Source organism: Cyprinus carpio, chromosome B22, assembly GCF_018340385.1.
Source record: "Cyprinus carpio isolate SPL01 chromosome B22, ASM1834038v1, whole genome shotgun sequence".
NCBI classification, from domain to species: Eukaryota; Metazoa; Chordata; class Actinopteri; order Cypriniformes; family Cyprinidae; genus Cyprinus; species Cyprinus carpio.
The window spans coordinates 17,787,044-17,859,132 of record NC_056618.1 but is presented as its reverse complement, the minus strand read 5'-3'; the positions used below and the strand labels follow the sequence as shown (position 1 = coordinate 17,859,132).

General features: G+C 35.3%; 3 protein-coding genes, 1 long non-coding RNA gene and 1 pseudogene across 8 annotated transcripts in view; 4 read left to right on the top strand and 1 right to left on the bottom strand.

Moving 5' to 3' along the window:
- Positions 1-11,680, top strand: part of LOC109085253 (gastrula zinc finger protein XlCGF57.1-like) — a 13,585-nt gene extending 1,905 nt beyond the window's left edge. The window contains exon 3 of the mRNA XM_042749743.1: positions 10,667-11,680. Within this exon, the coding sequence (XP_042605677.1) occupies positions 10,667-11,358 (692 nt within the window). The 3' untranslated portion in view covers positions 11,359-11,680. The remainder of the gene's footprint in view (positions 1-10,666) is intronic.
- Positions 11,681-23,099: 11,419 nt separating this feature from the next.
- Positions 23,100-27,009, top strand: LOC109097709. Of its 3 annotated transcripts, none has more exons than XR_006158037.1 (3): positions 23,100-23,242; positions 26,065-26,179; positions 26,598-27,009. It is a non-coding gene; the product is annotated as an uncharacterized LOC109097709 (long non-coding RNA). The 3 variants fall into 3 exon arrangements; XR_006158036.1 differs by lacking the exon at positions 23,100-23,242 and adding an exon at positions 25,110-25,400; XR_006158035.1 differs by lacking the exon at positions 23,100-23,242 and adding an exon at positions 25,718-25,818.
- A 3,332-nt stretch (positions 27,010-30,341) lies between these two features.
- LOC109097708 (zinc finger protein 239-like) lies at positions 30,342-38,710 on the top strand. 3 transcript variants are annotated; one of them, XM_042749736.1, is made up of 3 exons: positions 30,342-30,493; positions 36,724-36,881; positions 37,484-38,710. In XM_042749736.1, exons 2-3 carry the CDS (start codon positions 36,818-36,820, stop codon positions 38,266-38,268), a joined length of 849 nt encoding a protein of 282 aa, XP_042605670.1. In that variant the 5' UTR covers positions 30,342-30,493; positions 36,724-36,817; the 3' UTR covers positions 38,269-38,710. The 3 variants fall into 3 exon arrangements, with proteins under 3 accessions (XP_042605670.1, XP_042605671.1, XP_042605672.1); XM_042749737.1 differs by lacking the exon at positions 30,342-30,493 and adding an exon at positions 35,684-35,806; XM_042749738.1 differs by lacking the exon at positions 30,342-30,493 and adding an exon at positions 35,846-35,961.
- On the top strand, positions 30,500-35,540 carry LOC122141723 (gastrula zinc finger protein XlCGF49.1-like). The gene is made up of 2 exons (XM_042749742.1): positions 30,500-30,665; positions 32,854-35,540. The coding sequence occupies exon 2, from the start codon at positions 33,039-33,041 to the stop codon at positions 33,582-33,584; it is 546 nt and encodes a 181-aa protein (XP_042605676.1). The 5' UTR covers positions 30,500-30,665; positions 32,854-33,038; the 3' UTR covers positions 33,585-35,540.
- A 24,589-nt stretch (positions 38,711-63,299) lies between the features above and the next one.
- Positions 63,300-72,089, bottom strand: part of LOC109097707 — an 8,851-nt pseudogene continuing 61 nt past the window's right edge.

Sequence of the window (72,089 nt, the reverse complement as noted above, 5' to 3'; positions counted from 1 at the left end):
CCACAGTAAGCGACAAGACAAGCAAACATCCAAAGTTGTCAAAGCAAATAAAGTTTACCTTCAAAACCAACAGTTTCAGAATCAGAATGAGCTTTATTGCTAGGTATGTTTACACATACGAGGAAATTGTTTTCGTGACAGAAGCTCCGCAGTGCAACAGAATGACGGCGACAGAACAAAAATCACATAATAAAAGAATAAAAAATACAAAGAAGTAGGTAAGGAATGACAAAATATACAAATTGACAGTTGTATGTGCAGGTATATTACAATAGGCAGTTATGTATGTACAGGTATATTATGTGCAAAAATTTAAGTGTACACCAAGTATGTGTGTTAGATAAATAAGTGTATGTGTTTATAAATATAAATATAAATAGTGTTGTGTGTTCCACAGTTATTATCAAGTGTTAACCATAGTCTCAAGTATAAGACTTAAGACTATGAGATTAACTCAAATACTGAGTATCATCCAAAAGAACAAAAAGTGTTTTTTATTTTTATTTTTTTATGTCATTTTGATTTATGGTATAAAATTAAATCATTGATTGTCATTATTGATTGTATCCACCTTTCACCTTTTATTGTGTTCTGATTCCATGGAGCTTCGAAGCAAAGGCACATGTTATGAGATAGAAAGAAAAAATGTGGTCTTGTGTTCATTTCAAGCCTATAGACAGACTGAGAAGCTCCTACAGTTGTTGCAAATTGGTCAGAAGTTAATTAATAAACAAGAATTAAAACTTATCTTCTTGTATTGTCTATTATTTTACCAGTCTGGCAGTGATAAACTGAGACACTGCTGTTGTGAGTAACACAAGCATGTCATATTTGTGAGGTAGGTACCACTTTTAGCACTGTCAGAGATTTGCAAATACAAGACACCACCATTCGAGTCATCAAAAGCTAGCATAGACTGATACTGATAATAGCCTATCAGTCAGAGCATTTTAAAATCCTTCACTAAACTCTTCATCAAAGTTTTGAGAAAGACACAAATAGTTCTTTTCACAAAGAAAGCTTACTTCTGTCAAATCTATTTTTATTTTTAGAAATGATGATACACTAACATGAATTTAAAAGTGTAGCTATATTAAAAACTTGTTGTATTTTTACATAAGGGTCCTCAATGTTCATGTAGGGCTTGTAACTATTTTCCCACCATTGGCAGAGTTTTTCTGTAATTTATGAGACAAGGAGTCCCTGCCATTTTCGGCAATCCATGTTTTTATGTGGTGGGGGTGCTAACGTCTTCTGAAAGAGTTACAAACACAAGCGAAAAGAGGCAGAAACAAGTGATAGAAACATTTCATACACATGTGGGACAAAAACACAGTCTCTCAGCCTTTTGCTCAAAATGTTGCTTTCTAAATAAAAATTACCTGCAAAAAAAAAACAAAAAAACAACGCATGAAGTAGAATTATTTTGTTGTTGTCTGTTCACATATATATATATAGCCTACAACAAAATATTTTGGGGGCCAGGAAGGTTTGTGAAAATAAAAAATTAAAACGCTATGGGGAATGAGTTAACTTTTATATAGACCAGTTATAAGTCTGTAAACATTTGTGATGCATGCACATCATGGTTAAAGAAAACCGTGGAAAGACAGCCTTTATGGCTAGACAATTACAAGGATGCGGTACAAAATAGTTTGATTTAAAAAGATAGATTATATTGATTAGATGTCATTTTCAAAATGTTCTCAGGATATTACACCTTGTATGGTGTGCGTGTGCTTGATCATTTCATTAAAGGTGCTGTATGCAAGTTTTTGACTCTGCTAAAGCATAAAAATACCATAATATGTTTGCGGATATTTAAGAAACTAAGTTAACCTTCTTTTTAATCTGAAAAACAATGCTACAGACAATTATTCTCCTTTGAAAATGTGCGTTCCGGGCCAGAATGTCTGTCTGTTTTGGTTTGTGAAACCCGCCCACTGCCAGTTTACCCAGTTGTATTTTGGCACCCCGGGTTGCCAGTTGGCACACAGCGTATTTCATTTCGTTCATCGTCAAGTGTGCTCGTTCCTGTTGGTGTCATCAATCTGGCAACCTGCATGTGCGTAAAGTCTGTGTGTTGACGGTTCATCATACGGATAGGGAGATGGATAATTGTCCTAAAATAAAAAAAAATACCAATTTAGTCAAACATTTTCAAGTAGAAATTTTCATTTTATTTCTATAAACAGTGTATGCTGATGGCTCTCAGAGAGAAGGCCTCATCTACAGTCATAGTAATGACATATACAGTCCAAAAAAATGAAATGTGTACAGTGTAATCCATAATCCTGATCATTTGTTTAAGTAAAATGCCAGTCATAATAGATCAAGAGGGGGTTTTCTGTGTTCTCTACGCATTATGGCACTTTTCTGAAATGGTGCGTACACACACACAAAAAGCCCAATAAGCTGCCATGCTGTCTGCTGTAAGTATACTTAAGTAAAGTTCAAGTATATTTTGACTTTTTGTAAGTATAAGTCAAGTATACTTAATTGTCATTATAAGTATATATCTTAGAAGTACATAAAGCCCATTTCTGAGAAGTACATAAAAAGTAAACTAAAAGTATACTTTCCTATTTTTAGTTTAAAATAAGTATACTAATAGCACACTTGAATAAACTTCTTTTTCGTAAGGGCTACGCATTATGGCACTTTTCTGAAATGGTGCGTACCTAGGCCTCTTGAATTTACAACTGTGCATGAGATGTGTGTGTGTGTCTGTGTGTGTGTACTTGTTGTTCTACACTGGTGGGGACTTAAACCTTAATACACACCAACTTATGGTGATTTGTGTCACCGTGGAGACATAATTCAGGTCACCATGGGTACAAAAGCTTATAAATCATAGAGAATACATTTTTTGAGATTGTTAAAATACAGAAAGTTTTCTGCAAGGGGTAGGTTTAGGTGTAGGGTTGGTGTATGGCGATAAAAAATAAAGTTTGTACAGTATAAAAACCATTACGCCTATGGGGAGTCCCCACAAGGATAGTAAACTAAGACTGTGTATGAGACAGCTAATGAATAGCGCCAAGAAGCTTATAAGCTGGGGTATGGGCAGAGATATCTCTGATATTTTTCTCCATATGGGAACCGTTATTGTATATCCCTGAAAGAAAAAATGAATAAGTAATGTCCGCTCGGAAATCTCTCTCACATCCTCAGGTCACGTCACAGTGCCCCTGGGGTCACAAACATCTGCTCAGCTTCAGACAGATAGAGAAGACTTATTGTCACATATGTGTGAGGCTTCTATAAGCAACTCAGTGCTTGAACAGTTGCCGGCAATGTTTTTAAGTATTTTCAACAACCTTGGCAGTCTCTTTGAACAGTTGCCGGCAATGTTTTTAAGAACATCCATTGGTCACAGACACACAAAGACCTTATGAGTTAAAGTGACCAGAGATAGTGTTACATACATTTCCCTTATCTGGACTTAAACAAGCAGGGCCTATTGTCTGCCTGAGTGTGTGTGTGTGTGTGAGAGAGAGAGAGAGAGAGGGAGAGAGACCCTTGGTTCCTATAGTCTGGTATAGTCTCCCTGTGTGTGTGTGTGTGTGTGTGTGTGTGTGTGTGTTTGTGTGTGTGTAGTTTGTTTTTATTGTATTATTTTCTCATTTATTGACCCCTTTAGTGGTGTAATTATATTTTACACATCTAAATGCATTGGCTATGTTGTAATAATACAACTTCAGAGAGCTATATACACATTATGCTTTGATTTCTTAAAATTGTTTATACTTTTACTAATTTTTTGATATTGTCCTTAATCCAATATTTGGAATTGATTGGGCTGTGGTAGCACATTAACAACAAACATGTGATATAAGTGAGGTTATATCATCAGCTGTCTTTTGTCACACGCAGATATGGCTGGCCCAGATTTCCTTGCCATAAGGAGCAAACTGATGAATTTACCAGTAATGTCTGGTCATGTCTTTTATCCAATGTCCATGTCAATTTTATTTATATAGCACAATTAAACACAACCATGGGTTGACCAATGTGCTGCACAACCAAAACATTTCAATAAGACAGTACAAAATAATTACTAAAAGAAATGTCTCGTTACGTATGGTAACCCTCGTTCCCTGAAGGAGGGAACGGAGACATCGTGTTGGTAACCGACAAATTGGGATCTCACCAGAGAGACCAATCTACTTCGAGTGTAACTAAATGAGCTAATGCACACTGACATGCGATTATTGCACCCAGCTGCCGTTGATCACAGCATGAGTATAAGAGGCAGCAGGTGCATTGCATCACTTATGCTTTTACTGAGGGCTGCAGCCAGAGTGGAAGCAGCAGTTTTTTTTTTATCCGGCGCAGGATGCCTCAGTCTGCTACTGTGCTGCTGAGAACTGCTGGGAAAAGCTCTCGACAGCATTGCCAAAAGGCCGGTCCGTGACAGGGGGGCATTCAGGAACTAAACTTTATCATGCTCCTTCATGTCAACCAAACACAGCCAGAGATGGCGGTCCTGGACCACTTGCTTGGACATCGCATGACCCAGAGACTGTGTGGTCAACTTCGTCACTCGAAGCGTGAGGTCCGTCGCAACACGCAGTTCATGCAGATCCATCAGGCCATGACCACCCTTGTGCAAGTCTCTCAGTGCTTTGGCCTGATGGACCTGCAGTAACGCCATGGCATGAAACGCAGAAGCTGCTTCCCTGCAAGCTCTGTAAGCACTGCCAGTTATCCATGACGAATGCCCACAGGCTGGTGAGGTGAGACATGGGACACCCCGCAAAGTGGAAACAGCTGTTGGACACAGTTGCATGGCCACAGACGTTCCACAGAGGGAATGCTTGTGTATATCTGATTTATTTTTGATTTTGATGGATCTACTGCTACTACCACACAGCATTTTTACTTTAAGTGAAGCTTCTGTCACAGCTGTCCTCCAATAAGTGCTGGTATTTTCACATTAGTCTACAGCAGATCGAGTTTATGAACGAACAGCACAAATGTGATTGATCCAGAACCCTGCAGAATGGAACATGAAGATATTGAAGAACAAATAGTTTGGTTTTAATTCTTAATTCTTTCAAATAAAATAAAAAAAAATGCTCCACAATTTCTACATTTTACAAACAATGGTTTCTGTAATGTTTTAAAATAAATGAATGGAAGACTAATGCATGAAATTAATGGAAAGTTCAATATATATTTATATATATAATTAATGGAAAGTTCAATATATATTTGTTTATTTTGGTTGGGTATTAATTTATTGTTTTTTGTTGATTTTTTATGTGTTTTTAAGGGTTGCATTGAGTGTGGTTAAATGTGTACATAAAACCATGTCTGTAACAACAAGCGCTACTCTACACTGCTTAAAGGGGTCATATGAAGTTGCTAAAAAGAACATTATGTTGTGTATTTGGTGTAATGCAATGGGTTTATGTGGTTTAAGGTTCAAAAAACACATTATTTTCCATATAATGTAGATTATTGTAGCTCCTCTATGCTCTGCCTTTCTGAAATCGTTCGGTTTTTACAAATCTCATCGTTCTGAAAAGTGAGGTGTGCTGTGATTGGCCAGCTATCCAGTGCATTGAGATTAGGCTGGTGGGTTAGAGAGAGGCGCAGACGGTGGATTTGATGAAGGAGCGGCCACCAGGCAACACCATGTGACGACCTCAGGCTGGCCGCCGCTTCATCCACAGTGAAAGCCGATCCGGCGATCCACAGCGCAAAGTTGATTTATTTCCTCAGCGACCAGCACAGATCAGCTCTAGGCATGATGAAGCAGATATCATCCTCTTTTGGAAGGCCAAACAAAGTAGTTTCGCTTTTTTACAGTGACAGCTTGCCTACTCTTCTACTACAAACTCAAAAGTGTGTACTTTATCTCACAAAAAGAATACATTCTTCAAGGGCATAGTATAAGTATGAACACTGAGACTCAGGGACAGTTTTGCATTGTGCTTTGAAAACGTTAAACTAGATTTATGCTTTCGGTTTGAATAGAAATCTTATACAGTACAGTTTGTCGTTCTAGGTAATTGTGCGCATTAACAGCTGTCAGCAATGTCGGTATGCAAACGCACGCTCTGAACTAATTTACACATTTCTTATTTTAATCACGCATGCCTGCGGACCTCTTATGTCCACCCCTGCCTATATGTTTGATTCACTGCTGTTTCCAGTTGAAATGAACACTAAAACTCCTACAACGTGTTTTCCTTTTCACATAAAGTATGATTTACAGGTACAGTTTTGATTAATAAAGTCTAATTTTCACACAATTACTAATGTTGTTATGACTTAAAAAAAAAAAAAACATCCTGCACAACTTGAAAACTGATAGGCCTACTTTTGAACGTTGTCGTCACATACATATGCCTATGAGTTTTCTAATTCAGTAAATTTACTTGGTATGCGATATGGTGTTGCATTTTTGGTGATGAAGAACTCCGGTATGAATCCCATTAAACTACGGCCCAAAGGAAGTTAAAATAGCACGGCTGCATAAGCGAATGCATTTTTATATTACTTTTGCATTTGTTAACACTATCGGGTAGGTTTGGGTTTGGTGTAGGGTACATTTCAAACATGATAAAGCATTAATCTTTAGCCGATATTTGAAATATGAATGGAAGCAAAACGTACCTCAAGCAGCATAATAAAAATGCTTAAATATGTGCCTGTACCAACATAATAAAAACGTGCCTAACTTATTAAATGTGTGTTTTAGCGCCACTCTCTGGACATTTCACTTTGAAACTGCTGTGAAACGTGCAGTAAAGTGGCCTACAGTAATTACGTTGTTGCAGAAATGTATGTAGAGACATGTATTTCCAATAACCCAGGGTTGGCCTTAAAGATCACATGAAAATCCACATTGGATAGAAGCTACGTACATGTGATCAGTGTGGGAACAGCTGCAAAGCGCTGCATGAAATCAAGGAAAGCTGTGAAACGTTAGAAGAGTTTCACATCCGTGAATGGTCTTAAATCACATCTGCATTCTCATAAAATCAGAAATCGTGTCAAGGCGGCACCAGCAGCTACTGTAACTCAAGGCGACTGGGACAGCTGTAGAGAGAGCTGAGGGAACTCCTTTTTCTTTTATTTTAGTTTCTTTTCCATTGAGAGTGTTGTTTCCTAAATTCAATTAGTTTATGACCCGTTCAATTGATGGCTGAGTGATTCAAACATCACTTCTGTTGAAATTCAAGCAAATTCAAATGTAAATACCCCTTGAGATTCCTTGATGGTCCACTTAGTAGTTTCTGTTTTCACCTCATTCATTATGCTGATGTTTTGAGATCACCTGTAAACTGCCACTTAAAGCTCATTTCACTGGTGCCAAGAAGTTGAGCTCAGTTATTTGCTGCTTAGAATCTGTATGTTTATTTCTAAATGAAATCATGTAATCAAAAAATCATGTCAGGCATATTTAAAACAAGAACACTATACTCTTTTAGCAGCAAGGAAATGTAACTCGAAAAATCAGTTTCTACTACAAACACTTTAATAAACACTAATAAAGTGAGATATTTGGTGATAATCCCGTAAGGCTTGTTTCTCTGTAAACAGCTGCTAAGCCTCTTTATTTCATCTCGGTAGTTTCCTTTCACCTCATTCATTATGCTGATGTCTTCAGATCACCTGTAAACTGCGAAAAGCTCATTTCATTGTTAAAGCATAAGTTCAAAAACTGTTTTGTTTTATCTGATTTTGGCAGATCTGCTCCTATCACACAGCAATTTACCTTCAGCAAAGCTCCTCCTACAGGAATTCCCTATAAATGCTGGAATATTGCCATTAGTCTACAAGTTAAGAGAGTTCATGAAAGAACAGTGAGAACAAGAGTGATCCAGAACCCTGCAGAATGGAACATGTACATGCTGAAGAACAAATAGGTTGGTGTTTATTCGTGATTATTCATAAATGATACTAGAACATTAAGGTTATAAAACTTAGGCTAGTTCATCTGTGGTAATGGTGAATGCATGTTTTGGTTGAAAAATTATGAGAACTGTAAAACAGTAGCACATAATATCTGGGACACTTCCATGAAATTGAGCCTGACACACAAGTCACCTTTAATTCCATAGCGCTTTACACAATACAGATTGCTTCAAAGCAGCTACGAAATAGTAACAATAATACTTCTTCTTGCTGGTTGATTAGACAAACCCAATACTCATTATTTGTTTGTTAAATCAAGTTTCAAACTCTTAATGTTTGACCAATCCCCAAAGGGGTTCTGACCATTTAGACATTGTCTTAAGTTTTAGAATTGATCAATAGTAGCATATTGGAATTTAAAGGGATAATTCAACCAAAAATGAAAATTTGCTGTTAATTTACTCAACCTCAGGCCATCCAAGATGTAGGTTACTTTTTTCTTCAGTAGAACAGTAAAGAAGTTTTTTTTTATTTAGCTGAAACTGTGGTCCTTGGTGATTTAGGCTATGTCCACCGGAGTTTACCCCAAATCGGATCTTTTTTTCCCCACGTTATAAAAAAAAAAAAAAAAAAAAAAATCCCGTCCACATGGCATTGTATCAAGAAATATCTGCGTAGCAGTGTCTGACTAGGGTCGACACGTGGGGTGATGACATCATCGTTTCAGAAAATATACGGATGGCCCTGTCCACACGAAGACGGCATTTTCAGATTTATCCACTCTGGGACCTGGTTTCAAAAAATATTGGTTGCACCTTCCGAAAATGCCGGATCCGTGTGGACGAAACACCTATCTGATAAACAATTTGTGCGTATTCAATTTGTTGAAACTTCCGAAAATGCCGGATCCGTGTTTAGTAATTTAAGAAAAGAATGTTACATTAACTCTGAACACTGTGAATCCATCAAAGCTGTTTTCCTGTTTGCCGCCTGAGATTCTGTGATAGGCTCTAGCATCCCTGTGAGCTTTCATAGAACAAGCAGTTTGGAAACTGAATAGAAAGGGTGCTTAAATATTGGAAAAAAAATTATTGTTAAATACAAATAACGGCCTATCTACGGAAGTTCTAAGCGGCCATGCATTATATTTTTTTTCGTTTTGTTTTCTCGTTTATACGACTTAATTTTCTCGTTATCTCGACATAACGAAGTTCGTTTTTTCTCGTTATAACGACTTAATTTTCTCGTTATCTCGACATAACGAAGTTCGTTTTCCCCCTCGTTATAACGACTTAGTTTTCTCTAAGAATTTACAAAACTGCGCCAGCAGGTGGCACTATAGACCTGAATATATACTGATGGGGTGTTGTATACTATCCACTTTACTGTACGCGGACCTTCCTCGTGATCGCTATAATTTGTGCAGTCTTGTTTATTACTGACATTTAATTAATTCATAAATGTTAAATGCTTGAATCAATATGAATATTTTGTGTATTAAGTTCCTGTTAGATGCATGAGTTTCACCAACGCATTCTGTTTCATCAATAACTGCTTATCAAAACCAAGGTTGACATCACTGTATTCTGTTTGCACCAATATATATTATATTTGTGCTTCTTTTAGGCTCATGATTAATTTAAATTTAATTTTAATTTAATGATTAGGTAGTTAATAAGCGGAGATGTTCTGTTTATCTACAGTAGGACGGGATTTAACGATGTAGGCTGATGTGATTCTTTTCCTTATTACTAATCTTTATTGTTAACCACCATTGATGAGAAATGTGATGTATATGTAAAATCCATAGGCTATCCATATTTAATTCAGTTTTTGTTCTGTAATGTTGTAATGGTTTTTTTCTCACACACACACATAGCCTACACTACACGTACACATGAACGCTCTTTTCAAACAGAAGTTTGTAACACACGATATCTGCCACATAATGACTACTACAAATTACAAATTACATATAATTTTATTTCATATAAAGGGAAAATTAAAAGTGAGTTTAATCCAAGCAGCTCTAATGGCGCGGTGTTGCCATTTAAACATGTTAATTACAAAAAACAAAACGTTCGTTGTACTGTCTTTGGAAAAAAACAACAGTGATTGATCAGCCTTTATTTATACAGTATTGTAGACGTTATTATTACCTAGGCGAAGCAAAAATTTGCTGAAATATAGGCTACAGTAAGAGCGCCTGCATGGCTGTCCATCAGATGCCTGTCAAAGTTGAGTTCGTTACTATAGCAACAGTAAAACTTTCATGTCGTTATAACGAGAAAACAAACTTTCGTTATGTCGAGATAACGAGAAAAATTAAGTTGTTATAACGAGGGAAAACGAACTTCGTTATGTCGAGATAACGAGAAAATTAAGTCGTTATAACGCGGGGGGGGGAAAACGAACTTCGTTATGTCGAGATAACGAGAAAAATTAAGTCGTTATAACGAGAAAACAAAAAGGGAAAAAAATTATAATGGATGGCCGCTTAGAACTTCCGTACCTATCAATAATATGAATGCATCAAAATAATTGTCTTTTAGCAATTGATTTCATCTTCTGCTGTTATGTTAGGGTTTACTTTTATGTTCTTACCCTTCACATTTCTAACTTTTTTGTATGATACTGACAAAATTGAACTTTTTTTAATTTAATGTTTAGAGTTAATGGATGAGAATGTTGAGTTTGTAGAAGTGTGAAAGTTGTGTTTTTAACAGAAGAGCCAAAACATCTTTAACCTGCCCTCAGTGTGGAAAGAGTTTCGCATACAAAAAAAGTCTTAAAGTTCACATGAAAATCCACACTGGAGAGAGGCCACACACATGTGATCAGTGTGGGAAGAGTTTCACACAGAAATCCAGACTTAATGAACACATGAAAATCCACACTGGAGAGAAATCATATACATGTGATCAGTGTGGGAAGAGTTTCAGAAAGACAGACACCTTCAAATTACACCTGCGTTATCATTCTGGAAAAAGACCCTATACCTGTGATCAATGTGGTAAAGATTTTTTTAGGACAGATGCCCTGAAGAACCACCTGAAAGTTCATACAAAGGAGAAGCCTCACATTTGTTCTTTGTGTGGAAAGAGTTTTACTGAGCTGGCTGCTTTAAAAAAACACCAGAAAAGACACAGTGGTGTGAAGAATCATATGTGTTTTGACTGTGGGAATGTCTTTTTTGATAGTGCTCAACTGAGACGGCACCAGAGAACTCACACCGGAGAAAAACCTTACAAGTGTTCACACTGTGACAAGAGTTTCAGTCAGTCAGAACATCTGAAAACACACGAGAGGGTCCACACTGGAGAGAAGCCTTTCTCATGTGATCAGTGTGGGAAGAGCTTCGCACGAAAAGGACACCTTAAGGGTCACATGAAAACACACACTGGAGAGAAGCCGTATCGCTGCCCTCCGTGTGGGAAAAGTTTCACTTCGTCATCATCTTTACTCAATCAAGAAACAAATGTCTAAAATCAGATTAAGCAGTTCATCTTCAGATCCAGCACTTTTAAGTGCACTGCTTACACCAATCTTATAATTCAACGTAGTTTATAATTATTAAATGCAAATAAAGTGTTATGAATACATTTTGATATTACAGCTTATAAATGCCTAATACATTATATATCACTTAACTGACTGAGATTGAAAGAGATGGCTGTCTGTCTGTTTTACTCTTCATATCCAGTATCATAAAAATCGCAAACTGGTTTTAAAGCATTTCTAAGATGTTAGGCTTTGTTGAGTAAGCAGTGAAAGTCTGGCCCATGTATGTGCATTTTTAATCAGCAGATAGACGACAACGACTAGTTTTATTCCTTTTTTCTGAATTTTTGGGTGCGTCATCAAAAGAGTATAGCATTGCAATCAATGCCATTCCTAATGGTTAAAAGCGCTGGTCCAAAACTTTGGGATCTTTGAGTAAGATCCCACTTATATCATTTTTAGTAGACTATAAACCCTATGTTTTGTCTTTTCTGGTCATAAAGAATAAAAAGTCTATATAAAGTCCAAAATTACTTATTACTTATTTTAATCCTGTATAATTGTGTTCATTTGATTCATGCTCGCCCCTCTGGCTTTTTTGTTCTCGTTGTTTTTAATTGTTGTCGCCTCATGTTGATGGCGTCACCGCTAGTGCCCTCACCCAGTCTTTCTGAGGCCAGGTAAACAGTTGGTGTTTCTCTCTTATTTTATACACTAACACAGCTTTTTAAAGTAACAGCCTCCAGAGTTATTTCTGTAATGTATTGTTTTCATTTGCTGCTATTTGTGCGTCTTTTCTAGCGTCTGCTGTCTGGAATAAACATTTAGCCTAGTAGACAATGATGTAAGGAACTAACGTTATATGCTTAATAGCTACATATATTATATATTATTAGATTTGTGTGCTATCGTATGTTCATGTGTATAATTTGTTTCGATGCTTGGAGCAATAATGCCATTGTTACTGAATGCCACTTAAACAAAAGTCAAAGTACGTGATATGCATCACGCGGGATCTTTTAAATCCGTCACAAGAGGTACATAAATATTAAGATATGTAGTTTTGACATTGTAAAATATAAACATGTCGTGCTCTTAAATCTCAGAAAAAAAAAATTATTAAGATATGTAGTTTTGACATTGTAAAATATAAACATGTCGTGCTCTTAAATCTCAGAAAAAAAAAATTACAAAAACTACATTAGATTCATAATACATGTAATGCTGCTTTATGATCGTTATTTAACTGTGGTAATGAATAGTGATAAATTTAAAAAAAAAACAGAAAAAATATAAATATTAAAATATGTGAATTTATTTTAAAAAATTACAAATTACCATACATCTAATTGGTTGGATATTTAAAAACAAACAGCATTTTTAAAGTGTGTGAATTAATGAAAGCATCAATTTGATGATTTATGTTGTATCTATGACTGATTTATGTTTGTTTTGGCAGTTTTGCTCCTCCTACCACACAGTGAAGCTCCTCACACAGCAATTCATCAATTAGTGCTGTATATTTCCACAAGAGTTGGTGAAAGAACAATGAAGAACATGAATGATCCAGAAACCTGCAGAATTAAACAGGAAGATACTGAAGAACCAATAGGTTGGTGTTTACTCTTAATTTTTTCAGGTTATAAAAAGGTTATAAAACTTCAAACAGGCCATCAGATTTATTGGTTTATGGTTTCAGTTAGAAAAATCATAAGAGCTGTGACATAATCAGTTAAAAAGGGCTTTCACACTGCATAGATATAAGAACTTAGTGTAGGGGAATTTGTAATACCCCATTAGGGATATGCCGGTATTAAATTTATGTTGCAATTAATTGCTAATGCTTTTATGTAGTATACGCTATTGTCACGATATTGAAATTCAGTTGCAAAAAAGTGTTGTCATAATAAAGTATAACAGGTTTAATAACTTTCTTCTAATAACAAAAATAACTGAACATTTAAAAACAACAAAGCAATACACACAAAAAAAAAAAAATAAATAAAAAATTACACATTAAAGTGCAAAATAATTATAAAGACCAATAGTTATCACATTACAATAAGATCTAGGGTTACACATTAAAGTGCAAAATAATTGTAAAGACCAATAGTTATCACATTACAATAAGTTATAGGGTTGGGGTAGATCTTTTCCGGTATTTATTTCAGCAAACATTTAAAACAAGATCTGATGAATGTGAATCTTATCATTAGTCTTCTCCACTAGATGTCGCACTTACGCAATGTTACAACGGAAAGCCTGTCATTCATTCAGTGCTTTATAATGGTGGAGATACTGTTGATGAGAACCAAGAACAAAGCAATATGCATGATTTGCAATGCTCAGGTAAAATTTTATAGTAATACTACAAATGTGTGGATGTATTTGACATCACGCGTAAAGGCGCCATGATTTCCGCAATGAATGAATGATTGGCAGATGTTGCGATGAACTGTTTTGTTTACTACAGGTTTTACTAAAGAGTGGACGATGCTCACTGTGTTTTCAGCCTCTGTTGTGTCACTATTTTGATATAAATAACACAAATATCATCCCCAGCTGCTCTGAGAGTCACTTCATTAGCATTTTATTGTTTAATTAGACAAAACTACCATAATATCACATACACAACAGCTGCAAGTTCCTCACTGCAACTCCTCAAAATACAAGTTTAGTGTAACGTGAAAAAACGGTATCAGAAATAGTTCTGTTTAGCAGTCTTAAGACTCAATGTAACAACAATGCTACTACTACTAATAAATATGAATAAATCCTTATTTTTAAAGGAATAATCACATTTGTTTTCTTTTTAATTTTAACAATAAACCAATAAAGCACTTTGTTTGCCAAAAAAATAAAAAGGTTTAATTTTCATTTGATTAGGATAAATATAATTAATGTTTTATCCCTTCATCTGATCACCAGAAAATTTGATTAGGATAAATATAATTAATGTTTTATCCCTTCATCTGATCACCAGAAAAATTAATTTTTTTATTAGGCCATTTAACATTTTAAAAAGTTGATAGTTAGATTTGGTACAGATGTTTTTATTCTTTGTTATAAAATATATCTTAGTAAACCTTAGTTAACATTAACAATAAACAATAGCTACATTTGCTACAGAAGTTAAAATATTGGAATTAACTGAGATTAATGAATGTTTACAAGAATTTTTCATTGGCACATTTGTTAACTAATGAATTAACTAATGTTAACTATAAAGCTACATTTGCTACAGAAGTTATTAATCTTTGTTAAAAAATACAACTTAATATACAATATCTTTGTAATCTCATCAGCTGACAATGTAGATGCCTGAAAAAACGTTGTTGTGATCATGGACTGTATGGATTTGATTACATGCAATACACAGAGCTTTTCCTTCACCATTGTAACATGTTGCTTTTGCAAGATTCCGTGAAAATGTTTCAGCTTTTATTTTAGTTTTTCACCCTGAAGAAGGTATCACAGGTTCATCAGGTTTGTCAAAACTATCCATCCTCGAACACTTTTAGTCTGCTTTGATGAAACTCCTCTTTTCTTACTTCATACACAAACAAAACAAAACTGACAAAATCTGATTTCTTGAAGATTTGATATTTTATAATAGTGATTTTATAATTGTTATTTTATCATTTCAATATATAAAGAAAAAAGTATGAATGATTAATAAGACAGTAAGTGCTCCCCTGCTGCTTTCTACAGGTTTTAATGGTGATTTGATGTATTTATACATTTTACATAAATGTTTGTTCACCGCAGTATATTTCGGTCATCCCATTGAAAATAACCTTCAAATTGAAGCTTTAAAGTGCTAGAAACAGTTGTGTGAAATGCTTGTATGTCATTAAAAATTGCTTGAATTTCTCTCTTAAATGGTTGTACAAACTGAAATGAATAATGTAATAACATTCGACTATTTCTGCCACAACAACATGGTTAGCATAGCAGAGATTAACTTACTAAAGGGAGATGAGAGGGGTCTGTATTAATTACAGTTGTAGAAAGCGTAATGGCTAACTTGGATCACGTGTGCTGTAATAACCAATCACATTACAGCTTTGACGTCAGATGTCATAAACACGAGCGAGATCGGCATCTCTTTCTAGTTGAAGTTTGTCGAGAAGCTCTCTCCATCTAGAAAATGCAACACCGATATTGATCCTCGCTCTTTCTCTCCTCTTGTCCCAAACTCTTCTTGGGTCGTTTGGTTGGCCCGTACGTTTACGGGAGCTGTCCTTGTCGACAGAACCAGCGGCAGATGGTAAACAGTAATTATGTTCCATAAATAAGTAACATGTGCAAGAAGAAGTAAATAAGGAACTGCTTGAAGCAAGCTAGTGCTGTGCTGGACGCTAGACACTACTTCCGCATTTGTCCACAACACTGTTGTCATGTGTTTTCTACGTCAGTAAAGGCGGTAACAAAGGGTAACTAACGTCATTGACAGGCGACTGCACTGCCCCTGTCACTGTTTAGAATGGGAATTTTCTCATGATTTACAAGTAGTTGAAAACATTAGAGATATTGTTAGTAATCAGCTGGAAAAATATATATAACACTAGCCTAGTGGTTTTTGGATATTTTACTGCAAATATCTTACAAATTGTACCTTTAAAGGAACACGCTGACTTTTTGGGACTTTAGCTTATTCACCGTATCCACCAGAGTTAGGGTTAGGCTCCTTCGTCTGTCCAGTCTGTTCGGTGTTGGTGCGCTTCATTGCACATTTTCCGTGGTCGTTACAGTGTGCATGCTCCAACCTCCAACCCAACTTGTATGATTGTTAACTTGCATTTACAAATCGAACTTACAATTAATACTAGGTTGGGCCAACGATTGTTGAACCAACGTCTTTTCACTAGTTAAGCCAACATTTTAATTGTCCAGTTAACTAAAATATAATCATTAGTCTGACTTTTTGTGAGTTGGATTTTTACAGTGAAGCTTCACAATTAATTAGCAAAATGAATAGTTTTGTTTTATTTATTTACAAGATAGCATGTCAAGAGAAGAAGAGAAATTAATAAGACAGTTAAAACGCTACATGGTAGTTTATGGCATCTGTGTTTGGTAAATATGTCATAAGTGGTAGAGTAACTGAATATTCATAGCACAGCAATGAAGAAAAAGTAAAACACACACATATATATAAATAACTGTGTATATTGTAAGAATCCACCCGCCAGCCCAAAAAGTGGAATCCAATGGCCTTGTCGAATGTTTAATGCGTATTCGGTCTTTTACTTGCACTTTTGGTGTTTAGTGTAAATTTTAGTCTAGCTCTGTGTACAATTGGACTCCAATTTTAAGTAATCACTGAATTCAGACAATGTTTCTAATTAAAAACGGATCACAAAGGTGTGTACAATTGGACTCCAATTTTAAGTAATCACTGAATTCAGACAATGTTTCTAATTTTGAGCGTATTGTAGGCTGAAAGCACCACTTTCACTGTAGGTAGAATAATACCCGTTTTGCCGGCCGCCTACTGCTTGCTTATGACAAAAAGTTTAGTTCAATTAGTCATTTCCCATACAACTTGCTAACATCAGCGATAGACAGGAAGCAGAAGGTCTCCGATGACATACCTACTGCTCCTATCATTCCTGAGCCTTCAGTTTGAACTATCCTGGTCATAAATCTGCGGTAACAAAAGCATCCTCACAGTCTAATAGTCTAATGATTTCAGGAGATCTTTGAATAAATCAAATATAACAATTTATTATTAGTCAGGTAAAATTGTATCATGTCAATTACATATTGAAATAATTAGAAGCCAATTTAGAAAGGATAGTGCAATTGTGAATCATTTTGTAGCTGCGTGGCAACCCGCTCCTGTACATATACACTGTAGCCAAATGGGAAACAGCAAAGTGTTCCACGCTGGAGACAAACAAATTTAACATAGACACACATGTAACAGTAATCCTAATTTAACACAAGACACATGGTCTAAAATGCATAGCATCAAACAACCTTTTACCCAAGTATCTCAAAGAACACTTACAGCAAAGTAATCATGTGTTTTAAAGAATATACTTAACTAACCTATGTACATATGTAGTACAACAAACACCTATACAGTGTGCTCTATGGGAACAATGTGTTTAACACAATTACATTTTTGAATCATACATGACGGCAGGTAGACACACAGCAGCGAGAGTTCTGTTGCAGAGCTCCAGAGACTCTCACACGCTGCATGGGTTTTTTTCTGACTACAGATTCCCCCAGTAATGTTTTGTCACTTCCCTTATATACCCAGACCAGAAACAAAGAAATCTTCAAATCAGTTGTAAAAACATAAAAACCTTTTGGCTTGTTAAGTTCTCTTGGCCCCAGGGTCACATCTGGCTTGGAGATAGATAGACACACCCCTTCCTCAGCAGAACACAATTATACAAAAGTTTTCAATATCTCTTATAATACAAGTGACTACTGTGAAACTGAGACCATTATACCAGTCACATTTAAAACATCGAGGGGAAGACACAACATATTCATGAGCTATAACATGGCATATGGATATTCTTGCTTTTGGAGGAGAAGAGTGAGAGTCAGAGGCAGGGAGTGGAGAGATGAGGAGAGGGAGGAAGGGGGTCGTAAATGAGCATGGAGATAGGTGTTGTTTACGCTCCTTGAAGATCTCTCCTCCAGATCAGTTTTATTGTTTTATGGTTTTGCATGCGGCATGGCGTCTGTTTTGTGTGAGTTCTTGAGTTTATTAGCTTCACAGGGAATTAATTTCATAGGGAAATATTTTCACTCCTTTCAGTCCTTCCCTGGTCCCTTGGAGCAAACTCTGAGTGGTCTACAAGGGCCATAATTAAATGATTTCCTTATGAAGTTCATTACTGGCGAAGTCTTTGCAGAGCGGGCAGCACTAGTTGATGCATGCAGTGGTCACCTGAAAGAACAACATTAAGCACATCAGTGACATGCCCAGTGCCTTTAAGCAGTCTGTTTGGTCAGGTGTGTTTCCACCTGTACTGTTCATCACTCTATAGGTTTACCTGATGTATCAGGTCCTTTGAGCTGATCAAGTTAGAGTTGAAAGTGTCTCTCTATTCTGGGGAAACATCTGTGTCCAGTGTCGTCCTCCCCAGGATGTTTGTCTGACCCACTGAGAAGCCTTCTGTCACCTTAAGGCAAAAGGTGTGATTTATAGGGTTTTTCAGATCTCCAGGTGAAGAAATAATTGCACTAATGGTGCTCCAATGTGTGCTAGACAAATAAACAACTTCATAATGACCATGCAATAACTGAACACTGAAGACTTTGGTGATTTTGTGGGATGAGAAAAGGTGTTATAAAATAAACAAAGATACACAAAGGAACAATTATGTCAAAATTGTAAGTGGTAAATAAGGTCTCCATTTTTCAGAGTCAAATATTCAGTAAACAGTTCTCATTTGATAGCCGAATTGTTTCCTACCACTAAGTATTTGGTCAGGATGAATAAAAAGTAGCAAAATCAATATAACCGGTATATTTACCAGTGGTATGCAAAATAAACATATGTCACATAATTAAACATAGAAATACACAATTTCCATCATAAAATTGGATATGTAAGTTCTTTTGATAGCAAAGCATTAATGCAGACCTAAGGTTTCAGCTAGGTCAATCACAGAATGAGATTAACAAAAAAGAGAGATTTAAAAGCTGTAGTTTAGCTATTCTTCCTGTAATGGCCACAGCCAAACAGTTGTTTCAAATGGTTGTAATCCAAGATTGCATGCCATCAGGAGCATATTTGTTTTCTTGTTTACCAAGACATATATCATTGTCATGATCAGGTTTTGTAATTAAAAGGCCAACAGAAACTGAGTGTTAATGGTCAGATCTAGAAGTGTTTCAGCACAGTCTAAGCATGTTGCACCTTAAGATGCTGTTACAGCTGAATTTACACAGTCTGCTGTGTTGCAGGCATTATGACACCCAGATCTGCTGGGAAATGTAATATAGAGCTGAGTATCATCAGCATAACAGTGAAAGCTAACACCGTGTTTCCTGATGATATCTCCCAAGGGTAACATTTAAAGCGTGAAGAGTAATGGCCCTAGTACTGAGCCTTGAGGTACTCCATACTGCACTTGTGATCGATATGATACCTCTTTATTCACTGCTACGAATTGATGGTGGTCATATAAGTACGATTTAAACCATGCTAATGCACTTCCATTAATGCCAACAAAGTGTTCTAGTCTATGCAAAAGAATGTTGTGGTCAATAGTGTTGAATGCCGCACTAAGATCCAATAGCACTAATAGAGAGATACAACCACGATCAGATGATAATCAGATGGAAATCCTCACAGATACCATTTTTCTCTAAGAAGGAATATAATTGTGAGTATACTACCTTTTCTAGTATCTTGAACAGAAAAGGGAGATTCGAGATCGGTCTATAATTAACTAGTTCTTTGGGGTTAAGTTGTGTTTTTTTGATGAGAGGCTTAATAACAGCCAGTTTTGACGTATCCTAATGACAATGAGATTAATAATGGTCAGAAGAGGATCTATGACATCTGGAAGCACCTCAGGAGCTTGGATGGAATAGGGTCTAACACAGTGATCCCAGAACCTGTCCTGGAGGCCCCCCTGCCCTGCACCTTTTGTATGTCTCTTTTATCTAACTCAGCACTCATCACCTCGTTAGTAGAGACTGCCAGCTAAATTGGGTGTGTCTGATAGGGAGACATACAAAATGTCCAGGCCCAGGGGGTCCTCCAGGAGAGGTTTGGGAAGCATGGTCTAACAAACATGTTGGTTTACACCAGGGATCTCCAACCCTGCTTCTGGAGAGCTACCGTCCTGCAGACATCAGTTCCAACCCTGCTCCAACACACCTGTCTGTCATTATCAAGTAGCCCTGAACACCTTGATTAGCTGGTTCGGGTGTGTTTGATTGGGGTTGGAGCTGAAATGTGCAGGACAGTAGATCTCCAGGAGCAGGGTTGGAGACCCCTGGTTTAGATGATTTAACAAGTTTATACAATTCTTCCTCTCCTATAGTAGAAAATGAGTGGAACTGTTCCTCAGGGGATCTATAGAGCACTGTCTGATGCGATACTGTAGCTGATGGCTGCATGGTTACAGTTTTATCTCTAATAGTATCAATTTTAGAAGTAAAGTAGTTCATAAAGTCATTACTGCTGTGATGTTGGGAAATGTCAACACTTGTTGATGCTTTATTGTTCTGTTAATTTAGCTACTGTATTGAATAAATACCTGGGGTTATGTTTGTTTTCTTCTAAAAGAGACGAAAAGTAATCAGATCTAGCAGTTTTTAATGCTTTTCTGTAGGATAGCTTACTTTCCCGCCAAGCAATATGAAATACCTCTAGTTTTGTTTTCCTCCAGCTGCGCTGCATTTTCCGTGCTGCTCTCTTTAGGGTGCGAGTGTGCTCATTGTACCATGGTGTCAGACTGTTTTTCTTAATCTTATTTAAGTGTAAAGGAGCAACTGTATCTAAAATGCTACAAAAGAGAGAGTCCATAGTTTCTGTTACATCATCAAGTTGTTCTGAGGTTTTGGATTTGCTAAGGAATTGGGATATATCAGGAAGATTACTTACAAAGCAGTCTTTTGTGGTAGAAGTGATGGTTCTACCATACTTGTAACAAGAAAGTAGAATTTACAGTTTTAGCTATATGAGGTTTGCACAAAACTAAATAATGATCTGAGATATCATCGCTTGGCTGCACAATTTCAACACCATCAACATCAATTCCATGTGACAGTATTCAATTTAGAGTATGATTTCGACAATGAGTAGGTCCTGGGACGTGTTGTTTAACCCCAATAGAGTTCAGAATGTCTATAAATGCTGATCCCAAGCATCGTTTTTCATTGATCCACATGGATAGTAAAATCACCATCTTTTCATTATCAACATGGATATTAAAATCACCAACAATTAAAACTTTATCTGCAGCCAGCATTAACTGATATCACTCAAAGGGGATTTAAACTGGATTGTTATCATTATCACCATTTTACAAAAATCTTGGGTGTTCAGGTTTTAACCAGGTTTCTGTTCAACAGAGCACATCTAAAGGGACCTGATAGGGACCTTCAATAAGACAAGCTTTATCATTTGATTTATCCGTATTGCAACTGTCTTTTATTTGCTGAACCTCAATTAAATTGTTACTCTTAAATTGGTTTGGACGTTGTTTGTATTTTCTAGTTCGGGGAACAGACACAGTCTCTACAGTGTGAAATCTAGGTGAAATAGTCTCTATGTGTTGAGAATTAACTGATTTCTGTGGCGTGAGGCGGCTAGATTGGTTTGCGGTTTAGCCAGTCTGTCTGCTTCCTGACCTGGGCCCCAGTTAGTCAAGTACAAACTCTAAGACTAGGTGCCATATTTCTAGAGAGAATAAGACTAATTTAGTTGGTAAATCCTGGACATTTTATATTTTTTTGCACAAATAGGAGATAAGAGATAAATAAGTTATTTCCATTAGTTTGATCATTATTCCTTTTATTTTCCTTTCTTAATTCTTGCTTCTCATTACCCTCTGTTTTTCTCTTTTCACAGCTCTACTACTTCCAACTACTTTCTATGTAAGCATTCCCTCTTTCTACATTCTGATCATTCTTCGACAACTTTCTTCCTTCTTCTAAATCAGTGCTGAATCATCATGAGATTAAAGGCCATTCCTGGCCATTATAATATAATATATTAAAAGGTTGTTATAATGTACATTATATTACATTAAAAATAGTGTAAATTTAAATATTTTTTTGTTACTGGTATCTGCAGGGCCTCTTGAGCAACTTGTTTAGAATGACTGGTTATCTTCTCACTGATCTTTCTGAAGATACACTCTTGATTTGGCCCTGTGGCTACAACAGTCCTGGCATGTGCATCGTGTGTACAGCAGCAGGCTAAACTGGAAAACAGTTACAGGTTTTGCTGCTGTGAACATTCAATGAACTGCAAGCACATACTGAAAGCATGGGTCAAATCATTGCTCAATCAAAAGATTTTTGTGACTACAATGTGGAATTGTACACAATTTTCTTTTGCTTCTGTGCTGAGAGGTCACGAGGTGCATTCTTTTGACAATCTATTTGAGTGTGAGAAAGTTTGGGGATTGGGCAAACCCAGAGCGAATGCAAATGCAAAGTACACATTGTTTTAGATTTATGATCTCTTCATGTTTGTTTGTCTGCCTAAAGACAAATACTGAGAATCATACAACTGTGTAGTAAGTTTTGCAAAACCTAAAATAAAACCAAGCTATAAGCTGTATTTAAGACTGCACTTTGAACAGTGTTGTTGAGATCAGAGATTTTACTACTGTTGAGTGATCTTCATTACATTTAATTTGATTAATTTAATTACATTTAATTTGATTAATTTGACTGTTTGGCTACCCTCAGGCTTGGTTTAAAGCTACTAAATAGCATCAAAAGTATTATTATTTGCATTACAGTTTTAGATTGTGAATTTCTAATGTGTCCTCTTTTATTCACAGTCACTGGGACTTCTGCATGGCAGCGATAGTTCTTTGGGACTATTTTTTATTTTTTGCCAGATTTTTTTGGCATTTTTTTTAGATTCTCTAATTTTTAATTTCATTGCAATGAAAGATTCTAGTGAGAATTTAATTATCTTTTTAGTTTCTCCAATCATAATTTCTCTTAAATTCTTTGCACATAAATGTGTACATTTCAAATGTTGCAAAGTTATCGAAGTAAAGCCAATAAACCGTACTGACAGGAAATTATTAATATCAGAATTTAGGTTGCAATTTGCAGAGAAGCTACGGAAGCTACGCTGGCCGACACAAGTAAAGATGTCGTTGGTAAAGACAGCAGAGAGCAATGAGATTTCTTTACAAAGGTAAATCAAGGAATTATATTTACTTAATTATTCAATAAATCAATGCTATTGTGAATGTTAATGTACTTGTTTATAATTGTGTCAGTGTTTTATTCGCAAAAACAAGAAAGTGATGTAGATGCATTCATTGTCTCTTAAAGTGACCGCGCCTAATTTAGCTACTTGCTGCTGTAATGCTAATCCTAGAAAATAAATGAAAGAACATCACTCACTGCTCTTGACTGAATTACTTTGTAGTTTTAAAAAGAATTAATGCACAGGCAAACCAACAATTGATACAATTTTTGATATATATATATATTTTTTTTTTTTACTAGTAGGTGCAGGACACTATAATTCATGTAAGTGAGTATAGCAAAATAAAGCAAATTGTGACATATTGTACCCAATAATTATTAATACAGTGGACTACTAGTGAAATTGATAAAAAAAAAAAAAACTGGGACCAAAAATTATTCAGACATTTGACCTGACCATGTTTTTCTTACGTGTTTTTCCTGAATTGCTAATGCAACCTTTTCACACCACAGACTGAACAAAATGAAGCATTGCTTGGTAATTGGTCAACAAAGTATTGACAGTTATGCAAATATTGTCATACTAACAGTTGTCAGATTTTTTGGTTGATTGTAATCCATTACTTACCTTTCTATCAAAATTATCTGACATTATCAAGATGAAATTGTTCTGACACAATTCAGCTCTGAGCTCTTGACATATTTTATTGCCATTTTCTAAACTATAGCAAATAAACTGTGATAATGTGAAAAATGTTGAATTAATTTTGGTTTGATTGTATATTTAATTTTTACAGTGAAGACTATGCAGTGCTATTTTACATTTAATTATTCGGTTTCTGTACACATCCAAACTTGAAAAAGATAATGTGAAAAATGTTGAATTAATAAATAAAATAGAACAAAAATACAAACAAACTATTTCAAATAGGGCCCACTCAGGAACCTGCCAAGTTAAAAAAATAATAATAATAATAAAAATCTATATATATATATAAAAAATTTGTGTGTGTGTGTATGTTTTTTTTTTTGTTTTTATTTTTAACTTAGCAGGTTCCTGATGTGAAAAAGGAGAACAGACACAAGGAAATGCTTTTATTTACAAGGGAGCAGATGCAAGGAAACCAGCCAGGGGAAGCTTGCAGGTACTCCTCCAGTCTGCATTCAGTGAAGTAGTGCTGCAGTTCCCCAGTGAAGGAGTGTTTGTGGTCCAGCCAAGAGTTGGTGAAAGTCTTCAGAACAGGCAGGAATCAGTATATGCCGCAATTTGCCCATGGAGTATCCATAACAGCAAACTCCTTTCAGTCAATCTCTGGTGAAAAAACAAAAGCACAAGTCTTCGCTTCAGTCTAGAGAACAATCTCTACCTCTTCTGTTTCCAATGAGGTTTAAATCCTTGTCTACGAGATTGACTGATGATTAATTGATTGCCATCAGCTGGGCTTGGTGATTGCTCCTCAGCTGGTTTGTGTGCGTTGCCAGGGGCATGCAAGCAAAAGAACATGTAAAAATTTTTATATCTTTCATTAAACAGCATAATTTTTGTAATATAATACAAAAATCATGATTTAATTTACATTAGAAAGTGTAAGTGAAAATGATGTTTTCCTGTTTTAATTTAATGGTTTAATTTTTGTTATATAGTGTAAGTGTAATTGTTTTTTTCCTGATGTAATTTAAAATTATTTCCACAATCAATGCAGATAAGATTCTTCACACCATTGTGATTTTCCTGATGTAATTTTAAAGTGTTCAGCAGACGAAAACTTATTCCACAAAGATCACTTGAGGCTTCTGTTTTAGGGATTCAGCCCAAATACATTTTCTACCACACTGATTACAGTGAAATGGTCTTTCTCCAGAATGAGAACGCACATGTAATTTAGGAGTGCTCGTAACTGAATTTCACAATCTGAGATAAAGCACTGGAAATATATAAAGCAGAGGTCTCAAACTTAACTCCTGGTGGGATACAGCTCTGCACAGTTTAGCTCACACTCTAATCACACACACCTGATCCAGCTAATCAAGGTCTTCAGGATTAAACTTCCAAGCAGGTGTGAATTGGAGCTGCTTGGAGCTAAACTGTGCAGAGCTGTGGCCCTCCAGGAATTGAGTTGGAGACCTCTAATATAAAGCAAGTACAAATGACTCTCATCTTTACAGTAGTATTTTCTGCTGCTTTCATGTGTGTCCATTTGAACCTAAACATAGTTTGATTGTTCTGATCATAGTTTGATTGTCCAGTAACTAAGTTTATTAATGATTAAGTAATAATTCATTTGAACAACTTAGTAAAACAAGTATTTAAAGTGTATTTTATTTAACAACTTAGTAAAACAAGTATTTAAAGTGTATTTTATTTAGTGTATTACATTAAAATGTGATTAGTGTGAGAATACAGACAGATTTTGAGAATACAGCAGTTTTATACACCTTTGTCACAGCCTATTCAGACTCTGTTTATACCACAGATACTTTGAATAACAGTGAGATCTCTGTTGATCAAAGGCTTGTTTCAGGAGTCAGACAGCTGCTGTAAAATCCTCTTTACTTCATGTCAGTAGTTCCTGTTTTAACCTCATTCATAATGCTGATGTCTTCAGATCATCTGTAAACTGCCACCTAAAACTCATTACATAGGCATTAACAGTGTAAAAGCCCAGCTAATATTTCATACTCTCGTTTTATTCTTGTTGGTATTTTATTTAGTGTATTAAATTAATTTTAATTTTTAACTCTTAAAAAAAAAAAGTTTAAACACCATTTTACATCCAATTTATTAACGATGTTCCTACCACATAGCAATTTGTCCTGTCAGCCTACAAGTGAAGAAGATCGAGTTAATGAAAGAACAGTGAGGACATGAGTCATCCAGAACCCTGCAGAAAAAAATGTGAAGTTACTGAAAAACAAAGAGGTTGGTGTTTCTTCTTAATTCTCTACAACTGGAAGAAATGCTAAATTTAAAAATAAAAGGAAGAAAGTGGTGTCATAACAGGTTCAGTTAACAATGCAAATGAAAATAAATTGTGAAAATCAATGAAAATGTTAAGACACTATTGTATTGTAATAACATTACATACATTTGTAATTCATCAAGCATTTAATAGTTCTTATAATAATCGGAAAATCAAAGTACTGAATACATGTAAAAGGTCAACAAAAATATTAATCAATTACTCATACATTTGTATAGCTTTTGTAGTAATTGTTTTCTTTCAGCTGCAGGGTTTACTTTTATCTACTTCTCCATCACTCTGCCTTTTATTTATTGTATTTAATAAATTCATTCTTTTTTTTTTTTAATGATTGAATTCTTTAAACTTTCATTTTAGACCCGGTTAAAGAGAATGAAGATAGTGAACAACTGAGTGAAGCAGGAGAAAAACATCATGTCAAAAGTGGAGAAAGTAAGTTTTTGCTGAAAAGAAGAGCCAAAAAATCTTGCACCTGCTCTCAGTGTGGAAAGAGTATCTCATGCAGGCAAAGTCTTAAATTTCACATGAGAGTTCACAGTGGAGAGAAGCCACACATGTGTGATCAATGTGGGATGAGTTTTGCACGTAAAGAAACTCTTATTACTCACATGAAAATCCACACTGGAGAGAAACCGCACGCATGTGATCAGTGCGGGAGGAGATTTGCACAGGCAAGAACTTTCAGATTACATCTGCGTTCTCATTCTGGAGAAAAGCCATATAACTGTGATCAGTGTGGTAAAAACTTTTCTTATCCAGATTCCCTGAAAAGAATCCTGAAAGTTCATACACAGGAGAAGCCTTATGTGTGTTCTTTGTGTGGAAAGAGTTTTCCACGACTGGGTTTTTTTGTGTTATTTATGTGAAGAGTTTTTTGTGTGAAAGTGCTTTTGTGTTTTGATTGTGGGGAAAGCTTTTTTAAATATTATATGTTGTTTGGATGTCAGATAACCCACAGTGGAGAGAAACCTTACAACTGTTCACAATGTGACAAGGCATTCTCTCGTCCAGAATGTCTGAAAAGACATGAGATGACCCACACTGGAGAAAAGCCACACAGCGGGAAGAGTTTCACATATGTAAATGGTCTTAAATCACATCTGCTTTCTCATTCTGGAAAAAGACCAGTGTAAAAAAAAAAAAAAAACAGACTCTTGCCTTCAAATGAGAAATTCTGAACTTGTTTTGAAAAACAGGACTGAGATCTTTGTCAAACCACTTTCTAAATGCCAAAGAGACTTATATTAAAGACATTCTGTACTTTAGTTTCATTTCAGTTAAGACTCTTGTTAGTTAGTTCAGTTATAGCCAATTCAACTGAGCACTGGACAATTCGAATATTGATTCTGTTAAAATTCCTGTGAATTCAAATGTTTAATAACATTTGAGCTTCCTGTTAACTCTGATCAGTGATGCATTAAAAATATTTTTTGAAGAGATTGCACTTATTAGTTTCTGTTTTCACTTCATTGTTGTCTTCAGGTCAGCTGTAAACTGCCACTTAAAGCTAATTTCATTGGTGTCTACAGACTGAGGCAAACTGCATATCACCATACCTGTTTTAAATGACAAACCATGTTTCATGTAACACCCAAAAACTAAAAGCCAGTAAACAAAAACTCTGCTTAATTATGTTTATATAATAAGTATATCCTTGTTTTTTTTTTAAATGATGGTATTTAAAAAAAAAAAATATATCATATCCAAAGTTCTGTTATGAAACTTTAGATGGCGCAGTCTGAGAGGTCTAGTGTTATCGGATATAATGACATCATTATCAAATGGCGCAGCTGATTGGTTCTCTTTTGTATCAGCAGCCAATGAGCTTGCTGCTCAACATTCAAACGCTTGACTAGTGCTTGCTGTAGCAGTTGCAGTGCACTTCAGAAACCCTCCACCTTCCCCAGCTCCACCTGTATAGATCTACTACGGCGTAATTCATGTATGCTTTCAGCATCATTAATAAAGAATTAAGAAACATCAACCTCTGCTCTTTAGGATCTGTGTGATTTATTCTGGTTTCTGGATCACTCATGTTCTTAATATTCTTTCAATATCTTCTTCACTTGTAGACTGATTGGAATATTCCAGCATTTATTGCTGAAATACTGTGGGAGGAGCTTCATTGAAGGTGAATCATTGTGTGTGGTAGGATGAGCAGATCTGCATTCAGCAGATTGATGTACAGTTATTGAATTTGTATATTGTGTTTGTTGGGATGAGCAGATCTGCATTCAGCAGATTGATGTACAGTTATTGAATTTGTATATACAGTATATATATATATATATATATATATATATATATATATATATATACAGTATATATACACATTCAAACTTATTTTTATCTGCTAAATGAACAACTGGAAAAATAAGTATAGAAAAATATTAATAAATTGGTGTTTAGACTTAATTCTCTACAATTTTAAGAAATGCTCCATTTAAAGGAGGAAAATTATGTCAGAACAGGGTTGAGTTAATGCTAATGTGAATAAATAAATTTAAAATTAATGGAAACATTAGCTAAGTTGTGTATAGCTATATATTTTAAAGTCAGCATTACATAATTCTGTAATTATGTATCAAGCTTTCCTTTAGTTCCTTTGATCAAAGTTAGGTTCAAATGAAGCTGAAAAACTCAATTATATTGTTATTTTTATTATTACTATTATTATTATTATTATTATTTATTTTTTTTTTTTGCACAAATCTTTTCACATTTCTGAATTTGACATTTCTAATTTGGGTGTGTTATATATATTCTATAAGAAGAAAAGGGGTTTTCAATCATAAAGTGCAATAAAAGTTAATTATTTTTTCCGCATATGTAAGAATGTTTATTTTTTTTCTAAACATTTTTTTTTTTACCATGATTTACATCAGCTGTTATTTGATTACTTTTAACATTAAATTATTTAATATTTAAAATTCTACACGTAATAATAAACATACCCTAGACATTTTAAATGATAAAAACTGTTATATGTAGTGAACTTTAATAAATGTTCACAGAAGGATCGCTTTAAATATGAAACCTATACAAATAAGCATAGACATGTAGCATGTTTACAGTTCATAAATGTGCATTTTATATTATGTTCAATAAAAACAGAAGGGTAAACAAAACCTTTGGTGAATATAAGGGAACATGATACTGAAGAACAGAGATGTTGGTGCCATAGAAGCTTTGAAAATGTATCTTAAGATTAAAGAATAGAGATGGATATTTTCTTCAGTAAAGAGGCTTAAAAACATTGATAGGCCTATTGACAACACCAGGGACTCTGATTAAATACTATATGACTCTTTTTTCCTCTCATTATTCATCTCCTTTTTCAGAAGTACTAGTATCACTTTGAATGGGGAGACAAAACCAATGACATCTGAAAAAAGCTCTCTCATATTGTTCCTTATGCTCAAACAGCATTAAACAAGCCACTCACTTGTGCTTATATACAATTGCTGCTAAATATTTTATATTGAGCCTATGAGGACAGGGCCTATTAAATCCATTACAGGTACAAACATGTGAATCTATAGTTACATGTGAATTAAGTTTGACAAGCTGGAAACATTAAATTACTGTAGCTTTTAATTATCCTTGGCAACATGTAACTAATTCTTTTATTTTATATCAATTTATAAGTTATTTTATGTAAATTTATAAGTTAAATTTTGGTTTGTATGGACTAGTTCCTGTTTTCACCTCATTCATTATGCAGACGTTTTCAGATCACTTGTAAACTGCCAGTTAAAGCTCAATTTATAGGTGTCAACAGACTAAAGCAAACTACAGTATTACCACTTTTGATACCTACAGTTAATTTTCAGTGGTCTATATGATAAATCATGTTTCATGTAAAAACAACTGCAAACTAAAACCCAGTGTGTTATTGTTTACAAATCTGTAAATGTATTTCTAAATTAATTTATCCTTCTGTATTCCTTACTGTTACACACACACACACACACATATATTGTTATTGTATTTTGATTATTTTAATTGTGGTATTTTTTATTTCATAATTGCTTTTCCCATATTTATTTTTCCATTAATTTATTTCAGATCTGCTCCTCCTACCATATAGCATTTCACCTTCACAGAAGCTCCTCCTCCAGCAGATTAGCAATAAATGCTGGAACATTTTCCCATTTGTCTACAAGTAAAGAAAGCATTTATCAAGGAGACTGAGAACATGAGTGATCCAGGACTCTGCAGAATAAAACATGAAGATACTGAAGAACAAAGAGGTTGGTGTTTATTCTTGATTCTTCATTTTGCTGAAGAACAGCAGTTTATCAGATTAGCCAAACACATCTAAACGAACCTAAAGCAGGAAGTAATGAAAAGATGCGACATGATTCGACGACGCGGTGTAAAAAAAACAAAATGAGCAGAGGGCAAACGTGGAGCAACAATGAGGTAAAGTGGCTTTTATGAGCTTCCTGTGAGTTTTCAGGTGGCGAAAATAAAAGTAAACATAAACAGACCAGCAGACGGCATTAGGTGTCTTCGACTTTACAGCGGCGCTGAGCAGACCGATCTGTTAATGGATGCTTTGATATCACACACCCGCAGCGCCGTTTCAAGTCTAAGCACCTTTTGTTTGGGGTGTTTGGTGATTTCCATCACGATATGTACGTCATTCAAGCCGACCAATCAGGCTGTGAACGTATCACCATGCCTTTACGTTCGGTGTCTTTAGGTTTGCTGTCAAAAATGCCAAAGTGACCGCTACTCTGAGCAGGACCAGTATCATTTTCCATATGTATGTGTATAACTAAATGCAAGTGTTATAACAAGTCTTTCAGTTAACCTAACACAGTAAACATAGTTAGTTTTTTTTATTTATTTTATTATACAATAAATAAAAAAAAACACAGATAGAATAGAAAAATAATAGAGCAAGCTAGTGTCAGAGGCCTTTTTGTGTTTTGTTAATTGTATAATGAATAAAAAGAAAACAAATAGAATACAAAAAATTAGAGAAGCACGTGTTTTTATTTATTTTTTATTTTAAGAAAACAAGTAGATAGTAAATATTTTATATTTTATATTTTTTATGTTTTTTATGAGTTTAGTGAGTGTTGAGGTTGTTGGGTTTAGTGGGGATGGAAGAGATATGTTTTTAGCCATTTTTTGAAGATGCTCGGATTGAGTTCGGCAGGTCATTGCACCAGGAGGGAACATTTAATTTAAAAGTCAGTGGAAAAAAGGCAGCTTCTAGAGGGCACATAATTCTGAAGTAATGATTTTAGGTAAAATTGAGCTGAGCCAGTGGTGGTTTTGTAGGCAAACAATGTCTTGAATTTTATGCGAGCAGCTATTGGAAGCCAGTGCAAATTGATAAACAGAGGTGTGACGTGCATTCTTTTCGGCTCTTTAAAAATGAATCTTGCTGCCGCGTTCTGGATTAATTGTAAAGTTTTGATAGAACTTGCTGGAAAACCTGCCAAGAGATCATTGCGGCCTGGACAGAACAAGAGCTTGAAAAAGGAATTGTGAAGCATGTTCTGAAGGAAAGGGCCTGATCTTCTTGATGATCAGTCATATTTCCAAGGATTCTAGCTGTTTTTGAAGGAGTTATGGTTGATGTGCTTAACTGAATGGTGAAATTGTGATGAAACAATGGGTTTGATGGAACCACAAGAAGTTCTGTCTTGGCCAGGTTGAGCTGAAGGTGATGGTCCTTCATCCAGCAAGAAATGGCTGTTAGACAAGCTGAGATGTTAGCAGCTATCCTCTGATCATCAGGATGGAATGAGAGGTAGAGTCTAGTGTCATCAGCATAGCAGTGGTATGAAAAGCCATGTTTCTTAAAGAAAGAACCTAGTGATGCCATTTAGACAAAGAACAGAATTGGTCCAAGAACTGAGCCCTGAGGCACCCCAGTAGTTAGATGTAACACCTTGGACACTATCTGAGAGGTAAGACTCAAACCATGGATAGCGGTTCCTATGGTCCAAGAACTGAGTATCTGAGAGGTAAGACTCAAACCATGGATAGCGGTTCCTAAGATGCCCTTTGCCAATAGGGTTGACAGGAGGATCTAATGGTTAACCGTGTCAAAAGCAGTGGACAGATCCAACAACATATAATATCTGAAATCCACTCTTGACAGTCTTAGGGCTTTAACAACTGAGAGCAAGGCAGTCTCGGTTGAATGCTGAAACCAGACTGGTTGCTTTTGAGGAGGTTGTTCTTTGTGAGAAAGGCAGAGACTTGGTTGAACACAGCATGTTCAAGTGTTTTTGCAATGAAAGGACGATTGTAAATATTTACAATTGCACAACTTTATTAATTCCGAGAAATTAACATAAAATATCAAGATTAAACAAAATGTATCAAATAACTTTTGGTAACAGGCCTGTAAATTTAGTGTAAATTAACCAAACTCTCATTCATAGTTAATAATAAACTTTTTTTTTTTAATTATAAGATATTTAATGAAGTTATTTTCATGCTAACTTTGGTAACAGAGTAGATGAATGCACTCAATGCTACACAAATGTTTGTATGCAATTGTCTACTTTTTGTTATTACATCAGGGTTTACTCTCTTTGATTATTTATGATTTACTGAAAATTGAAGCTTTTTACATTCATTTTAGACTTCATCAAAGAGAATGAGGAGACTGAAGACCTGAGTGAAGCAGAGGAGAAACATCATCATGCCAAATCTTTGAGTCACTCACAGACTGAGAATTTTTTTTCCCTAAAAAGAAGATCGAAAAAATCTTTCACGTGCCTTCAGTGTGGGAAGAGTTTCAGACATAAAAGAAACCTTAATGAACACATGAATATTCACGCTGGAGAGAAACCACACATATGTGATCAATGTGGACAGAGAATCAGACATAAAAGGAACATTAATGAACACATGAAAATTCACACTGGAGAGAAACCACACACATGTGATCAATGTGGAAAAAGTTTCAGACATAAAAAAAACCTTAATGAACACATGAAAATTCACACTGGAGAGAAACCATACACATGTAATCAATGTGGAAAGAGTTTCAGACATAAAGGACACCTTAATGATCACATGAAAATCCACACTGGAGAAAAGCCACACACCTGTGATCAGTGCGGGAAGAGTTTTGGACATTTAAGTACTTTTAAATCACATCTGAATTCTCATTCTGGAGAAAGAAAATATAAGTGTGATCAGTGTGGTAAAAACTTTTCTCAAGCTAATTCCCTGAAGGACCACCTGAAAGTTCATTTAAAGGAGAAGCCTCATGTGTGCTCTTTGTGTGGAAAGAGTTTTAGTCAGCTGAGTTATTTAAGAAAACACCAGCAAAGACACAGCAATGTGAAGGATCTTAATGTGCTTTGATTGTGGGAAGACCTTTATTACAACTGATGAACTGAAACAGCACCAGAGTATTCACACTGTGACAAGAGATTAATTTGGTCAGCGGCTTATTAAGGTGGTCAGGGGCCCCTAGGCTGCTCTTTGTGTGAGGCCCCATTAAGCTTTACAGGAGAAATGTATTTAGTGCCATTACACGGTGCATGTAAATAGTAAGATGAACTGGCATGCACACACACATTGCAGTCTTTCTTTTACATTCCCAATGTCCCCACAGGATTTGGGTGTACATTGGTTGCTTTAGGGGCTTCCGGGGTGTGCCCCCCATAAGTAAAATTTGTTAATTTTAAAATTTAAATGCATAAATATGGTGCATTTTGAGAGCAGAATCAAGTGACTAGGTCAATGAAGAAATATGTGCTCTTGTAAACAATTGTGTGCTCTAGTAGTAATTTGTTTATTGGTTGCATAGATGTGAATGTGATGGTGGGGCTCAATTTTCACTATATAATTTTTTTTAAAAAGCTACAAATGCCATTCAGTCAAGAGCAGGGAGTGAGTTTCTCCTTGTCTTTTGTTGTTTGATTATCATTAACACTTAACTCAATAGTCGAGACAAGCCACGAGATTGGGATCACAAGAACGAGACGAGGAGAGATTTTTACACATTTGTAAAAAATTCTCAATGACCAAATAGGCTACATGACTATAAAAATTGTCTGCAGGTGCATTTTGAATTGTTTCAACTAATCATCTGGTAATAAATGTCATTTCAGTTCTACTTTCTGAGTATGAATTATCATATGCAGTAAAATACAACAACATGTACATGTACAACACATTATCATTTCATTTGAGTCTCTTCAGACCTTAAAACTGTGCATGAATTATGAGCTTTTAGAAATTCTGACCTCCTAACTGAACTCCTATTCACAAATTGAACATAGAAATAAAAACAATATAAATAGCCAAAAAATAAACAACACAGTTCTTTCTTAGCTGTATTAAGTGCAAACAATAAGTACAGCCATAATCAAATAGGCTACTATCTCAATATTCAAAGTGCAAATATAGACTAAATTTTTCAAGCATGACACAGAGCTATAGACAACTGCACAACCTATTATACATACTAATGACAGACTAAAAATGTTATGTAGTTTTGTGTTATTTGCACGCACCAGTGAGAAACACTCTCAAAACACGGGGAATTAGAATCGCTTTTGAATGTGCGTGTGCGGTTTACTTTCGGTTTCGATTTCAGGATTGCCTGGAATACAAGACATTAATTTTGTCCGACGCTCTGCAACGAATTATTATAGACAAGTGAAGGTCTTTTTTTGTGCCAGGAAACCTGAAATCACACATGAGAGAATCCACACTGGCTAGAAGCTGCATGTATCACTGGCATCCATGTGGGAACACTTTCACTCGTTTTAATTCTCTGCTCAGTCATAAACAACCAACAAACAAAAAAAGGATATTATGAAGAAAGATTTTTTTTAGCTTGTTCCTGTGCTTGCATGTCTAGTTCTGGAAGTAGATGTCGTAAGCTATCATGTAGCCTAGCCTAGCTTTTCATCTGCAGCTTATTTGCTTCTCTTCTTCTATTGAGATGCTTCAGCTGGCTCTATATCGATATTGTGGCACATGTGCAGCAGTGGACCGCGCTTAATTTGAATACAAGAACACAGTTTAAAACAAGAAGGTTTAATCTGGCCGCAGAGGAACGCACCCGGGGTTGCCTGATGTAACGAGATGTAATTCTCGAAACAGAGCTTCCCACTTGCGCAATACGGAATTATCTGACAGGTGTGCTACTTATCTTTGTCAACCTGGCAACCATGTGTGCGCGCGCTCTCTCCACTGTGGTTAAACGTGCTTGCCTTCTGAAAACAATCCGTGGCTTTAATTCCTTTAGAAACAATAATGTTACCAGCACATAGATTGGGAAAGAATGTAGCTCTTCAGCGATTAAGCAATAATAAATGTTTGTGTTGCTGAATGTCTGAGTGCGGCATATATATATATATATATATATATATATATATATATATATATATATATACCCTATATATATATATATATATATATATATATAATATAATGGCTGCAACCACTATAGTATTTACGGTAGTTCTGTGTGTTAGGGTGAGTATGGTAGTTTCCAGCCTTACGTTCCTTATGGATGGCATGGCATCAGCTTTGGAGCGATGGCGGCGTGCCTGCTGAAAAGATAATGCCAGGTGGCTGTGATTTCTTTATCTGAGGTTGTGTTATTGGTTATGTTGGCTGTAACACTTTTAAAATGCGTGACATTTTGTAATCACGTGCGATAAAATATTTTGGTGCAGACGGCTATGATGGTTTGTTGTCGTAGCTGGTGCTATGTGATTGAAGTGTATGCGTGTTTAATATTGTGCTGTATTCATGTATTGAAATGTGTATTTTTGTATTTATATGTGTTGTTAGATGTGTTTATAATAATGAGCACAATAATGAGGGTGTTTTGAAATAAGACAAGGAGTTTAAAGTGTTTAAATATACACTTGAAGACTGCTGCGTTGTATTTAGCCTGCCACAGGTAGGCTACTATAGATAAATGTGAATTAAGTTAGACATTAAAACACATTAAAATATCACTTTGTCATGCAATTATCTTGGCAACATGAAAACAGCTCTGCTAACAGCTGCTGAAATGTCTCTGTATCACGTAAATAGTTTGTTTTATTTAATTCATTATGCAGATGTCTTCAGATCACTGATGTCAACAGACTAAAGCAATCTACAGTTTTTTATTTAAAAAAATTTTTTTTTTCCTGTAAACAACTGGAAACTAAAACCAATTAAAGATTCATCTAAATGTATTATTTGTTGCTTACAAATCTGTATTTTTTTTTAATGAATTTATCCTTCTGTGTTCATTTACTATTATTATTATTATTATTATTATTATTATTATTTATTTTAATTTCAATAATTCTTTGTCCATTCATTTATTTGGCAGATAAAAATAAGAATATATGTATAAAATGTTAAAAATAGATTGATTCACTGACAAAACAGAACATTATAAAACATGAATTACTTTTAAAACCAAATTCAGTAACATAAATGCATAAAATGCATGAAAACATGAATAATTTATTTTTTATTTTGGCAGATCTGCTCCTACCATGTAACAATTCACCTTCACGGAAGCTCCTCGCCCAGCAGATCAGCAATAAATGTGAAGAAGAAAGCGTTTATGAAAGAATATGGAGGAAATGAGTGATCCAGAACCCTGCAGAATAAAACATGAAGATACTGAAGAACAAAGAGGTTGGCGTTTTTCTTAATTCTATATTATTTCTGAAGAACAGCAGTTCATCAGTTTAGTGTTGCAGTGTTTTAGAAAACAATATGAGCTGTGAAATAACGGTTATAGTAAAAATAAAATACAAGACACTTTCCATGAACTGATTACAAATGGAACCTGACACTTGAATTTCTTTTGTTTTCTAAAAAATCAGTGAAAAGAGGTTTAAGAATACACATTATCTATATCAGGAACTCTGACTAAACACTATCTAACTTTATTTTATTTATATTTATTTTATGTCTGGTTCACAATTTTTGCAAACATGTTACTAAACTTTTAAATATCTTACACCTCAGGACTCTAGAAATGAACAGAAAATATCAAAATAAAACAAAATGTATCAAATAAATAAACTTAGTGTAAATGGTGTAAATTAACCTAATTCTAATTTATAGTTACTGATGAACTTGGTTTTCTATTTTTTTTTTATTGTTGAAGTTTTTTTGTTTTTGTTAGTTTGTTTGTTTTTTTTTTTTTGGATTTTTTTGTCTTTTCCCTTCATATTTCTCTCTTTGGTTATTTATGATTTACTGAAAATGAAAACTTTTCACTGTCATTTTAGACTTGATGAAACAGAACGAGGAGACTGAAGACCTGAGTGAAGCAGAGGAGAAATATGTCGAATCTTTGAGTCACTCACAGACTGAGAACATTTTTTCCCTGGAAAGATCAAAAAAATCTTTAACCTGCCTCCAGTGTGGGAAGAGTTTCACACGTAAAGGAAACCTTAACGAACACATGAATATTCACACTGGAGAGAAGCCTCACGCATGTGATCAGTGTGGGATGAGTTTCAGACATAAAAGAAACCTTAATGATCACATGAAAATCCACACTGGAGAAAAGCTGCACACATGTGATCAGTGCGGGAAGAGTTTTGCACGTTCTAGATCTTTCAAATTACATGCGCTCTCTCATTCTGGAGAAAGACCATATAATTGTGATCAGTGTGGTAAAAACTTTTCTCTGGCAAATTCCCTGAAGAACCACCTGAAAGTTCATTCAGAGGTGAAGCCTCACCTGTGTTCTTTATGTGGAAAGGGTTTCAGTCAGCTGGGTCTTTTAACACAACACCAGAAAAGACACAGCGGTGTGAAGAATCATTTGTGCTGTTATTGTGGGAAGACCTTTTTGGCTGATGAATTGAAACAGCACCAGAGGATCCACTCTGGAGAAAAACCTTACAAGTGTTCACACTGTGACAAGAGATTCAATCACCCAGGAAGCTTGAAATCACATGAGAGGATCCACACAGGAGAGAAGCCGTATCACTGCCATCCATGTGGGAAAAGTTTCACTCATTGTAGTTCTCTGCTGAGTCATAAAAAAACCAAATGTCTGAAATAAAGTCTGAATTTATGTAAAAATCCAGCTCTTTCAAGTGCAATGCTGCAAATGGGACCCAGTCATTTTGCTTTATTAATTTAGTAATCATTGGGGTTATGTTTTTTAATTATTATTATTATTATATACAACAGTTATGTTGCATTATGAAAAAAATATTATTGTTATTTAATATACATGTTCTTGTGCTTGTATGTTTATTTTGGGATGCTGAAAAAAGAGTCTTAACACTTTTCAGTGGGACATGTATCTTGTATTTATTTTTAATTTTGTCTTCACTGTTGTGCTTAGAAGATCTAGTTACTCCACCGCTTACAACATATTCACTAAATGTGGGTGTCAAAAACAATCATGTAGCAACTGCAGCCTATTTTTTTCTTTTCCTCTATCAAGATGTTTTGGCTGTCTTCTAATTCAATAAAGAGAGATACATACCTTTTTAAAATATATTGTTGCTAATAGTTCTTTTTTTTTTTTTGTAAAGAGAAATTTTTTTTCTTTTTGTGCTGTGTCTAGATTTTGTGTACTCTATGTGTGTATCTCTTGTGTAAGGTTTTCCTGACAATGTCCCCAAGGTTGTGGTCATCCCTGTTTCCTACCACACTTTTTCCTTCTAGTCAACTTTCTATGAATATATTTTGATACAGCACTCTGTGAACAGCCAGCCCTTTCAGCCCTTCTGTGGATGATCGCGTCTTCTGGACAACTGTCAACTCAGTAGTCTTTCCCATAATTGTGGTTGCATGTTCTAAACTTTTCCATGATGTTCTAATTTTTTGAGATGCACCTGTATTTCCCTGAAGGTATGTTCCTGTTTTCACCTAATTCATTATTCTGATGTCTTCAGATCACCTGTAAACTGACACTTAATTCTCAGTTCAATGGTGTCAACAGACTGAGACAAACTTCACCATTATCTTAAATGTCTTAACTGATAAACCATGTTTCATGTAAAATAACCAAAAAACATTGAACAAAAACTCAGCTAAAAGTTAAATGAAGTTGAAGATCTCAATTGGAGTGTTTTATAAATTTTTTTGCATACAAATTTTAACGCTTTTGAATTTGTATGGTCCTGTTTTTATCTTGACATTTTTATTTGGATGTTTTTAATTATGGTGTATATATATATATATATATATATATATATATATATATACACACACACACTAGTCAACAATCCAAACCTTTCATCAAAGTTGTCCTAAAACCAAATTGCATTCTTGTCTTTTAATTTAATATATTAAATTTATGCAATTAGCAGATTGTTACGTGACAGAAGGTGAATTGTTACGTGGTAGGAGGAGCAGATCTGCCAAAATAATAAATAAATTATTCATGTTTTCATGCATTTTATGCATTTATTTTACTGAATTTGTTTTTAAAAGTAATTTATGTTTTATATTGTTCTGTTTTGTCAGTGAATCAATCTATTTTTAACATTTAATACATATATTCTTATTTTTATCTGCCAAATAAATTAATGGACAAAGAATTATTGAAATTAAAAGGAATAATAATAATAATAATAATAGTAAATGAACACAGGAGGAAAAATGTATTATTATTATTTTTTACAGATTTGACGTAAAGTGCATTCAGGCTATCAGTTTTTACCTATGATGTGTTCCCAGGGAATCGAACCCCCAACCTTGCGCTTGTTAACACAATGCACTACCACTTAAGCTACAGGAGCACACTATATATAGGTCAAGGCAGAAAAGGGGTTTCAATCATAAAGTGTAATAGAACTTGATTTACAAAAAGGAAAAAAAAAAGAACAGTATGAAGTCTATGCAATTATTAATTATTTGAAAGCAATAGGTTTTAATAAAATTTGAAGATCACATAATGAAGTAGGCTATATAAAATAATTGTTTCCTTATATAATACTCTTTTGGACAAAAGGTTTCCTAAAGGTGTTTATTATTATTATTATTATTATTATTATTATTATTTTTTTTTTTTTTAATGATTGTTGTCACCAATATACATCATGCTCCACACTCCAGTCCAGTGGGTGGTGGAAATGCACCTTTTAAGTGGGTTTGCCAACCACCATTAAAAAAGAAAATAAGAAAAAGAAGCAAGCAAGCTTTTTTTTTTTTTATTTCCAAGATGAAATTTTCATTTCACCATGTCCTTTCCACAATGAATAGCTTATTATTATTCTTTAATGAGTGTTAAACTTCATGTATATCATTGCAAACATTACTCTGTGCTCTAAAAATAGACATATTTTATGACATTGTGCCATATGCAAGGTCTTTGCATAATCTAGAGAAAAGTGAGTTAGTATGTCAATGAGGTACGGATGAGACGCAGTGTATCAACTGTACCCAGACAGGTGTCCTATTGCGTCACATGCTGTTTAGTTGTATAGTGTTATGATAATAGGATAAAAGTCACATTTACACACATGCTACGCATATTCTGTCTAAAAGAAAAAAAAAATATTTGTGATATTTCAACTGTCTATACATATTTTCTAACATGAATGTTAAAAGTATTACATAGAATTTTAAGAAATATACAAGGTGGTAAAGTGGGTACAGTTGAGCCACCCTCTGTAGGTTGCTATGTACTGTATACAGTAACAGTTCATCATAGAAAACATATTGCATACAGAGGTTTTGTGTGTTTGTGTGCTGTATTACATTATGGGAACCAAATGTCCCCAAAAATATAGTAATACCAGTCCATTCTAACCTTATGGGAATATTTTTTTAGGTCCCCATTATGAAACAAGCTTATAAATCATACAGAATGATTGGAAATTTAAAAATGCAGTTTCGAGTGTTGTGTTTGGTTTAGGGGTAGGGTTATAGAATATATAGGTATGTACATTGTTATTTTTACTGTTATGTTTAGATTACTACTGTTTGCCATATATTTTCTAGTGTTGACTGAAAATTGTTGAACTATTTTCTTGTTTAACTGAATCTGAATTAAATAAAGCAAATAAATACATTTATTTTTAAACTGCAATTTTTAAAACTGTTTTATAATTTATTATATTTGCAATAAATGGTTAGCCAGCTTTAGAGCATTAAGAATGGGTGTCTCAACTGTACCATGGTACTGTTCAAACAGTTGAGACAAAAATGCACCTCATGTTTATGAGCTAATTGTGGAAAATATAAACTACTTATGGCTATTATCAATTTATGATATTTTCGTACACAAGCAAAATAAATATATGAAAAATCACTTCATTTCAGCATCTAGTTTTTGTGTGTCTAGTGATGAAAAAAGCAGAAAGTGTCTTTATTGTACTCAGTCTACCCTACTGCTGAAGTTTGTTAACCCTTTGAAACTAACAAAAACACTTAAAGTAACTATAGGGGCGAATGAAAGTAATAAGATATTGAGGAATGGTAAATTTAGGTTGTTTTGTAAAGATAGTAGGCAACAAATTTATTCCTGCATGGCAATAAAATCTCCAATCTCTGTAATTGTGGAGGAGATCACAGTGCAGGATATAGAGCATGTTTAGTGAGGAAGAATGCAGTGAAAGTCCAAAATGTGAGAATGGATGCAGGAATTTCATATGCCCAGGCTCTGAAGTAAAACAGACACAAGATAACAGAAACTAGAAAGATGAACTATATTTAGGTTCATATGGACATATTATACTGCTGCATGATATAGTTTTTATTTGTTTTAATGTTTTATTGATGTTTTATTAATCTCGGACTGTGAGAAAATTATGTTACAGCAGTTTTATAGTCTTTCAGCATATATCCTGACTCAAGTAATGAGTTTACTATATAAACACTTCTCTGCTGATGATCCTGTAAGGCTTGTTTAACAGCTGCTGAAATGTCTCTGTATTGCATGTCAATAGCTCATGTTTTCACACACATCATTCGTTATGCTGATGCCTTCAGATCACCTGTAAACTGCCGCTTAAAGCTAGAGTCAACAGACTAAAGCAAACTACATGATCACCACTTTTGATATCTACAGTTAATTTTTCAGTCTATCATAAATCATGTTTCAAGTAAAAAGAACTGCAAACTAAAACCCAGTTAACAAAGATTAATCTAAAGGTGTTAGTTGTTGCTTACAGATCTGTAAATTAATTTATCCATCTGTATTCTTTACTGTTATATTTTTAAAATTGTAATTATTGAATTTTCATGCTCAAAATCACACGTTGGATACACTCCAACACTAATTTTCAAAATACAATAATACACTAACACCATACACTATGTCTACAAAAACACTGCAAGCATGTCTCAAAATACAATAATTATTCCAAAACAATCATAGCACAATGTCATAAAAACATTAACATCAGACAGAATTACAGAAACTGTATTATTTTATATGTCAGGTCTGCCCTTATTCAATAGACAGTATATCGTATTGTTCATAGATTGTGTTTTGCACTTCAGTTTCTTTTTATTTTTATGTCTCTTTTTTTTTGTTTTAGTTTATTAATTGATTTGGTTTTGTTTTTTTTGCTGAGGATTTATATAAAGAATGAATGATTGCGTATCTGAGTGGCTTTGTAGAATTTTCTGTTTATGAAAAAAAAGAAGAAAGAGTTTATGAAGAAGTTGTAGTATGAATCACACCTGATATCTTCTCTGGCAAGGCATCTTGGGAAGAATCTTTTGGTATGCCACCCCTGGCAGTGTTCAGCTGATATGTATTGGCATAAGTATGTTATAGACTTTTCATTAAGACCCTAAAGAATCATATAAACTTGGGGAAAATGGGCATTCATTTTAGCCTTGATGAAACAGAACAAGGAGACTGAAGACCTGAGTGAAGCAGAGGAGAAACATGTCAAATCTTTGAGTCACTCACAGACTGAGAACATTTTTTCCCTGAAAAGATCCAAAAAATCTTTCAATTGCCTTCAGTGTGGGAAGAGTTTCACACAGAAAGGACACCTTGATTATCACATGAAAATCCACACTGGAGAAAAACCACACACATGTGATCAGTGCGGGAAGAGTTTTGCATTTTCTAGATCTTTTAAATTACATGCGCTCTCTCATTCTGGAGAAAGACCATATAATTGTGATCAGTGTGGTAAAAAATTTTCTCTGGCAAATTCCCTGAAGAACCACCGAAAAGTTCATTCAGAGGTGAAGCCTCACCTGTGTTCTTTATGTGGAAAGGGTTTCAGTCAGCTGGGTCTTTTAACACAACACCAGAAAAGACACAGCGGTGTGAAGAATCATTTGTGCTGTTATTGTGGGAAGACCTTTATTACGGCTGATGAATTGAAACAGCACCAGAGGATCCACTCTGGAGAAAAACCTTACAAGTGTTCACACTGTGACAAGAGATTCAATCACCCAGGAAGCTTGAAATCACATGAGAGGATCCACACAGGAGAGAAGCCGTATCACTGCCATCCATGTGGGAAAAGTTTCACTCATTGCAATTCTCTGCTGAGTCATAAGAAAAACCAAATGTCTGAAATCATGTCTAAATTAATCGACAGATCCAGCTCCACCAAGATCATTTTTTTCTAGATAGGCTATATTGGAAGCCATGAAGTAGGATCTGCTTGGTTTTGGGGCTTTCCATGTTAAAACATTTCTTATGTATTTCTTCTATGTACACTGTTTTGTTATTTTGAGTGCCATGTTTGAGAATGAAGTTTTTTTTTATGCACCAACAGAATGTCTATAAACATTAATGGGGACATGTCACCAATATTTGATATTCCTGATGCTGCTCTGCTATGCTGCACCAATCTGTTTGCTGTTATTAGGATGACAAAAAAATAAAAAGTAACAGCACTTATAATAAGAGATGACCAATCAAATAAAAGAAGGCAGGTTTTACTTTTCACATGAATTCAAATGCAATAAGGGTGAAAGAGTACAAAGGAAAATATAGGCTATAGCTAAACATTTAACATCTGATTGACATGAAGAAAACTATTAGGAGTAGAATGCCAAAAAGAATACATTGCTTATAAACAACAATTTAAAATAAATATTTACCAAAAATATGTATAAATGAACACAACTATTATGATTTAAAAATGTTAAACATTATTATGATACTTGTTGGGTCATTAATAGTTCGCCTCAAAAAGCAAAAGACTGTCATCATCTCACCTCCAAGTTGTTCAAATCTGTACACATTTCTTTCTTCCACTGAATATGAAAGAAGTTATTTTGAAGAATGTGGGACCTTTTCTGTCAGTTTCTGGTTCCCAGTGTATTTTTCCCCCCATACTTAAAGTCAGTGCAGCAGCTGTTTGGTTATCCATATTCTTCATGTTTGAAAAAGTTACTATTGACTTTTTCATAGTGTGATTTTATATTAAAATCAGTTAGTTTCATTTAGAATGGCAAACTTTATAATAATTTATAATAATAATAATAATAATAATAATATATGGAGGTCTTAACAATTAAAAAACAAAATACTTCTTTTTTTTTTTTTTTTTTTTTTTTTTTTATTTTTTTTACATTCCAGAAATCTGGTCATCTTGCTAAATATTGAACTAAATAGAAGCATTGCCCTATACAGTGGCAAAAGATTCAGCTATTATAGGATATAACTAATAATAATGCTGCTGAATCCTCAGTTTGTCATAATGCTTGATCACATCGTGTGATCTGCTGTCAGATTCCTGTAAAATAAAAAGGGGGACATTTTAATATGTTTTTGTTGTGCAAGAATGCTGAAAGGACACACAGAACAATAGAATCATGCCCATATATATATATTATATATATATATATTTTGTTGTATATATATATATATATATATATATATATATATATATATATATATATATATATATATTTATGCATTTAGCAGATGCTTTTATCCAAAGCGACCTACAGTGCATTCAGGCTAACACATTTTACCTAACATGTGTTCCATGGGAATCGAACCCACAACCTTTTATATATATATATATATATATGTGCAAGCAAAAACAAATACTGATAGATGCAAACAAACTCAGACCTGAGATGGAGCTGAACAAACAGAGAGACACAGTGTTTACAGTAATACTGTAAATCTTACCGTATTGTGTACACAGCGTACCCAGAATGGAGCTGTAGCCTAATGTACCTGGCAAAAGAAAAGAGTGTTCAAAAACATATTATTCAAAATGTCTCAACTCTCAAACTCTCAGACACATTGTGGCATGGATTTGAAGTACCAAAAATGATCCAACTACAGCATATGTTAAAACTTCAGTCAGTTTTTATGCACCTGTATAAGCCTTCAGTGTGTCAGTTTTTATGCACCTGTTTAAGCTTTCAGAGTTGTAATGTTTATAGTTTTAGGTGGTATAATAATTACCTTCTTGTGTGTTTACAGTTTCCGCTGAACCAGGATGTCATTTTAAAACCTGCAATAATGGCCAGCACTACAGGAAGTATTAGTGCTATTAGAAAGAAATAGTGGCTCCATTCTGTAATAGAAATAGAGAACAGCACATTTGATAAGTTCTTGCTTTACCTCGGAATCAAACTTATGACTTTGGCATTGCTAGTGGACTCCTGGACTCCTCAATGCGACGTGCCATTTGAATCAAACACCGGTCAGCTAGGTATGGGTAGAGATGAGGTTCATAAGACTCTAGTTATTTTGATGTTGTGTTTAAATAGCAGTTTATGGTGAATGATGCTTATCATTTTATGCTAGTACCAAATCACAAGTAATGTCGCCCAAAACTCCTGTTTTGAAACCAGTCCTACAGAAACCAGAGATGCTATGCGATCTGTTTAAATGTCAGCAAAGCGAAAAGAAATATCATAGAGTATTTCACAAACAGCCATCAAGCCAATAGCTTAAAAATAAAAATTGTGATTGTAAATGATGATATGTGTAAATAGTAGGCTATTTAAAAATGGTAATGAAATAATTTAAAGTCATTCATCGATTTTCAAATATTATTTGTAAAAAAAACAATGTCCATTAATTATTTGTAGATTATCAGACATGACATTACAGTGCCATGAGAAACAGTGTGCAGATGGACTTTAATTTTGCTCATTCTTCATCCATGATCCCAGTCTAACTAAAGGGGAGCAAGGGAAGCTAAAGAGGCAGATAAAGTGTATGTTAATGAGGGCAAAGTAGCCTATACTGCAAACAGTTATTTATAACCATCACGTATCTAATATCAGGTTATACACGAAAAACCAGGCTGGGTGTTTCAATGGAAAAAAAAAATATATTTCATTTGCTATAAGAGTACACACAGAATCTTTTGCTAAAATAAATACACATTACATCACCCACAACATTAACACCACCTGACTAATATCATGCTAGCAAGCTGTAATGTATAGACCATTATGGTCCAGTTCTTACACTCTCATGCCACCCCTTCAGTGGCGTGAAACAAAATAACATATTTACAAAAATGCTTTACTAACCTGACAATGAACTTAAAAAAATAAAAGAAAAAAATGTGCTATTTTCGCACTAGATAGCTGCTCATTAATGAAATAAGGCAACATATGGAAGGGAAAACACTGATTATGTAAGTGACACCAGGTCAAGTAAAATGTTAGAACTCAAGGTATTGACCTACAACACAACAATAAATAAGCAGTCTGTTTGATCCTAAATTGATGTCCTAATGCTTTAGTACACAGTATGTTCTGCTGCAATGAAAACAGAACTGAAACCAAAAATAAATTCAAGTAGGTTCAAATACAAACATTAAAGTAATATAGCACAATGCAAGATTATAATATAAACTAGCTTTTAAAATACAAACATTAAAGTAATATAGCACAATGCAAGATTATACATTACATTAATGAAATTTTTACTTAAGTACAAGTAAAAGTACCAGTCTAAAAATCTACTCAAGTAAAAGTAAAAAGTAGCTCATTTAAAATTTACTCAGAGTAAAAGTTACTTAGTTACATTTTAACAGTTGGAGGGAAGCAAAAATGGGACAGGCCAAAGGGTGTCGAACCCAGTTCCTGGAGGGCCACAGTCCTGCACAGTTTAGATATAACCCTAATTAAACACACTTGATCCAGCTAATTTAACCATTTAGTCTTATTTGAAAACTACATGATACTGTGCTGGAGCAGGGTAAGAACTAAACTCTGCAGGAACTGAGTTTGACACCCCTGGGATAGGCCTATTAATCTCAAACTAGTTGTTTTTAATCAAAGGAATCAGTTATTTAGAATAATAAGACATTTGGGCTGTTACCAGGCAAATCAGTATCAACAAACTCATCTTTTCCATTTAGAGGAAATGCAGAAGCTTCATCGGAAGTGGCATTTAGATTTATTTACACATTGTTTAATGCAGGACAAGAATGCATTTAACCTGCAGTTACAAATGCATGAATAATGTTTTGATATACAAGACATAAAATGTTGAATACTCATTTGAAATTATAAGACATTAATTATTGAAAAAAAAAAAACCCAAAAGATACTTTAAATGTGAAATTAAACTGGCCAGTATGTGTCAGCAAGTCACTGTTAATAAGTGAGTGATTGTGATTGAACCGAATCATTTAAAAAGTTGATTCATTCAGGAACGAAACACTGTCATGTTGCTCAGAAGTACCGCCAAAACTGTGCTTTGGTGGCTGTGTTTGGAATTATTTTTTGTTGTAAAAATAGAGCAAAAACAGGCAATATGGTGTATAAAACGCAGGTCTCTTAGTTAACTTGTTTACTGACCTATTGGAAAAAAAATAAAAATAAATATATATATATATATATATATATATATAAAATCATGAAAAAGCCGGCATTCTTTGTGTGATTTTGATTTACTATATGAAATGATATAAATATGTAATGTTCTGCCCCTATAACTTCAATTTTGTCATCATTCTAAATGCATTTTAGCAGACTGAATCACACAGTGAAAGAACGCACGATAAATGCGCGCGCACATCATTAAAACAACAATTATGATATTATCGCAGACGATATATATCACACACTCCGCACCACTGTCTTTTTGGATAATTTATGCGAAACTTCTTGCTAAAATGTCAAAGCTCCATTTTAACCACCAATGCAGCGATGCAGTTATTTAGCTTACCCCTCTACACGCTTGCGAAGGGTTGATGAGATTTTATAAGCTGCTAGTTTGGTCTCCCTAGGCAAGCACAGTTTACACTGCATAATAGAGCATAAATATGGCCAGAGGTTCACTTCATTTCCTTCGAGTTCAACTTCAGAATATGACGGGGTTTCGTTTTCAGCGGTGTCTAAAACTAACGCCTGTTTTGTCCGTCTGCATCTTTCTTGTGATTTTAGCGTCAGTTTGCCCCCTGCCCATTATTTACTGCAGGAGTTTCCAGCGAGGGATTTTTTTTACTCAGTAATTAATGTGTTTTAAAATGTAGCGAAGTACAATACTTTCAAACAAAATATACTTAACGTAAAAGTAAAATTACAGATTTTAAAAATTACTTTACAAAAGTAGAAGTACACAAAAAAGCTACACTCAATTACAGTAACGCGAGTAAATGTAATTCGTTACTTTCCCACCTCTGAATACAAACATTAAAGTAATATAGCACAATGCAAGATTATAATATAAACTAGCTTACAATATGAGTTGCAATATGTGAGCTCTTCAGTGTCACCATAAGAGGCTACAAGGAATGTATAGAAATGGAGAGTGTTTACATAAGAAAAAACAGGCACAGGTCACAGAGTAATAAAATATCCTACTATAGTCTGAGGATTAAGTGTTGATTCAACATAATGCATTTCATCATCATAAGTCTTAACTGTTTTAATAATAATAATCAGACTTTGAATGAATCTAAATACGTTTAGATATCACGCTGAATAAAAACTTTTGCTAGTGACTACTTGTCTTTTTCCCCCGGATGTTTACTCTCACAAATGTATCTACAGGCAAAACCAGCAGCAGTATGATACCTGAATGCTGGTCCAGTGCTATAGTGCTCAGAGAAAACAGCCATTAGTATAGTCTAAATCTAATAAGGGACAGCTTAGGCCTAATGGTTAGAGAGTTGGACTTGTAACCTGAAGGTCACAGGTTCAAGTCTCGGTGCTGGCAGGAGTTGTAGGTGGGAGGGAGTGAATGAACAGCGCTCTCTCAGCCTCAATACCCATGGCTGAAGTGCCCTTGAGCAAGGCACTGAACCCCCAGTTTGCTCCCCGGGCGCTGGATATATAGCTGCCCACTGCTCCGGGTGTGTGTTCACGGTGTGTTCACTTCTCACTTCTGTGTGTGCGCACTTGGATGGGTTAAATGCAGAACGCCAATTCCGAGTATGGATTACCATACTTGGCATATGTCACGACTTTCACTTTCATAAAGTTCATTTTTATTTTTATCTACTGGAAGTGAATTGAAAAACCACATGACTGTGATTTTATACAATATCAAAATTAAACAAAATGTATCAAATAAATAAACTTTGATAGGATGGGTAACAAGACTGCAAATTTCGTTTAAATGGTCTAAATTCTCATTTATAGTTACTGATAAATTTTGTTTCTAAAAATTATGAGAAAGATGCTCGGTGTGAATGGCCACTTAATTATTTGCAGAACTGTAGTTTTTGGTTTCAGTTGTTTGTAGTTGATTGTCCACTTGAATATGTTTTCGAGAAAGTGTGTGTTATCGTCGACAAGGAATGCAGCTTTATCTTCAGAAATCTTTATTTTTGGAATTATGATTTTAAAATGTATTTGGTATAAAGAGTCATTTGTTAATGTTGTATGGTCTTTTCAATGTTTAAACATTTCTGCCACCCTGTGGTCGTTAATTGTTACTTTATCGTAGTGCTGATCAAGACAGAACTCTTACCGAAATCATAACGACCTATAATATTTATCAGTAAAATATCCCAACACTTACTGGTGTACCCTCAAAACTGCCTTTCCACATATGGTCTAATACACAATTGTCATGTTCTGCTGCAGGAGAGCAATTAGTAGTAAATTTGGCATTACATTTGCAGGAATGTAATGTGAATATTATACAAAGTAAAATTTATCTTTAGCAACACTGTGAAAGTAAAAACTTAAAGTTGCATTGGGGAAAAATATCACGCATTCTCCCTCCATCACTAAACCATTCTTTTCAACTTTTACATCTATAAAACACAGAATCCAGTTTAAACTTTATACTCATTGTAATTTGAAAATTCTTCTCATCCTCTTATCATTATTAGCCTAAATCAGAATTTCAAAGGGTTTGCATATTCTACTCACAGGATCTGGAAAAGAACTGTCGTTGAGTTTGAGTGGCCGCGTATGTGTTTATTAATATTTTCATTATTAGCCTAAATCAGAATTTTTTTGTTTGATTGTCGTAGTATGTGTTTTTTTTTATGTTATATTTATTGTTTTTTCGTTTTTTTTTTTAGTTTTATTAATTAGTATTTGTTTACGATCTAAAATGTAATTAAATTAAAATGATTTAAAACCATTTTAAAATAAATCATATTCATAAACCATATAATCATAAATAAATAAAAATAGGAATTAGTCACGGGTAGGGTAAGGTTGGAGGGTTAGGTCTATGTTTTTGGGCAGTAATGTGATATGTTGTTAGAAGGATATGTTGGGGATGTTGTGGTTAGATGTATTAGGGAGATCATGAGTGCTTGTGAATGTTGAAATAGGCGTTATCATGTTTTTTTGTTTTTTACTATCGCTGTGTCTTCGTTTGTCACAGGACTATTTGGATACGCAAAAGACAGCAGTCAAATTCAGTCAGTTTAGTTTCACCTTCTCCAACAGCAAAAGAGAAACTACTATCCAGCTAACAGGAAGCATTCTCAGAACTTTGGCTAACTTCTATCAACGTTAAGACCAGACATTCTTTCAGTAATTTTATCAGAATGTTTGTTCAAATATATGTGGTCTTTAATAATGATTAGATTAATACATTGTTCATGGAATGTTTTCTGTGAAATGTTTTAGTTGGATGTTCATGTAACATTTTATTTATTTATTTATTTATTTAACTGTTGTTTCAGAATGTTTAGCGAACACAATGTCCCCCTAATGTTTGCAAAATGATAGAGAGGAGCGTTTCCAAAATGTTCCATAACCAAGAAAAAAAAAAGTTTTGAAAACATTTAGAAAACTTCATGTTTTGAACGTTTTGAAACATTCAAAAATACAGTTTTCATAACTCAACATGAACATTAGTACAACATTCTTATATACAGCATATTTTTGTTAGGTGGGAAGGACTGTTGAAATGTCAGTTGGAAAGTAAATTTCAAAAATAAAGTTTTTATGTGTCAACATGAATGTCAGAATTCAATGTTAGAAACGTTGCCGCGGGGCTGAACCGGAGCATGTAGTGGACTGGAAATGTCTCTGAATACTGCTTTAAAGATTTTAAGTATGATACTAGCAGGCTCAGCAAAAAACTCAATGTTTGAATTGACGTGATTATAACATGATGCAACACCCTCAATTCACCACGGCGAGCACACATAGTAAATATTTCATGGCAACACATGTAAATTGTATTATTGCCGGTATTATTATAATTTAGTTTTTTTTAATTGTATTTTTTTGTATTATAAAATTTTGTGAAATGATGTTAAATCCATACACATAATGCTGTCATTACTGGGACAGTTACAATTTTGTGCTCTATGGGATAAGCATTTTAACTTCCTTGATTTCACATATCAGCGAGAGTCGAGAAGAGGGACTTTTAATTCATGTGAACATGCAGGGGTGTCATGCGCTCATTTAATTTTTGAGGGGATTACGCTTGTAATGCAACGAGACAATAGCTATCTAATATACAGTGATTAAAAACTTAAAATAAATAATTATGATTATGGAAATGTGATTTAACATTTAGGTTTCCAACTATTAGGTTACAGTTAGCATGGTTCTTCTCAATGTATCTTGATAACAGGACCTCAGTGGAATTAAATATGAGGGACTCTGTTTCGATTTTATTGCTTGTCCATAAGGGGTGGCCACAGGCTCAGTTTTGGGGCCCCTCCATAGTTTATCTTAGTATAATCAATGATTTGTGTCAAATATGTTTCTCGCATGCTAATATGCATTTTTATGATGATTATATCGTCATTTACTCTGCTTTGGAACATCCCTTGCTTAGGGCTCCTTGAAACCCTGCAGAAAGCTTTTGTTGCTGTCCAGCATTCACTTTTTCAGTTAAAACTAGTCCTTAATGCTGACAAAACTAAGCTAATGATATGGTTTTCCAAATTTTGACAATAGTGCCTCAGACTGTTTCCAGTACTGTTTACCTCTTAAAACAGGGAATATCAACCTAAGAGGTTGGTATCATGAATATAAATATCTTGGTGTCTTGAATTAGATACCTCCCTCGCTCTTTACAACCACACATAGAACAACTTGTGAAGAAGATTAAAACTAAACTAAAACATGGGGTTTTTTCTCTCCGTAATAAATTGTGGTTTTCTCTTTTGAAAGTGAAAAAGACCGCCTTGTCACTGCAACTTTTTTATCTGTGCTAGAGCATGGTGATCTTTTTTTATATTGAATGCTTCTTCTTCACATTGTCTTCAAATGGTGGACAAACGGTTTTATCAAGCAGCTGCTTTGAAGGTTCAACATTAGCTACAACTGCGTAAGAGCCATGGAGCATCACTCACACAGTGAATTGTAGTGGTCACGAGTGGGATGGCCTTTTCTGGCCACTAGGAGGCAGGGACATTGGTACACTTTTATTTTCAAAGCTATGCTTGGATTACTGCCTCCATACATTAGTACTTTAATCACACAGAGAAGTGTTGAATTTGCCATGAGGCAAATTATAAAAGTTTGAAACAATTTAAGTGCTTTAAAAAATTAAATTATGGGTTGTACTATCTCTTTAACTGTCTGTGAAACGACTGAGTTTCTAACTGTACTTCCAAGTGCCGGAAAATGTCTCACAAATCTTATTAACCTGGAGTCTATCCTGTAAATCTGTACACTTCTCCATCGTGACATCTCTCGCATCCCACAGGAAGAAAAAAAAAATAATAATAAAAAAAAAAAAACTTTATATATGTTCAGCCTGTTTACGATAATTAAAATTTATTCACATAGGGGGTAGACCAGGTACAGTTGGTACAGGGGTACAATTAAAACACCTTAAATAACTTGCGTGCACAACAAGTCTGATCTGTGATATTTGCTTCGCATTAGCGTCCCCTCTTCGCTCGGTGGGGAAATTTGAAATACATGCGCTCCTCCAGTCCACAAAGGATATCGGCGACAAGTTTTTTTTCCATGTAAGTTTTTTCACTGTCAGCCACATCCCTTCCCCATTGAATAGCTTGTCAGTCCTGAACTGACTGTTAAGAGTAACTTACATTTTCGTAAACCTTTTATCTTGTTGCTATAAAAACTGACATATTTCAATGACTTTGTTGTCATGCAGTTCTCGTTAAATCTAGAGAAATGTTCGAGGTGGTCAGGCGGGAGTACAGTTGAGACACGATGTAACCAATGTACCCGCACTATATTCCTATTTCGGAACACTGCCAGTTTTAGTTGCACTAAACCTTAATTGTGTACTTATTATGTTTAAATAAGGTTTTTTTGTTCGGGCATTAGAATTATTGTCTATTATTGCTGATTTGCAATTGTTTATTTCAACTGCTACTAGCTGTTACGAGGGACATGGTTTAAAAACGATGAACTGAACATTTAAAATATTTTAGTTGCTGTAGTTGTCATACTACTGGTAGAGATGTTTTACCACAATTAACTCTTTTTTACTAAACAAAAAATCAAATAAAATACTGAATGGAAATAAAAAACTGTTTGACTTTTAATTTTTAACTGGTATTGTACATTTGCAATGACTTTGGTTAGGCAGCTTTACAGCATTTAAGTATTGTGACCTCAACTGTAGTCTGCGGGTACTGTTCCAACTCGTTACCAAGGACAGTGGGTACCGGTTTTGGAACAAAAAAGCCTCAATGTGTTGGTACAGCACTAATTGTTGGCAAATATGACCTACCTTAGTGGGAATTGTTAAATAATTATTAATATATATAGTAACAATTAGAAGGAACTGTCATCGAGTGAAAAATCACTTATTTTCTGTCCCTGGTTTTGGTGTGGTAAAGGAAAAAGCAAAAAGTGTACCAACTGTACCTGGTTCCTACTCACCATAGACAGTAACGTTCATCAAAAAGATTTTCACTAAAAATCTACTTTATATTTTTCTTAGTATGTTAGTCTGTTCTATACCCACATTATTTTGTTTTAATTAATAAAACACAAAGGGCAACCTACCATCTGAGATCAAAATACACAGCCAAAAGACACGAGTATTCCGAGACTTCAAAATATAGTCGCAACTCCCGGACTCCTCAATGGGACGTGCCGTTAAAACGATCCAGCTGCGCGCCATAAAACTCCAGTCAGTTTGAACTGGGAAGACATCACGTTCATAAGACACTCCCTATGCACCTGTCGTGTTTCACGAGCAATTTATGGCCAATATGCTTATAATTTTTACGCTGGCATTAAATCCACAAGTATGTCGCCCAAAATTCCCTCAAACTGATCCTTCAAACACTCATAGACTCTTGGGGTTAAATCCACAAGTATGTCGCCCAAAATTCCCTCAAACTGATCCTTCAAACACTCATAGACTCTTGCGGAGCCTCCTGTTTTACAACCAGTCCTACAGAAAGCAGAGAAGCTATGCGATTTGTAAATGATGATATGTGTATTTTTTGATCATGCTCAAGGCACCCGCAAAAACCAACTTAGGTAATATAGAGAAACAAGGAAAGACCTTTGAATTATATTGGCCCATAGGCTCATTTGGGGTGATCCGCATGCAAAGCATCGTGACTCGAAAGAAAGTGTAGAATAGGTAAGGTAATGGGACACTAAGAGTCACCATAAGGAATTAATCAAGAACTTAATTAACATGGAGACTACAGCTGTTACAACAGATAACTTCAATTACATGAAGCTGAAGTGTGGGGTTTGGGCAGGATGTTTGGTTTGTTCTGACTCTGTTGAACCAAGGGTACTACGTATTGCTGTCCTTTGTTATGCTGCAATGACGTCTTCATCGAGGATCTTCAATGTTCATAAATAAAGCTGGCGCAATTTTACGACAGTAAGTGCTGGCCGTGGGCGCCAAAGGAATAAAACGTTGATGGGTGAACTGCAAATCACGTTGGCGTTGCCGTGCCGACCTAAAACTCTAAGGTCAGAAAAAAATTGCATCTGAAGCATGATCCTGATACAAGAAAACCAGGCTGGGTTTTTTCATGCAAAAAAATGTTTTTCATTTGCTATAGAGTAAACACAGAAAACCTTTTGCTAACATAAACTCTGCATGACCGGCAGCATCAAACATTAATACCACCTGAAAATTGTATCACAAATCCTTATTAACCTGGAGTCTAATCCTGTAAATCTGTAACACCTCTCCATCGTGACATCTCTCGCATCCCACAGGGAAGAAAAACAAAAAACAAAAAAACCCTTTATATGTGTTCAGCCTGTTTCCGGTAATTAAAATGTATTAACATACTCACCATAGACAGTAATGTTGAAAGGGGAGGAAGGAAGCCAAGAGGCAGTTATATGTTAAAGATGGCAAAGTATTCTTGCAAACAGTGTTTTATAACAATCACATGTCTAATATCCCAGGTGATACAAGAAAACCAGAATGGGTGTTTCAATGCTGAAAAAATGGTTTCATTTGCTATTAGAGTGAACACAGAACCTTTTGCTAAGATAAAAACTCATGACTAATATCATGCTAGCAAAACAGTAATAATAACAACATAATAATAATCCTGTTTTCTCACAATCTCACAAAAGCTGTGACAATCATCACTGTTCCACTGAATAATATCATAGAGGTGTGAGGATAAATTATGACAGAATTGATTTTTAACCAGCAGGAAAGTTTTGTGGAGAAAACTGCATACAAGTAGACTTTAACATTAAAACTCCCTCTTGAATATTATGGATTTTCCATTTCTGATGATGGCAGATTCATAACAACAAGTGTCTTTTGTGCTGATGTTCCTGATGGTGAGAAAGATCCGGTCTGACTATCACTCCAATCTGTCTCTGAACCGCTCCATCACATGTAAAAATGTTATTTTCATTGTTTTTAGCCAAACATAGATGATCTCCATCTGCAGACGTCCACTGTAATCAGATCATCGCTTTGTATTTCAGTAGCTTTGGGGGAAAATGTCAGAGATTCTCCCTTCATCATTAAACCGTTCTTTTTCAACTCCTACATCTGTAAAAACACAATTATCCACTTTAAACTTGATACTCATTGTGAATCGAAAATTCTTAAGGTTTACTGCACCAGCACCTACTCGCTGGCCTCTGTTACATATGCGCACATCTAGGCCTTGTTCAGACTGTCAGCAAAAAGCTGATTTTTGCATCCAGATTTTATGGTTTTTTGAAAGAGAGTAAGAGAGACAGGATTATATGACACCTACCCCTAAAGCATTATAAAAATATATAAAAACATACGAAACAATACTGTGAAAGGTGGAGTGAAACAAAAAGATACATATTTACAATAACTACATAACTAATTTTACAATAGCTGATCCTAAATTAAATGTAATGAGACACATATAAGGGGGAAAAACTGAACTGCAAGAACTCATGGCATTGACATACAGCATAACAATAAATAAAAAGTTTGTTGGATCCTACAGTGTGTGATCTCCTGCAAAAGCATCCTGCAAGAAAACAAAATTACAATCAAAAATAAAATCAAGCAGATTTAAAACACACGTGCCGTACTAAATTATAAAAAGCAAAGGACAGAATAATACAAAACAACAGCTATATTTTCAAAGGACAGCAGTGTGATCATGTAAGCACATGCTCAGACACATACACTATAGACTACAGGAATGTATAGAAGCTGAGAGTGTTTACACATGGAAACAAAACACACCTCACAGTAACACAATATATCTTACCATACTCTGTCTGAAACCCATGTGCACAGTATGATGTATCAACATAATATATCTCTTCATTCCTAGTCTGAACTGTTTTAATAATTATCAGACATTTAATAAACCTAATTTCAATACTTGCCTTCATTTCCTGGTTGTATGCACTTTCTGAGCTACATAAAACCTGCAAAATGTATCAACAACTACAGCTACGAACACCAGCGGCGCTAGAATAACAACTCAGCACTTAACCTCATGGGACGTGAACTCTCATCCAGTGCTGTAATGCACAGAGAAAACTGTCATTAGTGTTATCTGAATACAGTACAGTTTTTAATTTAAAGAATTATTTTGTTTGATGTTATCTGTCACTGAACATATTACACTTCACCTAAGGTGGTTTTAAATTTTAGTATTCCTACTTGAATATTTTGATGTTTACAGCTCACAACATGTCTTATATTCTGCAGTATTTACAATCATTAATATTGCAAATCATAAAACTACTTGAATATTTTGATGTTTACAGCTCACAACATGTCTTATATTCTGCAGTATTTACAATCTGAGTGGGGCTAACGCCATGCCATCTTTTATACCAGCAATAGGCTTAAATTTAACTAAGACCAAGCTAGAGCAGAGGTTCTCAATTCCAGTTCTCACGCCCCCCTGCTCTGCACATTTTCTCTTATAGCTTCAGACGTTTGTTCTATTCGAACGTAAGTCCCGTGGGAAGTGGACATCACAGGATATTCCGCCATGATTCCAGTTCGAAGTGAACGTATATGTTCCATTCAAAGTGCATTGAAGTGTGCGAGATGTGAATTTAAATTGTATTTATTTATAGAGGTATATGATATCACACTTGTCTGTGTGTGAAGACGTTGTGCAGCGCAGATCTATGAATGAATGTTCTGAAGTGTGGTAAACTTCAACAGATTTCCCCTGCTCAGGGAGTAAGGAGCAATGAACACTTTGTAGGGATCATGTCAATGGGAACACAGTTCATGCATGGAGCTCACTTCTAACGATCTGATTATCTGAATTAGGTGTGTTAACAAAAAGAGACATGCAAAATATGCAGACCTGGGGGGCGCAAAGACTGGAATTGAGAACCGCTGGCGCTTGGTTTGATTTAGTAGATTATTTGAGTAAGGTTTGATGAACTGTCAGTATTTAAGATAACATTATAGATGAGAGATCACATAGATAACCTTAAAGCCTATTGACTAAATAATATAAAACACGATTTTGATTAAATTAACACAATTAGTGGAAAAGAGATACCTGGACATGTGTGACAGAATTTAGTGATGTTGAGATGTATGGACTGGTTTCTGATGGGATTGTTGATCACACAGCTGTAGGTGTTTTTCTCCTGATATTCCACCTCCAGAGGTAGAGAGAGACTGATGCTGAGATCAGACACACTGATGCTGGACAATAAACTGTTTCCTTTGTACCAGGAGAGAGTCACAGCACCCACATTCACAGCTGAACACAGCAGTGAACATTTAGACACTGATGATGATCCTGATGATGATGAAGAACACTTTGAAGAGTTGCCGGTGATGACAGGAGTGGATAGAAGAGCTGAAAAACAAATGAATAAACAAATTACTACAAACAGTAGGCTACAGATTCATAAATGTTGTCTGATGTATACTTTAAAAACTTTAAAACAATCAGTCAACTCTCACAACAAGAAAAATCATAGAGGTGTGAAAACATGAGAATAAGACAGAATGTTCATTTTTTTAATAAACTCTCCATTTTAAGACAAATTAATTTATAACCAGCATGCAAGTGTTGAAGAAAACTGCATACCATAGACTTTAACACTAAAACGCTTGAACGTTTCTATGTTTCCATTTCTGAGGATTGTAAATTCATAATGTCCACTGTCTTTTGTGCTGATGTTCCTGATGGTGAGAGATCCGGTCTGACAATCAAGCTGAAATCTGTCTCTGAACCTCTCATCACATTCAATCGTTTTCTTTTCATTGTTGATAGCTTTACATAGATGATATCCATCTGCAGACTTCCACTGTATCAGATCATCGCTTTGTATTTCAGTAGCTTTGGTGAAAAATATCACGCAGTCTCCCTCCATCACTGAAACATACTTTTGAACTCTTACACCTGTAAAACACAGAATCCAGTTTAAACTTTATACTCATTGTAACCTGAAAATTCTTCTCATCCTGTTAGCATTATTAGCCTAAATCAGAATTTCAAAGAGATTGCATATTATAAATCGTACTTACAGGATCTGGAAAAGAACTGTCGTTGAGTTTGAGTGGCCGCGAATGTGTCGCTGAAGCTCCAGATAATGTGTGATCTGCTCTCCTTGTCCTTAAACCCCTCATAACTGTCTGAGATGATCCTTTCATAGACTTCAGGGGTGTGAATATTTGGAGACCCAAACATCCACAGCACGTGATCGACTCGCTGGGTTTCAGTTATATCATTGTGAAGAATGATGAAATCTCTCTCAGTCACACGTGTTACCATTTCATCCCTGGCAAAATCATTCACATCTAGTAAAAAAGTTGAATAAAAGCAATAGGTATAATATGGTCAGTGATGAAAAAAAAAAATGTTAACGCATCTGAAAATCAATCTTAGAAACTGTCATGCAAAGTTGCAGCCTATTTTTTTTTTTTTTTGTGTGTGTGTGTGTGTTTTTTTTTGTGTTTGTGTGTGTGTGTGTGATCATCTAGCCTATTAGTTATTCAAAAGGGCAAATCTCAGTTATTCTTTTGGTTTCACTGTGTATAAGCATATATAAGCCTAGTTTTTGTCAAATGAAACGGTAAAATGCTCATAAGTGACTCTAAAGGCAGCTCTGGAGATAAGTTTACACAGCGGGCGTTGTGTTCCAGTTTGTAGAAGGAACTGATCGTGTCTGCGTTATTGGTTTAACACAGAAATGTATTTAAATAGTATTTTGCGGTTTAATATTCACAGACACGAGTCCATATCGCGATTTGATTAAGCTTACTGACCTACTTTTGATTTACTTATCGAAACTTGGATTTAATTTCGTGACATTCCGCGTTATATAGTCAATTATAGTTAGACTGGGATTCCGTCCGCGTTTAGCGCATAGCTGAAATCACGACGCACTAAATTTATTTCGCGGATCCCCTGACTATGGGTCACGGAGCCCACTTTGAGAATCCCTGGTTTACAGTACTAGAAAATATAGAGTAGAGTTTTTAAAATTGAATCACTCACCATCCTTACACAAATTAAAACAGAACAAAGCAAGAAAAAAATTCAAATTCTTCAGCTTGAATAGATGAAGAGTTTCCATCGTGCTTCCATCGGCTGCTCTGCTGTTTCTCATTGTAAAGATCATACCTGTAATCTAACTGGAGAAAGATGTAGGCTACTGCATTTGTAAGTGTCATAACTTAAAGTCATCTACTACAAGACAATCCCAAATGAAAACGAAAAATGCACCTGCGTAACACGTGAGTTGTGACGTTTACAGATGTGTCAGTGCTTTTAAAGCGAACACCATTCACTTTTAGAAAAGAGGTTTAGTGGAGAACCTACTATTCGACTCAATTTTCTCAATAAGGAGAAATGTTTTAAATTATGTTTAATGCATGTTTAATGTTATTTCATTTTGTTCTAGAAATAAAGTAGCCTACGTTTTACAAACTGCTAAATACATAAAATGTAATTAAATTTAAAAATATTATTTTAAACCATTTTAAGATAAATCATATTCATAAACCATATAATCATAAATAAATAAAAATAGGAATTAGTCACGGGTAGGGTAAGGTTGGAGGGTTAGGTCTATGTTTTTGGGCAGTAATGTTGATCAAGGATCAGCAAAAGATGTTGGGGAACATGTCTTAGCAAAATCACGGCGCCCATGATCTTCTTTTGTGGATCAACATTACTGTCCAAAAATACAGACTTAACCCAGTCCCTACCCCTAAACCTAACCTTACCCTTAATCAGAGGGAAATGACAGCTGGTTAACAAGGGTGTAGAAGCACCCAATCCTGATTGTAAGCCTAAAACTGACATTTCCTGAAAGGATGTCTCTCAATTCTGATTGGTTGATTGGAATGATGTTCCAGGATTAGCAAGAATGTTGATCCAGGAACATCTTGTACTTGGTCAAATCATGGACACCGTGTTTCTTTACTACTATCGCTGTGCATGCAAATGTGTCTTCGTTTTTCACGGGACTATTTGGATACGCAAAAGACAGCAGTCAAATTCATTCATTTTAGTTTCACCTTTTCCAACAGCAAAAGAGAAACTTAAAAAAAAAGAAAAAAAGAAAATGTTTCTAAAACATTTAGAAATACATTTTTCATAACTCAACATGAACATTAGCACAACATTCTTATATACAGCATATTTTTGTTAGGTGGGAAGGACTGTTGAAATGTCAGTTGGAAACATTAAATGAAAACATCTATGTGACCACCACGTCTCCTGCGTTCTCAAAACTCAGGCAATTTGATAATACCTATAATATCAAAATCAACTGCGGGCTGCAGATCCTTTTCCTATTTAGCACCTAAACTCTGGAATAACCTACCTAACATTGTTCGGGAGGCAGACACACTCTTGCAGTTTAAATCTAGATTAAAGACCCATCTCTTTAAACCTGGTTTACATATAACACACTAATACGCTTCTAATATCCAAATCCGTTAAAGGATTTTTTGGGCTGCATTAATTAGGTAAACCGGATCCATGAACACTTCCCATAACACCTGATGTACTTGCTACATCGTTAGAAGAATGGCATCTACGCTAATATTAGTCTGTTTCTCTCTTATTCCGAGGTCACCGTAGCCACCAGATCCAGTCTGTATCCAGATCAGAGGGTCACTGCAGTCTGCCGGGATCTAGTATGTATCCAGACCAGATGGTGTATCAGCACCTAGAAAGGACCTTTACAGCCCTGAAAGACAGCGGAGACCAGAACAAGAGCCCCAGATACAGATCCCCTGTAAAGACCTTGTCTGAGACGACCACCAGGGCAAGACCATAGGAAACAGATGATTCTTCTGCACAATCTGACTTTGCTGCAGCCTGGAATTGAACTGCTGGTTTCGTCTGGTCAGAGGAGAACTGGCCCCCGACTGAGCCTGGTTTCTCCCAAGATTTTTTCTCCATTCTGTCACTGATGGAGATTTGGTTCCTTGACGCTGTCGCCTCTGGCTTGCTTAGTTGGGGACACTTCATTTACAGCGATATCGAGCATGTAGTGGATTGGAATTTTCTCTGAATACTGCTTTAAAGATTTTAAGTATGATACTAGCAGGCTCAGCAAAAAACTCAATGTTTGATTGAGTGATATAACAATGAATGCAAACCCTCATTTCATGGCAACACATGTAAATTGTATTATTGCCGGTATTATTATAAAATCTTTTTTTTTTTTTTTTTTTATTGTATTGGACACCTTTGTGAAATGATGTTAAATCCATACACATATTGCTGTCATTACTGGGACAGTTACACTCTTTGTGCTCTAGGGGGCAGTATTTAACTTCCTTGATTTCAGCTATCAGCAGAGTCGAGAAGAGGACTTTATTCATGTGTACATGCAGAGGCGTCATGCGCTCATTATTTTTTGAGGGTGTTTTGGATTGTAATTAGCTGTATATTGCTGTGTAATACTTTGTATAAATTATTATGATTATTTATGTTTGTTTTAATATTTAGGTTTCAACTAAGCAGGTGGTATTTATTCTAGGAAACATAAAAGAAAATACTTTGCAGAAATGTTGGGAGCCAAAAATCATTGGACCCCATTAAATTCCACTGTATCTTCCACTGTATAGAGAGAGAGAAAAAAGTGTCTTCAAAGTATCTTCTTGTATTGCTTCCCAGAAGAAAGTAAGTCATATAGGTTTGAGATGGCAGATTTTAAAAAATCAGTCCAGTACAAAGAAACTGCATCAGATCCAATTAATAAAACTCTATTTTTTTGATTAAATGAAACCAGTTACACTGCGATATGCAAAACTAAAAACATGTTAACTGATCTGAAACACAAGAATGCCATAGAACTGTTGTTTAGAGTTTATAAAGCGCACAATAATGATGATAAAGTCATGTTTCAACACTTGCTGATCTTCTAGGTGCGTTTTCCCAGCTGGCTTCTTTCAGTAGGTCTGCCAGGTGTATACTGTATCGATCACACTCTCTTAATTTGAGGCATCATTCATGTCTGGAGCACAAACTGTAACTGTAAAGGTATAGTTATAGTGATGCTTGCCTTAAACAGACTGAGCTGTCTGGTTCCTGAATACTGAACGCAGCGTAAAGTTCCTGGTCCCGAGGAAACTCTGCATCAAACATGTGCAAGAGTTCAGGCTCTGAGTCTGGGCTAAACTTATAGAAGGAAACAGAACCAGCCTCTCGATCCAGGAACACACCGAGTTTTCTGGTGGACTCTGTTTGAAGCGGTTTAGTTAGTGATTTAGTTTTTTTGTCATGAGCCACATATGCAGTTTTTGAGCAACATAAACACCACGACATCTTATTGCGTCCCAGACGTACGGTGTCATTTGCACCCTTCCTCTTGATTCCCTTACAGGCCACACCCATGTGCACCCCTGTCCCGATCACATCCACCGTAAAGAAGCAACATCCTGACAGCGGCTGGCAGCACAGGACCTGGTTGCACTTGTCAAATCTTTCATCATTAGCAGGAAGCTGTTGCCTGCCTCTCTCTTACAAACAGCTAGTGTGTTGTCCTCACTCAGATAGAGGTATTCGTTAGCCGTCCGAGGGTCAAAGGTGAGTGTGACAGCATCTAAAAACAAAGAGATTTATCAGAAAATGTCAACTTAAATATCTACAATTAGCAGTAGCAGCATATTGAGTGTAATGATGTAAAATACTCTTCAGGGAAGACTTTAAACAGCATTTTGGTAATTCATTCATTATTTTAATAAGGTTTTGATGAACTCATGTACAGTAAATTAGAGAAACAGTATTTGCACTGCAATAAATGTATCTGTCACACCACAAGACCTTTCAAAATGAAATGGAAAAAGGTGTTTAAAATTGGTGAAGTAGTTACAGTGTCTACAAACAAAAACATTTATCTACAATTTAACCTGCAATCTTTATGTTGACCCATGTTTAAACTCACATTTGTAGAGTCCTGGTTGGTGGTTGCAGACTCCTCCAGTGTAAATTCTAGTTAGAGTTAGAGTAAGGGTTAGAATGGGTTAATATGTTAAGACAAGACTCACACCATTTGACATTTATTGAAGCACATTTAAACATGAATGGATAGTCTCTTGTTTGACAACTATTCTCATTTTTACCTTTACATTAGTGCTTGTGTATCAAAGTCGCTGTGACGAGTGGGGTGGGGCCGAGAGCCATGAGAATGGAGCGAGGCCGGTGGAGTGATTGGAAATGAGCGACACCTGCGCCACTCACCGGTCTCGAGTCCCACAGAGGAGATCGGAAGGATACCAAAAGAAGAGCTATGACAGTGAAGAACGAGAGAGGACCAGGCCTGGGCTTTATTTTGTGTTTTGGTTCTGTTTATGCGCGGCACTCATCCGTGAGGGGCTGTCGCACTGTTTTGTGTTTATTTTATTTTTAAAGCTTAATTTTTAATGTCCGCCGGTTCCCGCCTCCTTCTTCCCGTGATTGTGAAGTTTATATTGTTACATTGGTGCCGAAACCCGGGAGGAAGGAGCGATCTTCAGCAGCACGTCTCACTCGTCACAGTCGCCTAAATTAAGTATACTTGAACTCAACAGTGGACAATTCACTGAATGGTTAGGAAGAATCAAAGTCCTTACAACATGTTTCATGGGATCCAGTGATGTTCATTCCAACCTTCCACTTAAATCAATACCAGATAAAAGCAACATACCTCAGTGAGGGCAGCTTATCCTTCAGTGCACAAACTTTCTTTTCCACAATGTTTCCGAGGTCATTATACTGCAGGTCCAGTTCTATCAGACTTTTTTTCAAAGACGACAGCAACTTCAAAACTCCTTCTTGAATCTGACAGCCTGAGAGTCTGTAAGGCAAAATCAGATTTTTGTTTAGATCAACTGGCCAAGGAATGACATTCATGACATTTGCCTGTATATACACAGAAAAAAAATTATAAATGTAACACTTTTGTTTTTGCCCCATTTTTCATGAGCTGAACTCAAAGATCTAAGACTTATTCTGTGTACAAAAGGCCTATTTCTCTCAAATATTGTTCTCAAATCTGTCTAAATCTGTGTTAGTGAGCACTTCTCCTTTACCGAGATAATTCATCCACCTCACAGCATGACAGCATGATTATTACACAGGTCTGCCTTAGGCTGGCCACAATAAAAGGCCACTCTAAAATGTGCAGTTTTATAACACAGTGCACGCCCTTACAAAAAATAACCATGGTTCTATTATAGTAAAACTGTAGTAACCCATGGTTTTTTGGCGTGTTGACTACCATTTGTATAACCACAGATTTACTACAAATACAATGGTTAAACTATGGTTAATATAGCAAAACCATGGTTAATTTGTGATTACCATGGTTTAACTATAGTAACCATGTGGCAAAACTAACTAAAATAAAATAAAATTATAGAGTAAATGTCCTTAGTTTTCATCTTTGTCAAGGTCTTTTATTTTTTAACGCTATTTAAAACACGCAGCGTATTCGTTCAGCTGCATTTCCTTTCCCTGCTCTCCCTCCGTCTCTCTGTCACTCATGCGTCTCTCACATGCGCGCGCGCACACACATACACACACAGCCCCTCCCCTCCGTGCACACGCGTCTCCATGAGAACGTTCGTTCGACGTTGAAAGCAAGTTCGCGAAAGGTCGGTATCTCTATCTCGTGAACACCTTTACACAATTACACATTAAAAAGTGGTATAAAAATATTTTAAATTCTGAATATAATTTTGTCAGTGTGTTAATGTCGACCCGAGAAGCGATTGAGCCTTCTTTTAGGATGTTAACTAGTCGCAAGTTTGAGGTAAAATGGACTTTTTGGTTGTGGTTGTCGATGTCAAAACACTATATAAGCTGTGATTCAAATATTAAATAATGTTATGCCATTTTTTTTTTTTACTTTTACACTGAATGTTTGCTGCTTCAATTCAGATCGAGTAGGCTATTGACTGTATAGGGTAAATTTAGTATAAGGTGTGAAAATTGTACAGCTGTGGTATTTGTATAGGTTGTGAATTCTGTATAGAAGATGTGACTAAAATTATAAAAACTAAATTTTAAATAAGCATTTTTTAAAAAATAATTAATTTTAAACTGAATTTGAAAACAAACATAACATCAGTGAAACCTGTGGAAACATAAAAAGAGCCAAGTAGCCTAGGCTAAATAGTACATGCTAGTGTTTGAATTTGTTTTTAATTGGTTAGTATTGTTCTATTATTTCATATTTTTATATGGCTTCTTGTAAAGGTATTACTTTTACTAGTAATTAGAATGGTATTTCAGTGCACTTAACTTCTAACTTTTGAGTTGATCAAAACAGTTCTCTTTTGGATATAACAATGAGATATTCTGTAGCCTACTGATTATCAGTTTGTTGCATGTTTAGACCTTGTATGTGTGTTGCACAACACATGTTGCACTTGGCGATCATGGTGGGGATTTGTTTTTTGGACATTGTTGTTATTGGAGGAGTTGAGGGGGAGTTCCCCCCAATTATGGTGGGGTAAATTCGCACTCTGCTTTTCAGTATATTTACCCATTTAGCAAATGACTTTTCATTCAAGCTATACATTTGAATACATTAATGGTCACGTGACATTCAGCTAAGCAAATAACATATTTCATCTTTGTTGTTGATTTATTTTGATTGATAACAAGTGCCTTTGTTAATTCTTTTTTTGCAGATACAAGTTAATTAGTTACCAACAACATGAAAACATAAAACAAATATTACATTTGTTTTTTTATATAAAAACGTCACACTATAAAATCAACATTACATGCTTCAAACTTACCATAGATGTCCTTACAACATCTATTTATCTTGTCTGGGCCCTGATATTTGCAGTCAGTTTTACTTACTTCAGAACTTCAAGATGACACTTAGCACTCCGCAGCCCAGCAGAGAGGATTATTACTCCTTCATCTTCTAGATTATTGTCACTGAGGTCCAGGATTTTCAGAATCAGATTTGATCCTGAAAGCACATTCTTGATGAACTCCATGTCCTGACTGTGGAGGTCGTTGTGGCTGAGGTTCAGCATCTGAATCTGGCATTTGGGATCACAGAAGGCCTTAGAAAGTTGCTTCAGTGCAGACAGTCCCAGGTTATTGTGGCTCAGATCAAGATGAGTCAGGTGAGAGTTTGGTGAGGTCAGGAAAGGCACCAGGACATCACAGTGTTTCTCTGTAAAGCTGCTTCCTTTGAGCCTGTCAATTTAAACTTTGTTACAATTTTGCATGTAAACTCTGTTAGACTTAATTTTGATTCAGCATATTTTATGATACATTATGATGTTTACAGACAGTGTTGGGGAAAGTTACTTTTAATATGACGCTTTTTTAAAGATCATTATTTTGTGTATTTGGTGTAACAGTAACAGTAACAACATGTTGACATGCTTAAATGTTCAAAAAACATTATTTCTCAAATACTGTACATTATTGTAGGTCCTCTATACCCCGCGTTTCTCAAACGTGTAGTTTTCTAAAAAGTCCCTCCTTCCAACAAGCGCAGTCTGCTCTGATTGGCCAGCTGACCCAATTCATTTTGATTGGCTAAATACCACACGCACTTGTCGAAATGTACACCCATAATCGCAAGCTTCATCAACATTTGGGCGGCATTATGTAAATATTTCCACATAGTGATGTAGACGTGGGCGTTTTAGGGGAATTAGGCGTTATAGGGAGGTGTTGCAGAGTCTTAACTATGATAAAGAACATGTCTTTTATTTTTGGAAACTGTGAGGACCCTTTCACACCAAAAGTGAAATGAATAAGCATCGGGCTGAAGAAAATGCCTCTGTTTCTCTGCTTCCTCCCAGTTTCTCTCAATATGGGGACAGGAGAGCTGTGGGTGAATAAATGGGAAACTTATACCATTAAAAAAAAGGTGCAACAAAAGGTTCTTCAAGTAAAAAGAATCATTTTTGGTTCCACAAAGAACCATTCAGTCAAAGGTTCTTAAAAGAACCATCTCTTTCTTACCTTTTTATAATCTGAAGAACCTTCTTTCACCACAAAGAACCTCTTTTTGAAACAGAAAAGGTTCTTCAGATGTTAAAGGTTCTTTATGGAACTATTTAGACAAAAAAGGTTCTTCTATGGCATTGTGAAGCACCTTTATTTTTAAGAATGTATGTTACACATTTGAAAAAGTAACTGATATTTTATTGTAACTTTAACAGTAATGTGTTACTTTACTAGTTACTTGGAATAAAATAAATCATTACATAACTCGCATTACTAGTAATGTTTTACCCCAACACTGTTTACAGATGTTTTCATAATACTTACATAGCCTTTCTGAAGCATGTAATGGCTGGAGAGAAATCTCTGAAATCCTTCTAAAGTGATGTTAAATTTCCTGAGGACAAACTCATCATGGTCTGTATCTGACATCACAAACCGGAAAGCCAGAATTGTGCACTGGAACAGTGTGAGGGGCTTTTTGGTCCGTGAGATTTCAGGAATCTGCAAAAAAGACCTGTCTTTGAGCTCCACAATGCAACGAACGAGACTAAAGCATCTTTCAGGGGACAGAACTTTCCTCCTCAAAGACTTAATGTACTTGGTCACTTTTTTGTGATCTTCTAAACTACTGTCTTCCAAATGAGGTAGGAATCCTTCGAGTAAACGTCTGCTGGAATCACAAGAAATTCCGAAGAGGAAACAGTTAAAAAGATCCAAGTGTTCATTTTTACTTTCAACTGCCATATCAATCACGCTTTTGAGAAAATCAGACAAATTAGACTTTTGCCCATTTTTCGCTTTAGTTAATCCCAGGGAGTCTTGGTTTCCTGATAGAAATTCATGAAAACCAAATAAAGCTGCAAAGAATTCCTGGACACTGAGATGGACAAAGCTGAAAAATTTAGTTCTGTTATATCCAAAATTGCTCCCAGAGACACAGGTAATGATGCCAGGATATCGAAGAGCTTCATCAGGAGTGATATAATATTTCCTCAAGTCTTCTTTACTGAAGATGGCATTCTGTTCCTTCAGCTTCCAGTATGCCCAATTCTGCCAGTTCTTAATCAGTCCTTTGTACTGTATGAGAGCGTCTTCTGGTGACACATTTTTCCCTTGATATTTGTTGTGGCTTAACCCAGTCTGAATGAGCAGATAGTGGATATGCATTTCTGTCTGATTTGAGGGCATGTCCCTGTCTTTATTTAGACTTTTATTTGAACTTGGACTTTTAATGATGGTTTTCAGAACAACTGATGAAATCCAACAAAAGAGAGGTATGTGGCACAATATCCACAGGCTCTTATGAGACTTCAGGTGACAGGTGACTGTTTTGGTTAGATCTGGATCCTCAAACTGCCTCGTGAAGTACTCTTCTTTTTGTTCATCTGTGAATCCTCTGATCTGCGTGACATATCCCTGTCTGAAGATCTCAGATGGAAGCTGTTCAGCTGCCACAGGCCGGCTGGTGATCCACAGGTGTGCGGATGGAAGCAGTTTTCCTCTTAGAAGGTTTGCTAGGAGGACATCCAGCGGGGCTTCTTTAGTAACATCTGACAAAATGCTGGGTTTGAAAGCTCAGTCCTTTTTTATACTCATCCAGACCATCTAAGATGAACAGAACTTTTCTATCACAGATCCAGTCAGAGATCGGCCTCGCCTCTTTGAATTCTGGGTAAAAGGCACAAAGCAGGTCAAAAAGACTCTGGTTTTCTCCCTCACGCAAGTTCAGCTCTCGGAATGGGAGCAGAAAAGCAAGCTCTAGATCCTGATTGGCTTTTCCGCTTGCCCAGTCATAGACAAACTTCTGCACAGTGACTGTTTTCCCAATTCCAGCAATTCCTTTTGTTAAAACGATCTTCATGGTCCTATTTTCACCCAAGCGTGGTTTAAGAATTTCATTGTAGTTTATGACTATCTGCCCTGGTGTGTTTAAATCATTGGTCGTCTCAATCTGCCAGATCTTGTGTTCTTTATTGATGGAGTCTGACTCGTCATTGATGATGAACAGTTGAGTGTAGATCTTATTTAGAGAGACTGATTGTTGTGCACTTCCCTCCAAAATCCTCTCAGACTCCTTCATCATTCTTGATTTCATCTTATTCTTTACTCCCTGAAGAATTTCTAAATATCAGGACAAATATGGAAAGTAATGTTATTAACAGGAGTATCCACTGATGAATAAATAGTTTTATGCAGCAAGAGTTTTTTACTCTTACCCTCTTTGTTTATTGAGGTACAGCGAGACACATGTGAGATCTGATAGAAAACAAATACATCCATATAACAGTATATACACTATAAACTTCAGCCATATCTTAAATGAGCAACTCAGCAAAATGTTCAATATTACAGTATTTTAGTGATCAGTCACTCACCACATTTTGGTTTACTGTAACATCACCAGCTATTGTGGATCCTAGTATGTTTGGAGCAACTACTGTGCCACCATTCTTCAGGTTAATTCCGAAGTCCTGAAGATACTGGTCTGAATTTAGAATTGATGATCGTCTGAGTGATGTAGATCCTATTATTTATTGATTATGTTGTGGAATGTTGTCATGCCGGAGTGCCACGTTTCCAAATTGTGTTTGAACGCTGTTACCACCCTCTGTTTAAAAAATAAAATACATAACCAAAAGATCACAATGTTATTACAGTAAAAGCTTATTGAAGATTGAGCATTGTCTAATAAACAAAAGTAAAATTAGCAAATATTTGCCCTACTTTCGATACGGCTCCTGTTGGAGCACTGTCCATTTGTGAATACTTTTTTTCTTTCAAAATATATTCCTCCTTCGGAGGGGGGTCTTCCCACTCTGGTTGTTCGCTTTGTTTAGGAGAAACCGTTCATTGATACCATTTGTAAAATGTTCTTTTCCCATTTTTAGATGTTTTGAATGTTTAACATTTGAAAGCAAACATGACACGACCATTGTCAAAAGGCTGGAATCTTTAAAAACACAGGATTTCTAATGTTTCTGAACGGAGTTTTTTAAGGATCACTAAGGCTGCATTTGATCAAACTACAGATTTTAATTTTTTTATTTTTAATGGAAACTGTCAACCCACATTTTTTTGGTTGGTGTATTAAACTGTATTTATTAAATATAAAATTTTTACACATATAAAAGTCTTTACAAGTCACATTTGATCAAACAAAATGGTTCCTGGCTGATATAAACGTATAGATTACCCCACATTTTTATCATAGTGCAGCCAAAATTTAAGCACAAAAAATGGGTTCAACAGACTTAGAATAAAGAAATGCTATTTTAACACCAAATCAAGCATAGTAGAAGTTCTGGAAACAGTTCTTGGCCAACGCAAATTTGGCCTTCAAAGGAGGGGCTTCTCAGAGACGAAACGAACGAGCTGTAACGGACGAACAAAGAAAAAAAGGTGTTGCCAACAATGTGCAATATGTGAAAAAAATCATAGGGCTATCCTTTGAACATTCAACAATGAAACACTAGAATACCCCCAAAACAAAAAGTGCATAATATGGGATCTTAGCTGAATAAATGAATAAAATCTCTTTGAAAGTTAATAAACAAACAAACAAAGGCTACTACCAAAAAATTTTACGTGGTTTTGAGAAAGCTTAGTTTCCCTATGGCTAATTATTAATACTAGCCTATATTAATGACATCAGCAGCCTACCAGCGCATTTGTACCTCACAATTATACATCAATGCCCTTTTTCTAACATTCTGCCGGCACATACCGGTGTGTAGGGTTACATTAACTAGGCTACCTTTGT

Excerpts from the sequence above, each read along its gene's own strand:
- LOC109097708 (XM_042749736.1), top strand. The coding sequence starts at position 36,818 with ATGGAGGAAATGAGTGATCCAGAACCCTGCAGAATAAAACATGAAGAT. Across the intron at positions 36,882-37,483 it reads AGATACTGAAGAACAAAGAG|ACTTGATGAAACAGAACGAG; the intron begins GTTGGCGTTTTT and ends CTGTCATTTTAG.
- LOC122141723 (XM_042749742.1), top strand. The coding sequence starts at position 33,039 with ATGAATATTCACGCTGGAGAGAAACCACACATATGTGATCAATGTGGA.